This window comes from Thalia democratica, chromosome 8 (assembly GCF_965202585.1).
Source record: "Thalia democratica chromosome 8, ktThaDemo2.hap1.1, whole genome shotgun sequence".
NCBI lineage: Eukaryota > Metazoa > Chordata > Thaliacea > Salpida > Salpidae > Thalia > Thalia democratica.
In genome coordinates this window covers 37,900,843-37,971,557 of record NC_139172.1, presented here as the reverse complement: position 1 = coordinate 37,971,557, position 70,715 = coordinate 37,900,843, and the positions used below count along the sequence as shown (strand labels likewise).

The following is a 70,715-nucleotide window of genomic DNA, read 5'->3' as shown; positions in this document are numbered from 1 at the left end:
CTGCACAAATGTTTAAAAACTATGAACGACTAAAAATCGTATTCAAATAAAGAAATTAACTATTATTTTGAAAATAAAGTTTAACTTCTGTAATATTACTTTTAGTTTGAAAAAAAGTTAAAAATAGTTGGTCAATTCAATAGTCTAGCTGAAGTCGCCATAGACAAGGATTGTATTTATGGAAATTCTGCTTCAGAAACTACGGCTATCTAAATTCGTACTTCCTGAAGCTAAGATGGCGATATTGCCTGAATTGATCTTAACAGAAAAACTAGCTGGTCATAAGTAGTGTCTGCTTAAAAGTGGGCGATAATCACTATTTGGCGAACCCAGAACAGTGTTTGATGTTTTTATCTTACAAATAACCTTCTCTTAAACTACAAAAAGATTTTATAAAAGAAAAACTAGCAACTTCTTTTTGAAGGAGACATCATTATAGACAATGGGTTAAAACTCTGCGTTGTTTATACTGTAGCAAAAACTACAAAACCATAAGAAAGAATGAACAGTTTTAAGTTGCGGTGCGTTGTTAAAATTTAGACTTTTTAAGCTGAATTTACAAGTTTAATAACGTTTGCTGAGATTACAGGTAATCTTTACAAGTAAACAGTTTAAACTTAATGTCTTGTTAATACCATTAAGTATTAATCAAAAAACAAATCACTAAAATGGTTACCTTCAGTTGAAATACTCCCGGATCGTAGTAGTTTTCCTGACTCTTAACAAACTACATTGTGATTTATTTGTAGGTAACTTAAAAGCATTACAATATACTTTAGACTGTTTAAAATGATCACTACATTAGCTAAATTTCATGTTCCATTTAGAAAAAATTAGTTCAGTATCTAGGAAAAGTTTTTATGAATATTTAATTAATTTAAGATTTAGCAGGAAAAACTTAACAATATATTGAAAAACTATAATATGTCATGGACATGACATAAACTGTTCTGATGTAGGACTCGATAACTGAAAGGTTTTTTCGTGCACCAGGTCCTTAGACCAAACTTTTTGAGCGTTTTTTTGTCGTTCAATAAGCAATATAAACTACTGAATACTTTCAAATATCACAATTAATATAACTAACTTAACATTTAATAACATTAATCTGCAAAGTAATTTTCTTTATTCAACTAGCATATGTTTCTCTGTGTTAAAAAAATAACACAGTTCCACGGAGTTCTGTAAAAAAAGTACTGCAACTGTGTTAACTTGTTTAACAAAGAGAAACATATGTTAGTTGATTAAAGAATATTACTTTGCAGACTGTTGACATTATTATACATTCCAACGAACTTGTTTCTTTAAGATATATAGTAACAAACTATTAGCTAGTAAACTTAAAAATTTATATTCAAGTCTTTTTATTATGAGTAAATGAGTTTTTTGGTAAAAAATCTTTTTCTTATGTTATAAGTACTAAAAACTGGAATTTAAACTATACACATAAACTTATTAAATGCTATAGTAGTTTTACAAATTCCATTTTACTGTATACTTTTAAGCAAGGAAAGACTAATACTATAACGAACAAACAAAAAGTATTTTAAACAATAATTACAAGTCTACCTTTAATAAAATCTTTAAACACTTTAATTTCAACAATATCAATGTTAAGATAAATTGTATTTTTATACCGTTTTCGTAATATTTTCAGCTGAATTAAAACGGAAAACCATTTTGAAAATTTTGAAACTAAAATAGTGCTCTTTTTTAAGTTTTTTTTTTCAACATCATATTCTTGAAGAGTATTTAGCTTAATTATTCCAAATACTAATAATCTTTAAAAAGTTGTGAAAAATAACAAATAGTTTCTATAAAAGTCAAAATTCAAGGACTTTAGAGAATTTTATAAATTTAAGAACTTTTCCATAAAATTTTCATGCTCAAGGATTCGTAATAAGATAGTGGCTTACATACATGTCTGATAAATGTCCTGAATAAATAAATAAAACTAGAAAAAAGACTTAAAAAGTAAGTAACAGTTGTTTAAAGAACATTAACCTTACAGACAGAATTTAGTGGCATGATGCAAATCTTGTTATTATTAATTAGTATCGAACTACTTTTACATTGTGTAAAAGAGATGAATATATACCAAAGCTATGAAAAAACAATACAAACTAAAAATACTTTGTTGAAGACCTTTAATAAGTTATCAAGGGTTTATGAATAAATTGTTGTTTTTATTACTTATTTCTTTTAAAAACCTCATGACTTTATGTAAAAAATAATAATCAAGCAGTACAAGTTTTGGTTGATTAAATTTATTATTGATTTCATTTTTAATTAGATTAAGTACATTTAATAGAGCAGTTTACTTTTTTACATTAAACAGCACCAGTATATTATCTACTACCAGTCTACAGCTTGGAAAGAAGTACGTTCTTTTTTCTTACTTGAGTATTTTGGAGCGTAATAGTCTTCATCATCCCATTCCGGAGCCAGATCATTTTTAATAGGAGCTTGGTTTCTTCCGGCCGAAAATCCAGGGCGATCGAAGCTGCCCTTGACAACCTTTTTTGGATTTTTCCTCACCGGCGGTTTGTATTCGTTGTCAGTTTCATGATAAAAGTTATCGTCATCAAAAGCGGACATAGTTTTCTCTTTTACAAACCTAGGGCGATCCCAGTTTGGATCGTATTTTCCGTTGTTAACTTTTTTCGGACTTTCCCACACCGGCGGTTTGTAGTCATCGTCAAAACCAGGCAAATAGACATCATCGTCGTCAAATTCAGACGGAGTTTTTTCTTCTTTTACAAATCTGGGTCTATCCCAGTTTGGATCGTATTTTCCATCATCAACTTTTTTCGGATTATTCCAGATCGGAGGTACAAAGCCTTCAGGTTCGATCTTTAAAGGCAACGGAGGCGGGCTTTTATCATCCTTCTTTTTTGGTTCTTTAGTGCCGTCCCAATTACAACTTGGGTCAAAAACTCTCGGATACTCTACACTCTTTTCTGATTTTTTAGTACCGTCCCAAACAAAAGGGTCAATATCAGCAAGGGGATCATAACCAGGAGTAACATCATCAAAAGATTTTTTGCTAAAATCCTCTTCCCACCACTTTTTCTTGGGAAGATGGTTTTTTGGAGGTTTGTTGTTTGGGTTCTTTGGATCCGGAATACTAACAGGAGGTTTTTTAACGTAACCAAAATCACTTGGAAACCCTACAACATCAGGTTCTACAAAGGCAGGAAATGGTTTTTGTACAGGGGGTCTGTCAATGGCAGGAAATGGTTTTTGTACAGGGGGTCTGTCAATGGCAGGAAATGGCTTTTGTACTAGAGGTCTGTCAATAGCAGGAAATGGTTTTTGTACTGGAGGTCTGTCAACGGGAGGAAATTTCGGGTAGTCGTTGGGTTTTAAAGCAGGCCTTCTTGGAGGGTGATTTCTATAGAAAATTTTGTATAAAATGTCTAACAAAAACAAATGAGACAAACTAAAAATTTTTGATATAAGCTGTAAGAAAACTAAAAATACTAGTTTTTACAACAAAAAATAAATGTTAACTCACGGATTTTTATCAGTTACAGGTGCAAAAATCATATTGTAAGTTCCAAGCATGATGACTAAACACACTCCGGAAGCACATCCGATCCTAAACAAGCTGAATTCCATCTCTTCCTCTTCATCCACTATCTCTACATTTCTTCTTGGTTGGCAAGCGTTGGCTGGTGGACTCAACTGGTTATTGGTCCTGGAACGTGATTGGTTAGTTCTGGAACGCGATTGGTTAGTTCTGGAACGCGATTGTTGGCACGTCCTGGATCGTGACTGGTTGTTTGATGTTCTTGAGCAGGCCGATTGCACACCACTCATTGCGTCTGCTGTAGATTTGTTGAAATTAAAAAACTTGAAGATTTTTATTAAAGATAGACATGTTATTATGTAGTTATTGTTTAGAATACTTTTTGTTTGTTTATTATGGTATTGATCTCTACATGCTTAAAAGTCCAAAGTAAAATGGAATTTAGAAAGTTAACAAAAAAGTAAAATCTACAAAAATTTACAAAAAAAACTTCAATATAAAACTAATATACTAAAACTAAAACGTTTTCTTTCTTTCAGATGCTAGGCTTGTGTCTTTTTGCCAAGACTTTAATATTTAAAAGTCAGAAAAGTAGTGCGTACTGTCAATAAACTTAAACAAAAAACTTAAACCAGAAATTTACGAAAGCTTAGTACTAAATGATGTATGTGCTTTAGTTGAAAGAAAAAAGAAATGCCGTATAAAAAATAAACAGCTGTCAGTAGAAGTTTTCAGCAGCAAAACTATTTTTTACCAAAATCAAACTTATTTTGAAAAAAGTTTCTACAACTTTTTCTTCAAAAAAAATACTAATGGTAATAAGTATTTAAAATACCATTTAAGTTGAGAGTTTTATTCAGTTTAGTGACAACTTATAAAATAGTTGCTCATTAAAAAAATTGAAAAAAAACTACTAATCTACCAAAACGTTAACAGATATTTTTAGTACTTTTATTAAACTTATGCAAAATGAAAAACTAAACCAATATCAGAACTAACACTAAAGTACAAGCTGGTAACAAGTGCAATTGAGACAACAACAAGAAGTACAATGAACAGTTTGTTGTCAAATTCCTGCTGTCTTCTGTGGTGTTCGTCGAACAGTTGCTGTATGTTCAAAATTTGAATCTGCTCTTGCTGCTCTGATTCTTCTACTGTTTATTTTGAATCAAGTTAGCAAGCAAGAAAATAACTAGTACTAGGTTTGGGTTCAAACACGAATACAACACAGAGCATATGATTTATCATTAGTGATCTACCGGATCAGGATCTATTTTAAGTAAGGATCCTGATCTTTTAAAAACATACAACCCGGCCAGATACAGTAGATCACAAGTTATCATGGAAATCGTTACTTTATTAATATAGACTAATAAACAATGTAAAAGTATACTTAAAATTTTTATTATAAAAAAGTACATATTTAGTCCAAAGCTGTACTACTTAGCGGGAGAGTTTTTAAAAATTGCTGTGTAAATATTTTTGTCCTCACATGATGATAGATTAAGTTTAAAAACACTTTATTCAACAAGTAAAAAACTTTAGTTCAAAGTAAGGGTGGGCAACTTCTATAGTCAGACTGTGAAAAAAAGGTGCATAAATCTGCAAGATTGTACAATCAAAATAGAAACAACTTTTAAAATTAAAAATACAATAAACTTTATCTGTACATAAAAACTAAGAGCACCTATGAAAATGTTTGTTGTTAAAAAGGTCACTTTTGTTTAATTTACACTAAGTTCTTTTAAGCTGAAAAGTAGCAAGCCAGAGATTTTTGTTGGTACGTTGCCCACTCCTAGTCAAAAGCAAAAAATACTTTTTGTTATTCTATTAAAATATCTGTCTCTAGGATTATTTTAAGTTACTTTTTAGAAGAAATAAAACAAGCTAAAACCTAAAAGTATTAAGTACTACATATTACACACTACTAGTACTTTTTCCTACCGAAATGATGTTAGCATTTTAATTTGTACATTATAAAGCAGACTAAAAACTATTGAACAAACAGTCCTTACCAGATTCAACTTCTTGCTACAAATCTTCAAGGCTAACTTTTATTACAATCAAAAATTTAAAAATAATGCATGTTCTAAAAAAACATTTTGTTGATGAATACAATAAATTATTTTTTTGATATTAAAAATGTTTATCAATGGTATAGTTGTTTTCATATTACAATTAGTCCTACAAACTAGTTAAAAAAATACTAAAAAACTTAAATTCTCAATCCAGAGCCAATAAATTAATACCTAAGTAACAATACAAAATAGTCCACCAGTAAAATAACTGAATAAACTAGATACTATACAAAAAGGTAACATGTGAGGAAACGACATGCTAACAATTCACATATACAGTTCTAACCCAGTCAAGTTATTTTAATACTTTTTATTTTAGGTACATATGGTTTTATTTTTAGAAACCCATTTTTATTGAAAAAACCACTTTATTTTGAAATTACATACTTCAAAATAAATTGACAATAATAAATGTAATTATCATAAAATAACTATTAAATTTATTATTAGTTTATACTAGCATAAGCTTAATGGGAGTTACAACAAATTCAAAGAATATATACGAGTATTTCAAAAATAATAGTTAAATATATAGCTTTTAAAACTTTTTAGATATACCTGTATAATAATGCATAAAAACAGACAAACTTTATACTACATTTTAAACCCAATGCACTCTAAATATTAAGATCAACATTTTTTTTGAAATTAAAACTACCTCTTATATGAAAGTTTAAAGCATGAACTATAAATATTTTTGGTAACTATATAAAAGTTTAATTCAAAATATTTTCTTAAAATTATTTCACATAAATAAAGTTAAACATACAAAGGTATAAACTAGTGTTCTACCAGATAAAAAAAAACTTCATTTTTAAACGAAATTTGTATCTAAACAGGGCTGAGTCAAGATTTGATAAATTGGTCCTACTTTGATCTGATTAGATATAAACTTATATTAAAGTTCCAGATCAGGAAAAGCTTTATCAATCCTAGGTAAAGCCAGACCTGACACAAATTATTTTTCAAGTATAACTTTAGTTAGATCCATATTTTGGCAAGTTATGGCTAGATCCGGTAAAACACTAGTAGACAGGTAGGTGTCAAACATGCAGAAAGGGTCACTTTTTTTATAAGTTTAATATAAATCTATTTTGTATTTAATACTATCACTGTCACCCGAACTCTTACTTGGTCGGTAAATTACAATCATTTTATCTATTTATTTACTGTCAAGAAAAAATGACTTTTTGTGCAAAAGTAACCCTTTGTGGGTATTTGTTTTATCTTTCAGGTAAAGGTGTTTTTTTTTGCATATCTGACCGACCCCAAATATAGACAGCTAAGTTTGTAATCATTAATTTTTCAAAGTTTGAAATTTCTCTATATGCATATTTTTAATTACTTTTTTTTAAGTAAGCGTTTTCAAGATTTCAAAAAATGTTCATTGAAAACTTTAAAAGCATTAACATGCTAGGTTTAAAATAATATTAAAAAAATTAAGAAAACCTGGTTAGTAAATAAAAAATGTATAATTTTGGAAATTTCTACAAGGAATATGTTTAACTTTTTGATTTCTTATTCTGATATCTAAAAAGTTTCTTTGAGTTAGTAGACTAAAAAAATCCTGTAGCTAAAGTGTATGTACTTACAATTTATGATCTAACTACAAAAAGCAAGGTAGACCCATTCCAAAATATTTACCTTAATTGTTTACTAAGTGTTATCTTAGTTAAGTGTAAATAAGTAACAAACTCTTTTCATTGTGAAGCTTAAAATATTTCCCTACTTGTAAATATAGTGTGCTGTATGACAAGCTTACCATTGTTTGTTTCAAAACACAGTCTGACTTCATTGAAATATGAAATTTAATTTGATTAAAACTTAGACTGTTTAAAAAAACCATAAGCTAACACAAGTCAGCATAAGAAAGTAATAACCATGTGTTGGATTTATAACTTTATTTTAAAGTTATTTGTAAAGTTAGTGTAGTCATTACAAATTTTACAAAGAGTTTTTTATCTTGGGCTCAAGAATGTAAGCCTGTGGGCCAGCTATAGACCAACAAAAATCTCTGTCCTATGACCATTTTTTAGCTTGAAAATATCTTGTTTAAGTCAAACAAAACTGAGCTATTTATATATTTGTTTAGTGTGCTCTTACTTTGATTTTAGTAAACCAAGGTGGTTTTTATATGATTATTTTAATGTGATTTTACTTGAGTTTTTCATTTTTTTATGATACAACTTTTCAAAACTATTTGGCATGTCAAGACTTTTTTTAACAATTTTGAACAAGTCAAGCACCAAAAGAATTATTTAGTAAGTCTGAACCACTTAGAAAACTTGCTATAAAAATAATTGGAGTGTGCAATACAGCCAGTGGGCTGGATCCAGCCCACCAACTAAAATATTTGGTTTGTGTTGTACTTTTTAGGTTTAAGACATTTTGTGAAATAAAATAGAATTTAGTTTTTTTATAATGTAAGTTTTGAAGGTTACATCACATTCCGGCAGTTTAAGTACTTAAAAAAATCTTAGTGAACCACATGAATTAAAATTTCATATTGAACTTATATAAATCAAATATAAATCAACATTTATTATTATATTAAAAAACTACTATAAGCAAAATTGTAATGAAAAAATAACTAAACAAGTAACCAAAAAACTAGGACGTTTCAAAACAGGTGCACAAGTATTAAAATTTGTACAACTCAAATTCTGAGAAAATATTTTTAAAAGTTACAACTCAATAAGTATTTTTCTTTTATTAAAAAAAGTTTGTAAGTCTATTTAATAAGATTATGTTAGTATTTATTTGAAAATTAAAATTGCACTTTAAAAATACTAAAAATTATTTTTATTCAAAACTAATTTTAAGCATATCTCAAAAAGTATTTAAAATTTGAAAAAAAGTTACTGTAGGTATTAATTATACCTGTAACAGGGTGGCTGATGATTTTTGAGAAATTTCTTCCAGGTTTTAGAAAGTATACGCTTTTGGGTTTATTTTTAGTCTAAACTTAAGTTTAATGTAAAAATCTGTGTTTAATAGTATAACAACATTGAAAAAATACTGCACAGCTTCTTTAAATGTGATTTAAAAAAAATTAATATTGATGATGAGAAATCTTTTTTGCTATATAACATATTTTTTTGTCAAATCAAAGTTTTACTACTTAACATGTAAACATTGTTTAAAATTCCAGGTTTTTCAGTTATTTTTGTTAAAATTTTAGTTTTATTTTTAATTTCTCAAATTTCAGGTTTTTTCCAGGCTTAGTGGCCATCCTGCCTATAATTGCTCAATTTTTTTATGAAATGTGTATTACTTTTTAAGTTGTAGCCTTGAAAATTATCTTAAGAATCTGAGTTGTACAAATTGGATTAATTGTGCACCTGTTTTGAAAAGTCTTTGTAAATTGGTCTATTTCATGGATGAGCTAATTAAACTATTTTTTTGAGGGAACGGGTCAAAACTGCACAAAGACAAAATTGCACAAGAGCACAAAGACAATTTTGCAACAGAGTAAAAAATAACATAAACACAAAACTAAAAGATAAATTAGTAAAATAAGCGTTATAGGTAACAGTGATAGTAAGAAAAAAAATATTAAAACTAATAAAAAAATTGAATAAAATTCAACCCGTGCAAAATTGTCTTTGCGCAAAAGTATCTTTGTGCAATTTTATCCTCTTCCACAAACTTGACAGCTACCCATTTTTTATGGCAATTTTGCTTAAGATAATTTTTAGTTCTTTATAGTATGTAAACTTAAAATAATGAGGCTCACTAAGACATTTTTTAAACAATTCTGGTCATCAAAAGACTTTTTCTGGTAAATTTGGCCCATCCACTAGAAAATTTGCCTATGCCTTTTAAAGCATACACATAAGATCTTTTTAATTAATTTTAATTCAAATTAGATTTACTTTAGATAAACTCACCTATAAGGTCATCAAATGGTAATGTACTATCAATAGATTGAAGTTGTATGTTTTTCATTTTAGACATACAAGCATTGGGTCTTTGAGAAAAGGATGGTATATTATTGTTTTTCATGTTTATTTATTTGGGTGAAACAAAATTAATAATTTTCAGTAATTTAATGGTATTGAGCAGTAATTATACTAATATAATGATTTAAAATTGAAAATTATTTACATTTTATCTTGAACTACCAATATTTAAATCAAAAACTCTTATAACAACATCATTGACTTTTAAAGCTATTCATTTATTTACTCCAAATTAGATGAACCCAAAAGGAAACTTATTTACTTTTGTGTAACAAACTTCAAACAAGAATTACATAGTCCACATATAACTTAAGATTAAAACTTGATGTCTAAAACACGTTAGAATATTGTTATGATGTCAGGTTAAGATTATAATATAATTTTACAATAAAAATTTAAAAAACCATCAACCAATGGAAACTTAAATATCTAAATATAAATAAAACACCAGTATTAACTCAGTAATTATTGATGACATTTGAAAATTTTGCTTGGATAGCAACTGTTACTAGTAAAGCGTTTACAAACAAAATATTAAAAATTTATAATTGACAAGCAAGACTAAATTTTAAAACTTTAGTTGAAAACATTTAGGACTTTTTTTTGAATTGTCGTCAATCATCGTTTTGTAGACTTACATACTCTCACTTTTTAAAATTGTTTGAAAATAGTTTTTTTTTAGGTTTAAAGTTGGACAATATTTGTATTAAGAAAAGTATTAGAATTTGTTTTATTAAAATAAAAGAGTCATGCCTTCAATAAAAAGTTTTTGTTTACTTTTTATTGACAATTTTTCGCAAAGAAAAAAAAAATTTACGCACTTTATATTATATTTTTCAATAAAATTTGAAACTAGTTATTACACAAACTATTACATCAGGTACTAGGACAAGAAACTTTGAGCTCTATGTTTTGTCGTTTTAATATAAAATATTATGGTTTTAATAAACAATAGTATGAGTTATGATTAAACTAACTTTATTGTTGTAAATTTATGATGTTTTTTAAAATGCTTTTTAATTTTTTTTGTAAAAAACAACTACAGAAATCTCAATTATAGTGATCATGGTTTAAAAAAAGAAAAGTAAATTTTTGTAATGAAGTTTTGAAAAATATAATAGTCTGAAACTTTTTTATTAGTACTTCAAAAAAGTTTAAAGTTTAAAATATCTTTTTAAAAAAATAAGAATTTAAATAAACATCTTTTAAAAATTTTGGCTGAAAAACCTTTTAGATAATATTTTTAAACACTATAAAACTTTAATTTGTTATTGTTTTTATTGTTTTTTTTATTTATTAGTTTACAACAATTAAAAACAAGTTAGCTTTTTAAAACTTTAAAATAATATGAAAAAAATATCGCTTTTATCAACTAACAAAAGACCTAGTAGAAGAGGAACAAGAAAAGCGAAACAAAAATCAATACTCTGTTATCATCGCGCTATATATTTACAAGCAGTTAAATATCTATAAAAACTTATGCTCTCCTTTCTCTCCTGGTGCGAGTTTAAGCCGCTCACAGCAAGAACGGCAGCACAAAGATTGCAAAAAAAAAAGAAACAATTTTCATGAATTATTTACAGCCGCCACGGCCGAAAATCGATTGGCAGCTAATAAACTTGAAGCTGCGTGTTTATGTAAATATTAATACTTTTATTTTAGTGCCTCTCTTTATACTTTGCTTAAAAGTGTGAGCGACTTTGACTTTCTTTTCAGTGCGGCCTAGTGCGAGGGAACTATAGCTTTTGTAAGTGTTTACTTAAATAAAAACACCCTTGTAGCGGCAATAAATAGTGAAATTATTAGTTTGTACATTTTAAACGTATTAATGTTATTAACTAAACAGAAATCTGTGTGGTATTAAATTTAGTATGTGTAACAGAATAACTTGGGTTAGCTTTAAAACAAATTTTTACGTTTGCATTATAAGGCTACCTTTTAATCGTTTTTGGTAGGAATAAATTTTCATAAAATCTAATAGGTTTTTTAGGTTTTAGTAATTAAACGGTTTTTAAGTTTTTAATCTATCTACACTTTATTTAAAACACTTTTATGTTGTTTTATGGCACTATTTTAAGCTGATTGTTTTGAGTTTAGAACAAAATTTTTTGTCAAAAAAATAGTGTTGTTTCATTTAAAGAATTCCTAGAAATAATAAAATAGCATTAAATATCAAAAAAATTAAACAACTCATTGCAAATGGGTAAATTAATGTAAAAGTTTAAAAATTTTTTGTTAGCTAGTTTTTTTGTTCGGTCAACGGAATTAGTTATGTAATGCAAACTTAAATTTTTTAATTTTAACATAATATTGCTTCTAAAGTATTAATTAAAAAAAAACTCACTTCATAACTAATTTCAAAATTAGTTCGGTTCTTTTTATAATAGTATGCTTAAATTAATTATAAAGCAGTTGTGATTAATATTTAAAAAACAAATTTATTTGAAAGTTAAACTGATCACAAAAGTCATCAGATTTTTTTTTAATCGTATTTCAGAAAAGCAATAAAAACATTAACTTCAGAACTAGTTTACAAACAAAAGTGTTATATGTTTTTATAAAGAAAGCCGAGAATATTTATTAAGTAGTTGTGTTTAAAATTTCAATAAGAAACTAATATGATTTCGTGCTCCTATTGCGTACTATTCTTGCGTCATAATTGAGAATTGTTAATTACCTTGTTTGCAGAGAAAGCAAAATTTTACAAAAAAAAATCCTTTATAACTGAAAATAAATTATCTACATAATTAAAGATTTTCAAACTTTTATGGTACACTTTTTATAAACGTTTTATCCAGTTTTGTTTTTTTTAATTAATACTTGTTTTGTTTTCTTAATAAACCTAAAAATGTAAAATACATCTAATCTAGTTTTGATTAACTATAAATAAAACGAAACATACATTTGTTTTTACAAAAATATTTATTTCAATAAAAATAATAAATAGATAATAAAACGAAAAAAAAACAATAAAAAGCCGATAAAAGAATAGTAGCCGAGGAAAAAAAATAAGCAAAAAAATGCTCAAAGTTGGAATAGACAACGAAATTTAATCATTATGACTTTTATCTCAAATTAGCGAGGAAAACAAAAACTATTTTGGTCAAAACAAGGTGTTATTTTGGAACTCCTTAACGTTTAAAAAAGCTAGAACTCTGAGAAGATTTTGTAACGGTTTTTTCCTAGAGAGGAATTTTTGAAGCGTTGTTTCCAGTTTGTTAATATTACTTTTTGTGAGTTAGAAACAAAAGTTCAAACTAAAGTTAAAAAAATTATACCATATCTCTTAGGGTTGTGACGAAAGATAATCAATACAAAAAACAAACTGAATTAAAGCATTGGTAACAGAAAAAAAGTTGTACAAATCGCGTCTAGGTTGGCAAACCGGTTAAAAGGAAATACTATACAAGAAAAAAGCGAAAAACTCTCAGCAAGGGTGATTACCCGAAAGTGGGAAAGTAAACGTACAACTCTTAGCACCATGTTCCGTTCAAATTGCACTTGGTTTTCATATTTCAAAATTGTGTTATGTGTAATCGTGAAAGAGAGTAAGTATAAGAAAGTGCAATTTCACACAAAAAAAAAATTAGCACCACTGGACAGGGTCGTTTAGCATTTTGTAAAGAAAAGTTACAGCACCGGGTTTTTCCGGACCAAAAAGCTTCGTGCCAACAAAGTCATTCGCGGAGAAACTCTCTTGGCCGTTTCACACTAAAGATTGTTTCGGAGGCAGAACAAGCTATGATCTGTCGTAGGTAGCGATCAAACTATCTCAGCTAGTTCTGCGCCAATGAACAACGTGTAATGCTATCAAGTAAAATGTGTTTCTGCATCCACAGAACTGGCGTTTTGCATGTTGTGGGAACTTGCTATTAAAATTTTTTGATGGTTTTGTGAAATTTTTGTTTTTTTGTGAAGAAAACTTTTTATGCAAATTGCACTTTGAACTTTGCGGAAATTGCCTACGAGTTATAATGAGTCTAAAAAAAGTTAGTACTTTTCAACGACAGTCTTTGTTATTTACTTGTTATTTTCTTATTAACTTTAAACCGTCAAAACCTTAAAAAAGGCTAACTTCCAATTGAGTTCAACTGTTTATTGTTACGTCATCAATTGGAGTTGACGAACTGCTCAAAGGTGTTGATGACGTCAGCCGACTCCTGTTGCGTCACTATGGATCCGCATTGCTGGTTGGTCACCATGGCAACCTGGTTGCTGGGGTACTGTTGCGACGGCTGTTGCGCCCCCATGTGGTTGTACATTTGCCCCAACTGTTGGCGCCCCTGCTGGCCGGTTTTCATCTTGTTTTGGGTAAAACCCCCAAAGTTCTGGTTGGTTGCGTGGTAACCGTTGCTAGGCATCTGGTTGAAGCTGCCGCCGACTGAAAATATTTAAAGATGAAAAAAAGTATCTATAAGTATTTTTGTTTTAGTTAAACAATGTGGTAGAATAAAAAAAAACTCTAAAATAAATAAGCTACTTAAATAAAACGATAGTTTCAGATAGTAGGGAGTTTTATATTTTAGTTACTTTTTGTTTAAAAACTTTGCAGAAAAAAAATCTTACATCCAAAAACGTTATCTAATAGTTTTTATTTGTTTTAACACGATAAATTTTAAAGAGTTGCACGGTAGTAAGAAACAAAAACAAAAACTATTTAAAAAATCCATTTTATTTTCGACCCTTATCACCAGTAAATGGGAAAATAAACACGAAAATAAACTGCAAGCGAGTGTTTGCTATTGCTTGTGTTTATAATGAGTTTAAAAATAAACCAGTATTTGCTAAAGGCGTGAATTTAGCTATAGTTTTTACTAAATGGAGAAATTTAGTTTTGTTTCAATGTTTTCTAGCTCTCAGCGTTATATTTAGTATGACTTCCGCTCTCTAGTATTTTAAAATGTAATATAGTTTTGTTGTTTCTTTTTAACTACTCTGCGTCTCTTATTACAAATTCAACGTTAAGAAGCCAAAACGTTATACAAACTAAAAAAGTATGAGTTATTAAAATAAGTGTTGTTTTTATGAAAATAGATTTAAAGGTTATTCAAATTTTTAATCAAACATTAGTTATACTAATGCCTTAATATTGTTTATAATTAATAACATTGTTTATTAAATAGTTTTTAACTATAAAAAAATTCTTATAAAAAATTATTAAATCAAAAAAAGTCATATCACTATAACCCTGATTAAAATCCTAAAAGTTTAAAAAAGTTTGTTTGAGCAGAACTATTGTAGTTATGATATTTTGTACAAGCAAAACTAAGCTAATTAAGAAAACAAACTAAAAAATAACATATAAAAACTTAATTTAGTAATTAAAAAAACCTCTGCCGTTGTGGTGAATCACCTGGTTGCCATGGCCACCGTTCTGCACCATCTGTGCCCCCACGTGGCCATTACCCGCCATCGAGTGGCCGTTCTGCACCACTTGCTGCTGGTTGCCACGGCGACCCGGAATCCCAGTCACGACCGGTGACGTCATGCCGTTCATTTGTGACGTCATGTTGCGCTGGTAGTACATCTGGGCCGACTGTCCGTTGTGGTTATTGAAGGTGTGGCAGACGACCTGGTTGCCATGGTTACTGGGTTGGTTGCCGGGGAGAATTTGTTGGGGTCGGCCCATCTGGGGTGTGGGGATCTGAGCGTTGCCCTGGTGACCGCTGTACATCTGAAAAGGGGAACTATATTATATATGTATTTATTTTAAAAAGGTACACTTTTTTTCGTTTTTGAAATTGAAATAATATATGTAAGAGTTTCGATTAAAGTATGTACAGTATTTTATTATAACTATCCTTTGTAAAGGAAAAATGCTGAGGGGATTTTTATTTGTGTTTTTGGGAAATTTTGCTTATCAGATAACATAATACTTTTTTGTATGCGTTAAACGTAATAAGTTATACAAGTAAGTGATTAACTTTACAACAAAAAAGTTTTGCTGCCTCACTCATAAAATATATCCGTGAATTGTATAATAGCACTTGGTTTAAGTTTTGTTTAAACATAGACTAACAATATTATTGAGAATTACAAAGTTTTAACATAAATATATTAAGTCACATATTTATGTAATAGCATAATTAAAATTATAGCTCAAATGACCCGTGTGATGTCTCATTGATTTTTTTTATGTAAGTTCTTTGATCAACAACTGTTTTAAACTTTTAGTTTGCTTTTTATCACCGACATCAAACTCTTGGAGTTTTGATTTGTGAGTAAATATTTCGTGCTTAAAAGACACCTTTTTGTCCCACAAGTAGTATTGCACTCGCAGAATTTTGATATAGAAAGAGCTTTAGAAAATACTTGCATAGCTCTATTTGGCGCCCTTTTTAGTATGAGAAGTTTCAACATAAATCATCCCAGCTTATAATAAATCGAAACGTAAACAATGTTGATAAATTTCCTCTTGATTATAAGGTACGACATCTTAATGCTTTCAACTGCTCTCGTTTGCATCGTCCATTCTCTCGTTTTGTTCTCTCGTTTTGTTCTCTCATATTAATATTTCAAGTGCTATGGTGTGCATAATTTTCTGAATACTATCAAAACTTAAGGTGTTGGAACTTAATGTTTCTTGAAATTCGATGATGCAAGTTTTGTATTGAATCTAACTAATCTCACAGTTTAGTGTTGGTAAATTCAAAGCTACTTATTCTGCAGGAATTTTAGAACATCAAAAAGAAAGCTTATTGGCAAGTTTAAAGATTCGGATTAAAACAAAAGTGTATATATGAGCACTTCAAACTTGAGTATTTAAAAACCAAAGATTAGAATTTTTACTGTAAAAGGCTGCAATTGAGTGCTGAGTAGAAGACTTTGTTGAATGTGCTCCATAAGCGTTTGATAATTGTTGATATAAAAGCTTATCAAGGCCAATGCCGAAGTATCAATGCGTTTCTGCTGAGTTATTCTGCAAACTTGAGCAGTATGGTAAGTAAACCGGAAACAAATTGTCACCAAGTTTTTAGCATCTAAAGAATTCGCATTTTCGTTTATAGCTTCCGACAATGCACACTAAAACTGCATGCACTTATCAGTAGTTAAGATTTACGTCTTGTTAGATTAAAGAGAGAGACAAAAAATGTCTTTGAGAAACGCTTTGTCGTAACTTTTGAAACCTTTGAGTCACTTAGATGATTTTAAGAAGAAAAATAAGCTTGTTGGTTGGTATTGTGCTGAAACTTAAAAGTTAAGAAAAACGTTAGTCTAGCTAAGAATATTAACTTATTGACAGCCAAAGACTTTTGTATCAGGTATGTTAAATGAAACAGATTTAAAGAAATAAGCTATCGAAGGAAAACAATAATTGATTACAGTAAAAGTATTGAGATAATGGCGAAATGTACTTATTCAGGTTTTGAAGATTTAAAACATTGTGCATTCATTGACAGAAAAATTTAAAAACAAACAATCAAGACTTTCGTGTCAGAAATAAGTCAAAATATTTTTCAAGCTAAACATAATCATTTTATCAGAAAAAATCTCAGTAAAATGTGTACTCTCATAAAAGTAGTAGATACAATAAAAAATCAACACTCAAGAATTTCGTGTCAGAAGCAAATCAAAACAACATCAAATCGCTTTATCAGCGAAAATGTTTCCCGTCGAGCGGAAATATCGGCGACAGAGGTCGGCAGGAAAGTCTGAGAATGCTTTGTCGTGATTGGCTGATATTTCGTTTCGCTCCAGCGCGCCGTAAACAAATTGTTGTGTGAGAAGTTTGAAGGCCACACGCATCAAGAAGGTAAAAAATTGTTAAAAAGTATTTTTTTTTTAATTTTCGATTTTAATTTTCACTTTTCAATTTATGTAGATTTCTGTATGTATATGTAGGATATGCTTACATACATTTGTTGTCAGTGATTAAAAAAAAATATTCTAAGATTTAAAATGAGAGCTCACACATTAAATGTGTAAAGGTTGTTTTATAGTTAATTGTTTTTAGCTTTTTTTTGAGTCAGTTTTTGTAGAAGTATTTACATCTATTTCTCCTCAATGACTGTTTTAACCCAATTATATTTGCATTGATTGAATTGAAGTATTAATGAATTAAAAGGTGTCTTAAAATTAACTTGATGGTATTCTGTTCGAAAATAAGTGTAAACATTTATAAGAGAACTTGAGAAATAATTTATTCTATAACTATTTGCTACCGCAGGGGATTTAGATCAAAATTAAAATATCTTAATTTTACAGCTTACACATTACGGAGGTAAAATTTGTTTTAAAGTTAACTTGATTTATTTTTCTAAAGTTTTTAAACTGTCTACAACGAGTAAAATTTTCATAAAACTAAAAAAACACATGTACCACCTTTTAATCAAAATCAAAATATCACAACTTGTTTTGCATCGAAGCAAATTAGCAGCCCACACATTTCGAAGGTAAAACATGTTTGTGTGTACACACAAGTTGTTGCTTTACACAGATATTATATTATAAGCGTGAATGGAGAATAATGTAAGGAAAAACACTTTGTATTTCTGTGTGCCCATATGATCAAAGCAATTCTTTTTGATGTATGGATGTTTGGAGTTGTACAGGCATATTGTTACTTTGTATGTGCAATTTTGTAAAAACATAAACAAAAATTAAAAGTGCATTGTTTGTTTTTTAGTGTTGAACTGTTTAACTTACAAAAGTTTAAGATTTTTCTTGCCCACAAAACGTAAGTAATTTGAGATAAAGATAAAAAAATAAGAGCAAGATATTTTTTCTAGACATTTTGTTTATTCTGTTAACTGTTAACTATAAATTTTGCTTCTATTACTACATTGATTTTATTTCAGTAAGTTATCATAGCTGTATTTTTACTCTAAAAAAGTGTTAAAGCTTACGGTGAACTCCATTTAAAAGGCTTTACTCAAGTTTTACCACTAGAAAAAAACCTTTACGTGTTTTGCAACAACTAAAACTACTTTTAGCTCTTTACATCAGGTTCTTTCACGAAATTATTTTGAATTCGATTGCTGTTAAGTTATCATGACTTTGCTTTTCATATCTTTAGCAGGTATTTCATACTCAAACCTTCTCTTTTAAAGTTTAAGGATTAAGCCAATATAACTTTAAACAACAGAGAGTTATTTTTTTATAATCTCAACTCTATAGGAAATACATAACAGTGTTTTTATAGTCAGGGCTTATCACTATTTTAAACTTGAAAAATTAAAAATAGCCTTATTTTTGAAACAATATGAGAATTAAAAAAAATGAACATATGTTTTTAATCTAAGCTAACGATCAATAAATTGTTAAAAACTGTTTGCTAAAAAACTATAAGTTTTTGAAAATTTGCAACTCTGGATAAAAAATAAAACACGTTTACATTTCGTTCTGAAGCACACAAATTCGCTAAAGTAGCTGTTATGTTAGACAACGTCAATCTTCGGTGCAGAAATAAAATTAGCTTTAAGCCAAATAAAATTTCTCAACTATTTCAGGCCACACAAACAGCACAACTTGATAAAAATATTTTTAGCTGCCACACTTTGCGTGCTGGTGAATTGTAAAAACATGTTGGTTTTTGTTTTGTTTTTTGTTTATGTATTTACTTTGTTTTTAAAGCTACCATTTGATTTGTAATAAATAAAAAAATTTAGTCTTAAATAGAGAAATAATTTAAAGACAATTTTTTTTTATAGTTATATAAAAAACTCCACTATAACATAAGCAAAAAAAAGTTGTTGTTTTTATTTAAAATTTAAAGCTTTATGCTTATACTGTTTTTAGCATCCTTTGAATTGAGTAAAACTTCTGCGTCAATACTATAAATACAAAACTAGTTTTTTAACACAAATATATTTCTGTCAGTTCTTGTAAAATTAAAAAGAAACCACTAACAGGACTAAAATAGTTGCATCTTGTGACTAAGCTGCAACACATAAAATAAATGAGCATAAATTTTATTAGGTCTTCAGAAAAGTTACTATTTTCGGCAAACTAAAACCGCTGAATATAAGGCAATTGACTTTTAACATAAATATGAGAAGAATTTAATTTACAAAAGCTCAGCCTACACAGTGTTTAAATGTAAATATGCTTTATGAAAAAGGCTGCTGAACCACTTTTGCATATTGGTTTTCTACAAATTACTAATTGTCGTTTAGTAAATAATTCAATTTATACTTTTTATATCTATTTAGTGAACAAATGTTATTTCTGTAAACACGTTTCTACCTCGTTTTTTATTTTTAGAAAGTTTCTATAAATAAAGCACTTAACATTGCTTTAAAAGGTATAATTACTAGAAATATATATATTAATGCTTTCTACATGAGTCGTAATGTTGTCAAAGATATTAATAAACATATAAGTATTTTATTATCTGTTTAATTATATACAAACTAAAATAGTGTTTTGGGCTTTGTAAAGTAGTATACAATAGTGTTATAAAAAATTACGAGAAAAATAATTAAGCATATTAAGCTTTTATTTAACGGAATTTTGGTATTTACATTAACAAATGTTTGGAGAAAAATTTTAAACTAAAACAAAAATCAAAAATATATTGCTCAAACTAGTGTTAAAATTGTATCATTCTAGTTTTTAAGATGTTAAAAGTTTGTATAATATATAATATACACTCTTTTTGCAACAAATCGTGTTTTAGTGTTTAATGTTTAGTTTTATTACAAAAGCTGTATAATTGTGTTGAACTTATGACTTGATTTTGTTTAAAAACACATTGAAAGTTTTCACAGTAACGTAATACACTTGTTTCAAGTCTTATTATGACGTAGGTTGCTGATTTTTGTTTGCATTTTGACGCAACAATCTACTTTGTAACTTAATTACAACAAAACATGGATAAAAAAATAGTTTATTGTAAGTATTTTCACTCAGCAAATTTTTTCATTTTATTTTAACGCAAATTTTCAATGACAGTGAATGGTTTTACGTGAAACTTTAGTTTTTATGAATTGTTCAACAGATCAAGCTTGTTTTCTTGAAAAAATCATTTTAGTTTTTGTTATACTGGATACTTGGAAACTATACTTTTTCAACAAGCTGCATCGTAATTGAACACAAGTTTTTTTTTAACTTGGATGTAACATTTATAAAGTAAGGCAAAAATGTTTTATTTTTGAATTACTTTAGTAACTTTATTTTTCATCCGTTATTCTGTCGTCTTGTTGAAAGCGAGGGAAATACAACAATAACAAAATATAAAAGTTGCAAATTTCACAGTAACATTTCTGTATATTTTTAATACAATGAACTGCATGTTAAGTAGTTTTCACAGTTACAACGAAACGTATTTTTCAACTTTGGTGTAACATCTCTAAAGCGACGTATCAACGTCATAAGTATTATCGTGACGTCACAAACCTGCCCGTTGATGCGGGAGTTGTACGTCGGCATGGTGACGTTGGGCGGGATTTGCGACATCTGCTGGCCGATCTGCTGCTGTTGGTTTGTCACTCGCTGCCGCATCATCGCCTCTGTTGAAACGTCGTTATTAAGTTATGATGGAAAAAATACAAACGTCATTTTTTTGCAAAAAAGAAGTAAAAGTTGAAACGTCATTAGTGAATTATAGTGGAAAAAAGTTGAAACGTCCTTAGTTTAAAAAAAAGGAAAAAATCTCTATTTGAAATGTCTTTTGTAGTATTTAAATGTAAAAAAAATATACTTATTCTAAATGTGTTAAAGATGAAAAAATACGCGTTAAGAATGAAACTTAAAAAAAAGTTAAACTTTACATTATACAAAAACACTTTCAGTAATTTTTTAAATAGAAGTTTTGTGTTCTTTAAAAATATGTGTACACAATCACATGTTTGAGCAACCACAAAAGACTTTTTTTGCTCCAATAAAACTTTATAGTTGTAAACTGAGTTCGTAATGAAAAAAACTAAACGAGCCTTGCACTATTTTTTTTTAATCAGAGGAAATTATCTATTAAGTAAGGAGCAGATAAACTGAACATAACTTTTAGGTAAAACAGTTTGGTTCATATATTTATTATGCCTTTTAAAAAAGAAAGCACAAAACCGCAAACTTAAAACAATATGTTAGTGAAACTATGTGTAATTTTGACTTTTAAATCTTTTTGAGTCTAGGTCTTTCAATTTTGAAGTTATAAAATCATAAAAAAAGTGTTCATAAACAACAAGCAACAGTTCTAATAATAATTCTATGTCTTTTTAAAACAAAAAAAAAAACATTTCTGCTGTTTGTTTTACCTTTCTGAGCTTGGGTCTTGGCGAACCCGGCCCTCACGCCGTTCTGCATGACCGGGTACGCGCCATTCTGACCATTAACACCATTTGCTTGGACCATTTGCTGTCCGTTGGAACCGTTTGTCACGACCATGCCGTTCTGCATCATCCTTCCACCGGTTGCTGGTCGGACCATCCTGGAATTATTTAAATTTGTTTTAATAATTGTATATTATTAATTATCTGTTATTAATTGTCTATAATTATTTATTATTATTAATTATCCTGAAATTATTATTAACTAAATTTGTTTGTTTTTATATAGATTGTGCTAACATTGTCGCCCAAAAGCATTGATAGTTCCCATGTTTTACTTAAATATTTGAAACCTATTACTAATCTATCAACATTGGTGTTTTTTGCAGTAACATATGAGCTGTTGTGCAAAACTAAGGACTTAAAAGTAAAAATAAAGACTAAAAAATACCTAGAGTAGCTCACAAGTGTTTAGATACAGATAATTTTAAAAGTTTAATAAATGCCATATTGTTCTGTAAAGTGACTTCTTTAGCATTCGAATTCGTTTACCTAGAGAAACTAAGCAAAAAAATTTTGCTCACAGTGTACAAAATTAAGAATTGCTGTTTGCAAACACATTGATACTCTACTTTCTACTAATACTCTAGTTCTTTTTAAGAAAAAATTCCCAGTTTATTTTAAGTAAACGGTTTTACAACGCATGATAAAATATAATAAAAAAAAATTGTTGAACATTTTTTGTTTGAAATTTCCAATAAGTGTTTTGTTGCTTAAAACATTCAGCTTATTTAGTCAGCAATGTTGTTTTTAACAATTAAAACTCACAGTCACAGATGTTTATTTACAATTTGAACATTGCTGCTGCGAATTAACTTTTAATAAAGTAATCTTACCTAATCAATCGCAAATAAATCAAACCAGTGATTGAGCACGCGTCTTGTCAATTAAAGTTTGAATATTAAATTATATACATATGATTTTATAAAATTAAATTACATTTTGTCATTCTTGCGCTGCTTTAAATTTTGAACAGTAATAAAGAAAACATGACCGGATAAATCATTAGTAGTGCAACATGGAAGGTTTTAATAAACAAGTTAGTACAAGTTTTATTTTTTAAATTCAAACACATATCAGTTTTTTTAAAGGTTAGAAAAATACTTTCTATTAGCACATTATCAATTAGTAGCACTATATAAAACAGAAATAAACGAAAAACACAAATTTTTATTACAATTTTAACAATTATACACTTATTCCAATAAAACAACATACCCTGCTTGCATGCTTTGAATTTGCATTCTTTTCTTCATCTCTTCCTCATGTCTCATCTTCTTCAAGTTTTCTGTAAAAATAGCACACGTCAATTCACATAAAAATTGTTCCATTAAGTAGTAAATGTCTTCGAGATTAACAAAATTTTCGGATGCAGTCTCTCAATCAAACTGGGCGCGCCGAAAACACACCTTTCGGTATAAGTCTTTTTTTTGTGAATTTAAAACAATTTTTAACTTTCTGAATGTTAAAACATTTAACATGGTACTGAGATTACTATGAGTTGGTGAAAAGTAAAATTTTTCCAAAGACTATTTGAAATTTTGATAGCAAAGTTTTGATTTTCATACTTTCGTTTCGAAAATAAATTAAATTGAACTGTTAAACTTTGGTCAACTGACTTTTCTAATATTATTTTTTTAAATTAGTAAACTTTTAGGTCAAAATTTTTTCACACGCTTTAAGAGAAGCATGTGTGCCAAATTACGCGTAGTTCTGCAATTAATTCTATTTATAGTAAATACTTCTAACATTTTTTAGGTTTTTCACATGTTTATCTACAGCTCCTAAGACTAATTAAATTTAAAATTCGAAATAAAAAAACTTAAAAAAAGTTTACTATTTAATATTTTGCATGCTACCTAGACAATAGACATTAAAAAAAATCTTTCTTGTGTGTGTATTAAAAATACATTATTATTTTCTAAAGATACTTGTTTTTTACTAGTGTGTAATTTCTTTCTTTTTGTCCAATCAAATTCCTATATAGAGCATTTTTAACAAAATTGTCATGCCTAGTACACATATTAATTAAGTGGTACCTTGTATTATTAGGCCTTGTATAAAAAAATTACCATGTCGAATCTTAACAGTAAGGTTTCGCCAGCAGTAGGCCGTAAACGCCCTGAGGCATCGCACCGCCTGCAGGAAAAGTGTGAACAAAAAGTCTGGTCGTCAATCTGAACTCAGATGACCAGACAGACCAAACTAAACCTTTGAATATTGGGTCACCAACACCCTCTAGTTTTAGTTATACACATATTTTAACTAAAAAACTTTAAATATCTTTTTATCAGTTTTACTTATATAGCTAAAAAATAGTTAAAAATATACACTTAAAAAAACCAATTGAAATAAATCGAGCAATTCAAACCTCTCCTCATCATCTCAGCGGCGGACACTTGCGGGAACTCCCCTCCCTGCTGTTGGGGAATACCCTGTTGGTAAACCCTCGCCCCCTGCGCCATCATCTGGCCCCTGGCAACCTGGTTACCGGGGTGGTGGTTGCCGGGGGAGGGCGCCGTCATCTGGGGGCTCTTCTGCTGCATGAACGGGCTCTGTGACGTCATCTGTTGCTGGGGAGAAACGACGTTCTGCCCGATGCGCATCTGACGCTGCTGCTGCATCTGCGATATCTGCGACGTCATGCTGGGTGACTGTGACGTCATGACGGGCGACTGTGACGTCATAGAGTCGACCATTTGCTTCATGGGTGACATGGGGACGGACCTCTCAAGCGAGGTGTTCACGGTTTGCTCCAAACTAGAGTAAAAAACTTGTTAACTGTTTATGTTTATAAAAGTATAACTAATTATTACTTGTACCAAACTGTCTTAAACTGTGTGAGAAATTTGCTAATAGTTTTTTATCTGTTTTTTTTTTATTTATTTTAGCAGCAAAAAAGTTTGATAGAAGAGTTTCTAGAGTAAGAAACGGTGTCAAAAGAAGGTTTAAGTACATACAGTTTATCATTTTTAGTTCAAACTGTATTAAGGTTAGTTGTTATGTTTTTTGTTTAGTAGTTAATTACCTTAAAATAAAAAAAATAAGGATATTTTTTTCTAGTTTAAAGAACAGTACAAAAAAAGAATTAGACTAAATACAGTTTCTCACTTTTTCCAAAGTTATAAATCTGATATACAAAATTTTACAAGATTTGTACGGTCAAATACACACCTTTATTTATAATTGTTTATCAAACGTCAAAGAAGCGCTCACAACGACTGATCCAAGGACCTTTTATTTACAAAAAAACTTTTCAGTTATCGATTTGCACACCACGGACGCAGATTAACGTTTTGTCTACAGGGGTACAGAAAAGCCACTCACTTTTCTATGTACTTGCTGGTGTTGGTGGGATTCTGCAGTTGCTGCTGCTGAGGGCTGCCGCTCATCATCTGCTGCGACTGAAGCTGCTGCGCCCTCTGATTGGCCGGCTGGTTCATCTGCATCTGCGCTGATTGGTTCATTTGAATCATCTTCTGCTTTTGGCTGGCCTGCTGGTTCGAAGCGTTCATTTGCTGCATTCTGCTCTGCTGTGTTCGTAAAAATCAGTTTGGTGGTGTGTAAGACTTTTTGGTTAATATAAAGTATGATATAATTTTGTTAAAAGATTGAACATAATTAAATGTCTTTAGCTTTTACAAAACAAAAGAAAACAAAGTTTTATTTTTATTCTAAAGTTTAAAACTGACCTAACTTAATGGTTAATAGTAACGCAACTGAAGGTGTTTGAACAAAAACCTCAAAGGTTTATCATGAAACAAGAGGGCGAAAGTAAGTTAAAAACAAAACCAAAAAAAGGTTGACAAGTTAAAAACCTGCTGCAGCTTGTTCATCCCGCCGATCATCCCGTTCTGGTTGACCTTCACCTCCTGGTTGACCTGCTGGACGAGTGGGGACCGGTTGGGAAGGCTCAACGGGGTCGTTCTCTGTGAATGAGGGGTGGGCGCCTTCTTGATGCTTTCCTGTTGGTTTTTGTTCTAATTTGTAAAAACGAAACGTGTTATTGTTTAGGTGAGAACAGTTTAAGTGTGCGAGCGGTTGAGTTGCAAGTTTCAATTCGTGCAGAAAATTATTTTGTTACGTATTAGGTTGCGTTGATGGAAAAGTATAACTTTTTAACACAAACACTTAACCTTTTTGAAAGAGCTAAAAAAAAATCTTTTCGAAGCAATTTCTAAAATTGGTTCGTAAAAATATGCAGAACTTACTAAAACCTATATTTAAAAAAAAATATATAAAAATACAACAAACTTCCTTGCAAAGGTCTTCCAGAGATGTGTTCACGGAGACCAGCGGGCACAAATTTAAATCGTTGAGCTCCGGAGGAAAATACTCAGTTGCGTTTCCGGACTGTAAATTAAAAAATCGGTAAAAAAATAATTACCAGAGTTAATAATAGTCTACTTTTTGCTTAGATTTGTTATGAAAAAGGAGTAAAAACAAAAAGAAATATTGGTAAATTATTTTAACTAGATCTGCAAGAAGTTTTAATAAAACCTGTTAAGTTTTAAAGATTTAGAATTATATAGTTTAACATAAATGGTACCTTTATCCAAGAAAGAAAAACACAAAAAGAAAACTAGTGGTAACAAGTCCTCTAAGGCTGAATTTACAATTTTTTATGAGTTTAAAAGCAGTGTAAAAATTAAAATAAATTCCCAGTAGACCAAATGGTGGTTTAAGTCTTTTACTAAAGGTTAACAAAACTGTGTGAAAAAATCTTTTTAAAGTTCAAAGTTTTGCGTGTTTAAAACTAAGTTGCGAAAACAATAAAAATCCCGCAACTAAAATACATAAGTGTACAAGATGTAACCAACCTTTTAAAAGGTTGATTAAAAAATGCTTGTAAGCGCTCAACATTTTTACGATGGTACAAACGCACGTTTTTTTTCTCTCCTTAATAAAATCAACTTTCAACTCACGACACTCACGCCGGGTCCGGCCAGGTGGTTCCCCCTGTTCGCAGGTTTGCTGGTTTCTATTTCCTTGTTCAGCTCCTCCATGAGCTCCTCAAACAGTTTGTTCTCTTCTGCGGAAAATTAGTTTTAAAAAATTTTGAAGTTTTAGAAGGAGCTTCTTTAGTAAATTTGTAATGTTTAAAGAAAATAGTCATTCCGTTAAGATAGGAAAAGCCTGGAAGCTACCAAGTATGTTACTCAAATAAAATAATATGTTTAAGACTTTAATATATTAGTTTAAGTTTATTAAAAGGTCGAAAAAAACACTAAGGTCAAGCTGTACAAACTGATAAAGCAAAGTTTATTATAATTACTTTTTGTTTATAAAAACCACATAAACGAGCTGGTTTCATTTTTTGAACTCCACAAACTCAACCTCATTAACTGTTTATTTTTTTCAAATATTAAACTTAAACTCATCATCAAGCTTCTAATATGTTAAAATCATAACTTTAGTTTAGTTGTGTACAGAATAAGTTAAGAAGTTTAATATATACTGAAAAATATCCTATTAAACTTAAAAAAAAGTAAAAAATAAAAATATATATTTTATTCAACGAACGTTCTTTCTCATGTTCCTGCTTCTGCTGATCACTCTTCATTCCATTCTCCTGCTGCTGCATTGCGCTCTTCTTGAAAATGTTGTTCTGTTTCGCTTGCTGCTGTTGCTGTTGTTGGTAGTTATGCTTCTGCACTTGAGCCTGCTGCGTGATAAAAAATTGAAACAGTTAGTCAGATGTTTTGTTACCTTTAAACGTTTTGAGTAACGCAATGTATCTTAGGGTTTTACGCATTGAATTTAAAAGCAACTGATTTCGTTTTAAATCAGTAATAGACAAAAAGTTTTTTCCGCACAGCCCTGGCTCCTTAAAAACTCCTTAAAAATCTTAACATTTTGAGAATTCACGACTTAGCGCTTCTTAAATCAGAACACTATGAAGTAACAACTCAACAAAATACACTATGACGTCACACCAACCTGACCCTGCTGCTCCTGCTGCTGTTGTTGTTGCTGTTGCTGCTGCTGTTGTTGTTGTTGCTGTTGTTGTTGCTGTTGTTGTTGTTGCTGCTGTTGCTGCTGTTGTTGCTGCTGTTGTTGCTGCTGTTGTTGCTGCTGTTGTTGCTGCTGTTGTTGCTGTTGTTGTTGCTGCTGCTGTTGTTGTCTTTCTCTGACGTTCTGCGCCTGCGCCTTCATCATCGCCGACGTCTTTATCGTCAGCACGTCCTGAGCTTGAGAAACCTGAGAAAAAAAATTGGTTGTTAATTTTTTTAATGCTTTGTTTAAAATTTATGTAAACATATTATAAGCTCAATGAGTTGAACTTATACGATGTGGTGAGCTCACCAGAAATTATGTGAAAGTACGAGCTGATTTTTTAAAGCCGGTATACAGTTTTGGAAAAAGTAAAAAAAAAGTTACAGAAATATTAATCTAAAATTGCTTTTGTGTAGGCATACAGAGCTTAGAACTTATAGTTCTTTATTGAACTTCATGTTTACGTTGAACTAAAAAGCCAGCTAGACCACAAAACATTGGCTATTAGTTAGCAATCTGTCAAACTGACAGCTAATCAAGTCTTAAACACCTGTGTTGCTGATATTTAAAACGAAAAATGCGCAAAAGTTTTTGTTGACAAAACAATCAGGCAGACTACCTGATGTCTTCGGATTTATCACGAAACTACCTCTCAACTTATCACGATCGAGACGCTTTTCATCAAGTTTTCATCAAGTTGATGTGATGTTGTATTGTGTAAACAAGAAAATTTGCGAAAAAAGAGCAGTATCTCAATAGATGTATTTCTTTGACGCGTTAGAAAAGATACGGAAGAACAGAGGTTTCAAAGCGTAAGTAAACGTGGTAAGTTTTATTGTCGTTTGTTAGTTCGTTCTATGTGATCGTCATGTCTAAACACGCGAAACAGTTTGTAAAGAAACAAATTCGCTCAATTTGTTTTTTCATCTTCGGTTATTAAAGTTTATCTACCAAAGTTATGCAAAAATCTACCAGAAGCTTTAAAAATTTTATTTATTATTATATACTTTGATGTAGTAACTTATACTGTTTTTTAGTCAAACAGAATTTTTAGAAACAAACAAAGTAAGCAAAAAGATGTTTAATTAAAGTAGGCTGAAAAAATTCATAATTGATATAATAAATAGGTACAGACCGATGCCAGCATATGAAATCGTCAAATAGCTGATTTACAACGTACGTAGTTGCTTTTAAAGTGGTGTAAAAACACATAATAGTCGCAAAACTTTTTGAAGACGAATAAAATATTTAAAGACTTAGCAAAAGAGCATTTTTAAGCGGAAATTAAGATATTATGTTTTTTGTCGTGATGTACCTGAACTATTCGAAAAAAAACATCACTTTTTAGAAAACAAGACTTTTTGAAACGTTTCAAGTTTTGTCATGAAAGTAACACTTTTAGTATAGAAAATGTATTTAAACGTTTAATAAATTAGAACAGAAAAACTTAATTTGAACCATACACTGCTTTACATCGATCTTGATTTTTCAAACATCTTTTCAAACGATTAATTTCTAAAAACAATCGACTTTGTTTAACCATCCACAAAATTACTAACTTCTTTTTATTTACAACTTATGTAATATTTTTTACTATAATTAGTGTAAGTCATTTTCTACTGCAACTCCAACTTTAAACAACACAAAACTGCCATTAGCCCCAAAAAACTTTGATGCTGTTCCTTTTTGATTGTTAAAACAAAAAAGAATCCACGACAACCGACACAATTCCCAATTGCGTCATCTCACGTTATCATTTAATTTCAAACGTAAAAAAAAATTACACAATTCATGGTTGCTCCGTCTCAAGTGTTATTACGTTTCAAAAAATTAAAGATATTTAAATTTATTTTGTTCTACTCACGCGGACCTGGTTGGGCCTCCTCATCTGGCCCCCTTGCGGCTGATTGTTCTGTCCGCTGGAGGGCCTCATCTGCGGGTTGTTCTGCCCGTTGGAGGGCGTCCTCCTCTTCATCATCTCCTGCTGCTGCTGCAGCTGCTGCTGCCTCGCCAGCTCCAGTTGTCTCTGAAAAAAATGTTTTTTAAATATGTTTTAACACAGTAGTGTTCCCCTTGAACAAGGCTCTTCTTGGGTATGCGGTTTTAAGCTTTTCTCCTGGTATAATATATTTGTTAAACACCGAGATTGAGAATTGCTAGTTGTACTTGGAACTTTTTTTTTCAACATTATACTTTTGCGGTAAATGCACTTTTTGATACCAACTTCAAAAAAAAAATTGTTAAAAAAAATCATGCTTTAAAAAGTAAAACCATTAAAAGATAAACTAAACAACTAATACTTTAAAGGTTTTTAGTTACAAAAAGAAAGTTTTTTTATATTTAAAAGACAGTGCACGTAAATGTAGGAGAATGAATACTGTTGATGCGTGTCGCCTCAGTGATGGCAGAAACTTTTTATGGTGTCAAAATCCATCATGAATTTTCACATGTACGCAGCTAGAACGTGACGATTTTTTTCTTAATTAATTTATTCTATTTATTAATTCTAAAAATGACTTATAATGCATATAAGTTTTACAAATTAATTTTATACTAACATTATAAAAAAGACTCTTAAGAACTGCTAAAAGCATATCAACAGTCAGCAAGACCAAAAACTAACATGTTAAAAATATTTAGACCAAACTTTTATACTTTATGTAATGAACAGTGCATACATAAAAAGTAAGCTAAAGTGGATCAAAAAACTAATTGAAGAAAATCAGTTACAAATGCGTACGATAAGAATAATCAAAAAGTTTAAGTCAAAAGCAGATGAGTATATCGAATTTCAAGCCGTTTACACTTTGGCGTTTACATCAAGAAAAAAAACTTTATACTTACTCATAATACATATAGCATGTGAAAAAAAAAAAACGTTTAAATGAATAACCTTGTAAACAGTATAAAAACGATAAGTTCAAAAATTAACCGCAACAAAAGTTTAGAACAAAACATATACACGTACGTGAGGCATAAAAAATGTATAACAGAGACAATAACAAGTTTACCTGTTGTTGCAAAACTAACTTTAAAACAATGAAAAAAATTAACAAGTTTGAAAAATGATAAACTTCAAAATAAAACTTAAAAATATAAAATAAAAAAATTAAATAAATATAGATTATTAACCTGTTGTTGGGTCATCATCTGCTGTTGTCGCTGGTTCACCCTCATCGCCTGGTTGCTAACCATTTGCTGCTGGTTGCTTAGCAACTGCTGGTTGCCAGTCATCTGTTGCTGGTTGGCGGGCATTCTCGAGTTAGGGGCTTTTTCCTGGGGCGGCTGGGAGGTTCCGGTGATGCGGGACCTTTTGACCTGGTCCGAGGACCCTGCGTTCCCTCGTTTCCTCTGCTTTTAGAATAATCATTAAAATATTTTTTTTCATAAACTTTGATAGTTTATAGATTTAGTTGTTAAATAAGTTATCATTTAATTTTTTTTGTAAATTGTATTTTTGTATGCGGTTTTGTGCTTCCTTTGTTTGAAATAAATCGTGTTTTAAAAAAATATTGTTTTGTTAAATTTCTTTTAAAATTATTTTAGGTTAAATTTCAAATATATTTGTTGTATGTTTAGTTTTTACATTTTTATATTAACACTGTTTAACTTTGCTTTTGTTTATTAAAGTTTTAAACCATAGTTTCCAAAGTATGTAATAACTATTTTGCTTGGTTACCAATATATCGGGTCTTTAAAATTGTCCTATAAATTTTTATCATTGTGGCTAAACCCAAGACCGTGAGTTGGTTTGTTTATTAATAACACGATCTGTAGATTATACCATCAAAAAAAAAGAAACTACTTATATAAAACAAACTAAGTCTTAGCACGCTAGTAAATATTGATAAGCGATAAAACATTTAAGTTTAAAAAACAAGATATTTTTCTTAGGTATTTACTTTTTTATTTGTTTTTCAATATAAACAGTACTTCTAAGCCAACCTTTTTGATCAAAAATCATATTTAAAAATTTGTACAAAGCATTCCTCTAGAAGCCTTAACTTCTTCTATTAATTGAGTTTTATTAAAAGTATTAACTAGTACTGTACCTTTTAAAAAACTATTTAATATTCCTGTAAATAATCAATACTTTTAAGCCAACCTGTTTTATTTAATAAATATTATTTCCATAATCCGCTTTAAAACTAGCCGGCTTCGAAAATTTCAAAAAAAACAAGTTATTAACAAAAAAAAAAATTCACACAATAAAACTCATCAAAATTAATTCGTTCTCCAACACCGTGCTTATAGGAAAAGTTGAAAATTTTTACTCGCATCAATTTTCTTTCCTTTTTTCCCCGTATACCAGTGCTCAAGGAAAATAAAAGAGACAAGAAAAGTCTCTGCAGAAAACTGGAAAGTTTCCCACCAATTCGTTTGTTCTAAATCATTAACATTAATAAGCGTTTTGCTTGTTTGTGGGGCAAATTTCATTTTATTTGCTCACAGTGGTTTTATCGAATGTTTTTGTGTTTTTGCGCGTGTTTCAAGATTTTAGCCGTTAGAAGTCAAAAGATGAATAAATTCAATTTTTTCTGAATGTTAAATTATTGGTATTTGATGTTCATTAGTTAAAAATTGACACGATCAAAACAAAGCTTAAAACTATTCTTCTTTTTATATCGTGCACATAGAAATGTCATTAGCAAAGTTAATGTAATGATTAATAGACTCTCACTGTACACCTTAAACTACTTTTTAGTAAATATTAAATCAGATAATAACTTGATCTAAGTGACATAATGCATTATGAAAAATTAAATTATAGTTCAAATAAAGGGATAAAAAAGGCAAAAAAATATATTTATCGCTTTCAAAAAAAAAATTAAAAATGTTTTCTTTGTTTGTACGAACCAAATTTACTATAGATTTAGATCATAAGTTATTTCTAAAACACCTAATACATTAAACAAAGCAAAAAAGAAGACAGAACTAATTTGACTTTCGAAAATTCACTTTGCAAGCAAACTTTAATTTTTTTATTAATTTTTCGTTTATTTAACAGATAACTACTATTATGTGAAACACGTAAAAGTAACTTTAAGCAAATGCAAATGCAAAAAAAAAAACGACACTGTCAAAATCAAGCTTTCCAATTTAACCATGCATGTTTAAGATTTACATTTTCGTTTACATAACCGCGCAAGGCATGATATAACAGTCGCATACCTTTTTTTTTTGCCGATAAAAATGAAAATCGAGACTTATATAACGAAAACTGCTACTGCAAACCGCGTATTTCAAGATAAAACAGTGAGAGTGCGATATATCAACGGTTTCAGTTTGTTTATTTTAAGAAAAGTGTAGACGAATTTGCGAATTGTAGTTTTGAATTTAGAAGTTTTTGGTTTCCGCAAACTTTAAATGTTGGTTAAATTGAATAAACTAAAGGCTGGTTGATGTGAATTAAGTTTATTACGGACAACTTTTTTGATTTTGTGATGAAAAGTACTCAAAAAAGATCAAAAAAAGTCTACTATTTTAAAAAGTTTTTTGTATTAAAATAAATTATCAAAAAGTACCTATTGTTTAAAATACAAAACAAATACATAGTTTTAACCAAGACTTGAAAAGATCTTTTTTTAGCGTAAAACAAATAACAAAACTTCACTGTGTACATTAGAATACTATTGGGTGCTAAATGTTGAAAATTAGGAAGTTATAAATGCTCTATTACACACTAGTTTGTATGGAGAAAACTTCTTTTCGATATTTGTTTTGTGTTTTGTTACAATAGACAAGGATTAAAATAAAACTTTGAATGTTTTGGTCGAATTCTGGTAGTGAAAAAGTATTTAGTTCAGCTTAACAAAGCTAATAAAGATACCTGTTACAGATTTAAAACAACTACTTGAAAAACTAAAGTTTGTTATCTTATATCTTTTTAAGCCCCTAAATCAAGTGTTGGTTTGTTTGTTCAACACAAAAACTTACAATCAAAAATAAATTGTATTTAATTATTAACTAAAATAAAAAACGAGAACTTTAAACGACAAAAATTCGAACACAAACCATTTTTGTTTTTGTTTAAAAATGAATAGCTTTGCACAATGAAAAAAGACGGCACTTGCATCAGGTCACTCGGGTATACAAAATAGTACCATGAAATTGTTTTCTATTAGTTATAATCTGGTAGTTCAAGTAAAACAACAAAATTAAAAAAAAAGAAAAGTTTTGTCAAAACATTACGTCAATGAAAACACTCTTTTTATTGTTTTATTTCTGTAAAAATTTAGTAAAAATTTATGAGCTTTTGAAGATTTTCAAATATTGTTCTCAGTTTAAGCATGTTTGGTTTTTTATAGTAGTACATTTAACTAACAACAATTAAAAAAAAAAACCTAAGCAATTTTTTTTTAATTTGCTCTAAAACAATATTTTTTTACTGAAACATTTTGCACAAAACAAGCTAGCAAGAACTCAAAGTCTTGTCACTGTTTTAAAACTTTCCAAGTCTAAACAAGAATGGCGCTAATTGGTTTTAGCCATTAAAATTCATGCCTATGAATGTTGGAAATTCTAACCAAATAAAACTTTTTAGTAATAAAAAACAGCAAAAAAGGTGAAAACTATAAAACAGAAGATTTAAAACTACACTGTTTACTTGGAAACTCAGTTTGTACAAAAAAAGACTTTTAATATCTAATTAAGTATTGTCATAGCAAGTACAAAAGCACATGTCAGCTTTTAAATAAGTTTTCAACTTGCTTGTACATGAGTACATAGAGGTATTTCTATTTTAAGTACAGCAAATGCGAAAAACGGTGAAACTATTTTTTATTTCAACTCTTAACACCACAAAATTCAGCAGACAGCGAAGGTGGATTCGTTTGCAAGTGAGCAGATTTAAAACCAGACAAACTTTGGTAATTTTTTGTTATTTAATGTTAAGATCTGCCACAAACTCAACTGTGAGTTGTGAACAAACAGGGAGTAATAGAAACAACCAGTTTGCACAAAAAACAAAAGAACAACTGAAGTTATCTGAATAAAAAATGTGTATATGTCTGTTATGCAGACTAGCGAAATGACAAAATTGATGATTTTTGTAGTGGCAAACAACAAATGCATTGATCAGGTTGAAATGTTTAAACTGGCAGTTACTGCCTGAATTTTAAGGATAAAATGTAGAAACTTCAGAGTATTAGTTTAAAACAGAAAGTACAAGAATTTATTAGAATATAAGATTTTAAAAATATAGCAACTTATTACAAAAACGACAGCTTATTACAACATCTTTCATCACAAACTTTAGGAATTAAGTATAAAAGAAATAAAAATTTGCACACATTGTGTGTATAAAGTATCAAGCCAACTTTTAAGAAATAAAATCAAACAAAGCTGATCAAATCTTTGTATTTATATACCTTTTAAGTTTAGTCAAAAGTGTTTTTGATTGAAGCTGTTGTGAATGAAAATGAATCCAAAAATCAGTGATAAAATTTAGTGTGTTATTATTGAATTAATAAAAACAATTTTTTTTCACATACAACCTAGTACTAAGAAAAAAAAAGTTAGAGCCAAAGCGTGATAAACCGTAAAAAAAAAAAAAAAAAACAATAAATGATTTCGAGTACATTGGAAAAGAAAATAAGTTAAAGACATTCATTTTGTTTCAGACTACCCCTTAATCACAAGAAAAAGTCTTTAGTGCTATAGCAAAAAAGACATAAAGCGCTAAAAATGTAGAACAATTTTAAACAACTTTTTAGCAGATTGATATTATTTTCACCGAATAAAAGCCAAAATAAAAACAGTAGTAAATTTAAAAAGTATAATTGCAATATTAAATAAAAGTAAAAGACTGACAAGTTCTTTTTTTAACCTCAACTTCTAAAAAAGTCTTCGTTGCTAAAGTGAAATTAATTAGAAAAAATATTAAACATATGAAAAAAAACTCTTACAGGTTTTCAGCTAAATTAAGCAGCAAAGTAGCTGAAATTAAGCACATGTTCTCAAGTAAAAATAGGCAGAAAGAGCTAAAAATATCGAACTAAAACAAAATATCAGCAGCAAAAAGTCTGATGGAAGTCACCATGTTACGAACAAAAGTTAGCTAAATAAAGAAGCAAAAACATTGATAGAAACCATCTTTCACCGTAAATTTAGTGGTATTTTAGTGGTAAAATAAAAATAGGCAGAAAAAAACAAAAAAAATCAAAAAAATTCAAGCAAGTTTTCGAGATGTAACAGCAAAAAATTCTTATTTAAACAATTTTGCACACACAAGATTTGGTATGGCAGAAAGTGCTAAAAATATCGAGCAAAAATTCAAGCAAGTGCGAAAAGGCAGATAGAAATCTTCCGAGCACCACCTGCCACTCGCATATGCTGGTTTCTGCATCCGGGGTGGCGGCAACAGCTGTCACCTAATAACTTGCTTACATTTATGTGCAGTTTAAAAAACATTGTTTCAAGTAGTCTTACTGGTTCCCTATGAAATTCAGAGGTTTTTGGACGCATCATTCAGTGTTGCTTTCCTTAAGTGAGCTGTCTTTTGAAGTAGATCAGCCATCTAATAGTGCTAACATTTACGTGCAGTTTTGCAAAAAAAAAAACGTTTAAAAAAAATTAAAAGTTGAGATTTAACTTCTGGTTACTTTATTTAAACTTTTTTCACTGTTTTTTTTTCACATTGAAACTGAATTTGAAGTCGACCAGTCGCTTATGAAATCTCAGAACAGCTGTCTTCTCGTGATTCACAACTCACATCTTTCAAGTTTAGAAATAATGGAAAGTTTCTCGCAAGCAAAGTTTTTACCGGTTATTAATGAAAGATGCTAAAAGTGTCTTTTCACGAAACTCCTGACATCTTTGCTTTTTATAAATGAACTTTTTCGATGCTTGTAAAATTATCTGATCGTTATAAAAGTCAATTTTTTTAGACAAGTTATGTTTTTTAGCCTCCAGACTTTAAGTTTTTTAAAAGTAGGTAAAGAATTGTTTTGTTGTTATGTTTTTATAGTTTAACTTTTATAAAAAGTTTCTTTAAATGGATTTAAATTAAAAACCTTATACAGTTTTTATGCTTTTAGATTTCTTCAATTGCAAGCAAAGATTTCTGAGGAAAAATAAAAGAGTTGAATCAGTTAGACTAAATGTTTTGAGTGTCTTTCTAAACAGTTAGTTTTAAAACAACTTACACTGTTTAAATAACATTTTATCAACTAAATTCATCAAATGCTTCAAATTAATTTTTAAAAGGTATTCAGCTTCTAAGTTAGCCAAACTACAATCATTAAGTTACTCTCACCCCCAAAAAATAAGAAACAAATTTGAACACTTTGGCATAAAAAAACCTACACACGAAAACGAGAGAGACCTGAATGACGTCACGACAAAAAAAAACGAGAGAAGAGAGAAGTCGCATGAAATATTCACCACCAGTGACGTCAGCGACGAAATCACTCGAGCGTGCGAAAATCATGGAAGCGTTTCTCTTTCTCTTCTTATTACTTCTTGAGTGTTTTTTTTTTATTGTCAGAAATTGTTTGCGCTCGCTTTTCGTCGCCGGCAAGAATTTTTCTGCTGACTTTTGTTCTTTTTCTGGAGCCTTTTGTCTTGCCTCGCGTCGGGCGACTGGTTTTTCTGCCTCTTTTGTGCCTTTTCTGCCTTTAACTTGGCGATTTTATTGTTGTTTTAATCCCTGATTTTTCTTTTTTTATTGCCTGAAGAACAAACACTGGTAATGATGTGTTGCTTGTTTTTTTAATTTACTTGTTTTTAGTCGTTTCTTGCTGGTTGAGTTTGACAAGTTAATCTGTTAAAAGCTCCAGATTGCAAAGCCCCAAAGTAACATACAACACTTAACTTTTTAATTGACAACGCTTAAGTACTTTTATTCACGAAACCAAGCATAAAAAAGAAAGTTTTATATTATTCTGCTAGTATATTTAACTGTTTAGTAAATTGCTGGTTTCGTAAAACATTTAAGATAAAGTTCAAAGCTATTCTTTTTTTTGATACTTTAACAGGACTTGATATTAATAACAGTTTGTTTTAAATCGAAAACTTTTTTTTATTCGAAGACTTATCCCACAATAAAAGCTTTAAAAAACTTAAAAAATAAACGATAAACGATAATTTTAAACCGTTTAAGTAACAAAATCGTGTAAAGTCAATGAGTTAACAAAACCACAGATCTGAAACCGCACATTTGCATAAACACCACACAACTACTACCAGTTCAAATAAAAGAACTTTAAGTCTTATAAGTCGTCACAACCTTGCAGTTTACTAAAAAGATAGCTTGTCAAGGGCATATTTTCATGAAGAGAATTTTAAGACGTAACGACCTCATAGTTTAGTTAAGCTGAAGAACAGAAGTTTTAACTAAAAAGCGAGCTGATGAAAGGACCAGTTTGTGTGTTTTTGGTATGCACGGATCATTTCTAAGACTTCTTTATTGTTTTTAAAGCCGAAACCGAAGTTTTTATTTTTTGAAGCCTCACGTCACAATCAATGGCTTTACGGGCGAGCTTTTATGAAGTTTTGATTGTAAAAAAAAAAAAATAGTAAAAAATTAAAATTTCTTGTGATAAATTTGCCTGATAGTGTTTAAGACTATTGAATACCCGTAAAAAAAAAAAAAAGTTGTGAAAAGAAATGCATAAATAAAAATAAAGAAACAGCATTGTCATAAAAAACAAAAGTTTGTTTAAAAAACATAAAAATGCTACACTTTGAAACTAAAATGTAAGGAAATCACAAAACATATTGCTGAGTCACACAGAAAAACAAAAGAAATTAATTCTAATACAAAAAACTATGTGAACAAACAACCAATTTATTTAAAAAGCATCAAAACAATGAGACACTAAACGAGTTGAAACAAAAGAAAATCGAAGAGAGATGAGCAACAAATTTAAGATGCCTCACGAAGAGTGTGGTGACTCACACGCGAATGAAAAATAAAATTTGGAAACTGAAGTAGAGTGCCTGCCTCTAAGAGTTATTACATAAGCGACCGATGAAACAAAAACAACAGAAAAAAGTGAGCTGATTGGCTGAATACTTTTTTTACAACTTGAAATTACAACAAAAACTATCGTTTTTAGGAAAAGAAACTTAAGAGATTTAATATAGATAGTTTAGTGTTTTTATGTCAAAAATTAAAAAAAAAATCTAAAATTTTTTAAGCATGAATCACGGCACACAAACCGGATATTTAAATTTTCTATTGCTAGTTTTATTTTATAAATTTTCTATTGTTGCGTTTCCTGTCTCTCTCTTTCACCAGTTAACTCAAAGTTGTTCTTTTTAGACGCACGTTCAAAAGTGTTTGATCGTGACAGAATTTTTATCTTTGAGGCAAAAGTGCTATGATTTTTTTGAACGTCATGGTTCAAGTTACGAGTTCTCTAAAGAAGTAATTAGTATGCAGTGCTTAAAAAGTTTTCGCGCTTAAAGATTTTTTGAAGTGAAAAAAAAAAGTATTTGAAAATTTGTAATAAACTTTTTGTGCTTCTTATGAACAAAATAAAGATCAAAAACTGAGTGAAAATGATGAAATATCTTTATTATAAAAATAAAAACAGTATATTTTATAAAAAGTAAACAAGTCAAAGATGTAAAACTAAAGTATTGTAATAAACTTCGAGAACTGGTAATATATAGTTTTGAGAATTTTTAAAGTTTTACTTTGAAAATAAATTAGTTTAAATAAGGTAACCCTACTAAAAAGACAAATAAATCAAACCATCTAAAGGCAGCTGTTAGCAAAAATTTAGAATACGCTTGAATACATTGTTTTGAATACATTTAAAAAATAATTCAAAAAAATCTTTTACAAAAGAGTTTTTGTAATTCATGTTTTTAAGTCATGTTGCAAATAGCCACTGATCTGTTAAACTTTTAAAAAGAAAACAATTAAAGAGGTATAAAAACGCCTCGTTTTTAATACAACGAGTGAAAAGAAACATGCAAAATTTACCCAACAGTTAAATGAGTCGCCGTAAAGAGGTTAAAAAGAGAGTTAGTTTAAAAACTTCAAAAAACATTTTATTATGGCTGGGTGAGTCTCTCAAACAGTTTTAAATGTGAGAAGTCTGATGTTAAATTTGTTGGCATAAAGTAAGAAATCTCACTGGTGTTAAATATACTTGATAAAAACTAAATAATATTTCAACCAAACAAAAAGGATTGAAAAATAGTAAAACTTGAACGCTTAATTAATTTATAAAAGGCTGTAAATCAAAATAAAACAATGCAAACACAAAATTATCTATTCAATAACTACCGCTTGAAAGTATTGTTAAAAAACTATGTAAGTCTTTTTTAAATTCAAGCTATGCTGTTAAACTGTTTAATAAATAAAAAAAAAGAGTTTTTAGCAAAAAAAAAAAAACTTAATTTTAACCGATAAGTTAGGCCGTAAACATTTAAAAATGAAAGTAAGCAATTGTTGTAAGTCTTGACTTAAATTGCAAGCAGTCTGTCAAATAGTTTCGTAAGTAAAATACCCAAAAAGTTTTTTACAAACAGAAAAAAAAAAGAAAGATACTTTATTTTTACCGACTAGTTAAATCAGGCCGTAAACACACTTTAAAAAAAGAGCAAGCGAGATCATATTAGTTTCACAAAATTTGAGTGGGTTTGAAATGTGAGAAACTTGCCGTTAATCCCCTGCAAAGTCTATTGTCACGTTGTGTTGTGATAAAACTTTTGAGCACCGATTTAAAAACTAATTACGCAAGTAATAACTACACTGGTTTAATTACCAACACAAACATTTTGCTTTTTAAGAACAATTTCGAAACAATAACAACTCTGGTGTTGTCATTTAAAATTGTTTTTATTGTAATTTTAGTTTAACTTTTGTATTTCCACAAAAAAAAAGAGTAAAATGACAAGTAGCAATATTTATATATTTATGAACTTTGGTTGCCAAAAAAAACTTTTAAAACAATAAAAACTATATTCAAATCAACGTTTTTACAAACTTGAGTTACGAAAGAAGAAACATAATACGATGAAAATATTCGAAGTATACTTTTAGTATATCTTTTACTTTTGTTTATCTTTCACTACGTCACCAACAAAATTTTTACATATTCTTAATAGGAACAAAATTAAGTGTTGACCTTTTGCCTACTAAAAGCAATAACATTCACACAACATACAAAAATAAAACTCAGACAGGTTACAATGTTCCTCATCTGCAATTCACTTTACCCATTGTTTGTGAGTGGTTCAAAAAGATGTTTTTGCGTTGCACCGTTTTCGTAACAACCTCGTGACGAAACGATGTTTTTCACATTTTCCTGCGCCAACCAGAAAACATCAGCTGATAACGGGTTTAAGCGCTTCGACTGAAGTTAGAAAGGCTTTATGAGAAAGATGTCCATAGTTAAAGCAGTTTTTTAATTTCGCTCATTTCGGTTACTATCATTTTATCTATGAAAAGCACAGAAATTTTACATTAAAATCTAAACTGTTTAACGTTATATTTGTTTGAATGTTTAAAAACAAAAACGCTCCAAAGCTCATTGGTTCAAAGTTTTACAAAAGAGCAAAGTGCTTAGGCTTAAGGTTTACTTAAAACCTAATTGTTCAAGCAAAAGGCTTGCAGTCTTTGTTGATTGACAAACTCAAAGTCAGCACCGACAAACTGCAACACTGAAAAAAGTAGATCAGCTCTCAGCACTTTAGCGACGACTAACACCAACAAAAGCCCTGTAGCGATACTGCCTTTCGCACGTTCTAAAAATACTGTGCACTCACTGACATAAGTAGTTAGTTTTTGAATGTCTATTTAAAAAATGTAAATATAGTTTTCTTAAAGCTAAACTTGTGTGCTAGAAGTAGTAAAAAGTTAAAAGCAAGTTGTGTCTGTTGAAAGAACATGTTGAAAAATGTTAGTTTTGCACTGAACTGTTTAAATAGGTTAAACTTTTCTTTTTCATTGGACCAAGTGGTAAGCGGTCGTGTATTGTTGTTTGGCTATGAGATTTAAATATTATTCTTAGTTTTTTTGGATAGCTATTAGGAAATGTAAACTTAAGGATTAGTTGGAACATTTAGGTTTGCTTTGGTCCCGTAATACATTAAAACTTTAGAATGTGAGAGCTACAGGGCTTAAAACTGCGTAATTTACCATAATACATAAGAAAGTCTTAAAGTACTTATCAGGTAATTAGTATTTCTTTAACATTACCCATATGCTAATGATACGCTCAAAAAAGCACTAAACAAAGTTTTGTAGTAGTTTACAAAAAATAAATTTTATACATTTATATTGGTCTCATTTCTAGAACTTCTTTGCAAGTAAACTAAGTGCTGAAGAAATGTTATCAAAAAATTTTTATAAATTTATTACTCTAAATTAAAAAAAGATCAGATCTATACAAACAAAATTTTTTTTTGTAAAACTTTTTTTTTTGCAATTTACAAAGTAAAATTTATTGTCTGTTGTCTCAGGATCAATTGAAAAAAGATAATTGTAAAGGGGCTAAACAAAAAAGCGGAAGATTGAAGACTCTTACTGGAACTGGGATAAGATAAAATACACACAACCAACTACTATCGTCTAAAAAAACTAACACAATTAATGATTAAAATTTTTAATCTGGGAAACTAAGTACATCTATGAAGTTGGGGTCGTATTAGTTTTAAAAATGGGTAAACTATTTTTAGTTCATAGCACGGAAGAAAAGTATAAAAGGGTTCTTTCCCTTATCTGGAAAAGGAAGCGCATTAGCTAAGGGTCACACAGAAAAAGGTCTTATCAACGATGAAAAAAATAACACCAGCAGTTTTTTACTAACTGATCTAACGCGGTTCTTGTAAATTAAAAAAAAGTACGGTTACTGGCAGAAGTTTTAATTCAGACCTTAACAATTTTTACTAACGGTGTTCTCGGTGATCTTATTTCAGATAATATTTTACACTCAAACAAAAAATAGTCATACAACAAAAATAACCAAGTTAACAATTTTTTACTAACGGGGTTCTTGGTGATCTTGTTTCAGATAATACTTTACACTCAAACAAATAATAGTCTCACAACAAAAAAATCAAGTAAATACTTTTCCACTAACGGGGTTCTTGGTGATCTTATTTCAGATAATATTTTACACTCAAACAAAAAATAGTCTCACAACAAAGAAAATCAAGTAAATACTTTTCCACTAACGGGGTTCTTCGCTCTGCTCGTCTGCTTTTTCGCGGTGTTCTCGCTCGCCTGCTGCATCAGCTGCTGCGTCATGCACGTGCTCTGCAGCGACCCGTTGTGGTGGTTCTGCATGGTCTGGTGGTACGCCTCCTGAAAAAAGTAGATGATTAAGTTCACACAAACTGCATGGGGGTTTACTCTCGTTCTGTACAGATTTGGGGTGTACTGTTGAACAAGCTTGAGTTAATTGATAGATGCAAGTGTTAGTGAAAAAACAAGTGATGATTTCGACGCACCAAAAGTTTTGTGCACACTTTGACGACCACTGATCTAAAAAATGGGGGTGATTATTATTCAAAGTTCTGCTAAGGGGGGTGTTTATGAAAATGAGTTTGGCAAACCTTGTATTGGACTAACGAGTATTAGAAGTATTGATAATGATATCAATGTATTCAAAAACAAAAAGGGATAAAAACTTAATCAAGTTTAAGCAGAGTTTCATGCTTTTTTTATATAAAAATGCTGAATTTAAAAAATAGTTATTAGCTGGTTTTCGCTGTACACAGCCTAAATGAATCTCGCTTCCTTGCAGCTTTTATTTTTTACCTTAATTATTAAAACTTGCACCACAAACAGGGTTGCATGACAACCCAAACTCTAATAAACACTTTCAAGGGCCTTATCTCAAAAAATAATTTTTTAAAAGTTTTCAGGCGGTTCAAAGTTTTAAGATTACGATGGCTAGTTTTTATATTTTTATAATGTTTAATGAAAAAGATAGTACCCATTAACTCAGAATTTAAGTTGTCAAAACTTGAGTTTTCGTGAACCCTATAAACAGTACAAAGTGAATGGGAGAAAGCTTTATATTGCTCTTACTAACGTATGAAAAGTTTATTTAACTGTTCGTGCTTCAAAATAGTCGTGATAAACTGTCCTTTTTTTTTCTAATGCTAAAAGCTAGCAACATAAACGATAAAAAAACAGCTACTTTAGTTGTTTATATCAGATGTTTGAAAAACGATTTTATGCAAAACGTCTAGAAAAAAAAATATTACTCATATGACTGTCAAAACTTAGTTATTTAACTTAATTTTTCTTATTTTAATCTGTTATACAAAGTAAGTTATCTGTTGAATTTTTTAATAAAACTCTAGAACAAGAGCAAAAAGCCTTTGAAAATCACATATCTAATTAAAAAGAAAAATAAAGTAGTAAAAGCATAAGTTAAACAGACATCATTTCATCAAACAGTGTTACGTAACAAAGCTTGATTACAAAGCAACAAAAATATGTATATATAAAATTGATATAAAATTGATTTTTTCTGCTTACTAATAATTAGTCATTAATGATTATATATTTTATCAACTGTGACGTCACACACCTCGTGTCGGTTCCTGAAGGTGGCCAGTCTGTCGGTTACCGGGTGTTGGGGCGGCTGGGGGTTCCCCTGAAACTGCCCCTGGTACCCGTTGGGTTGTTGGTATCCGGTTGGGGGGATACCCTGGTATGAGTGCATCTGCATCGTGTTCGACGACATTTTAGGACGGTTCATTTAATTATTAATTTATTATCTGTGTAAAATATTATTAATTTAATTTTTTATTTACTTTATTTCGGACGGTTCATTTAATTATTAATTGGTTATCTGGAAAAATATAGTTTTGTCTATAAAGTAATTATTATAATTTTTATTCAAGTTAATATATTTTACTGACTCATGTTTATATACTTTAATCTTTTTAACTAAATATGTAAAACTGGTTCCTTTTATGTTGTTTCATTGTTAGATAATTTTTTATCTTAAAGTTTTTTAGAAGAATTTGTTAGATACTTTTTGGTTTTTTCGATAGATTCTTATAAATTGAAAAAAATAGCTATTTTGTTGTAAGTTTAAACGTAAAAGATTTTGGATCGATTTATTTTAATTGTTTACTAAAAAAAAAATGTGTTTTATTTGTCTATTTAATGTAGTTATAGTACAATATATGGTTCAGTAAAAAGCGTGTTGAGTTCATTTTATCACAATTTTTAATTTGTTATTTTCAAGTTTTACGCTTAATAGAAGTACTTTGAGCAAGCTTTATTTATTAACTATGTTTGTTTGGTTTATATAAAAAATATACTAAGCCAAGTTTATTTATATATTTCTAATGTATTTTATAGTTTAGTATAGTTGTTAAGCTGTTTTTTAAAGTTTACTGTCAAGCAATATAATTTATCTGCAAATTAAAGTAAACTTTGTTCTTTATCTTTACACTAAACGTACTTTCATAAAGTGTTCTTATAATTTTAAGTTTACTGTTTTTTATGTAAAAAATAATGTAATAAAAAACATTAATGTTTTAAAGCATTACTTTAATTATTAATTTATCAGTAAAGCCATTATGATTCAAACTCTATTTCAGTTTAATAATCTCGTTGCTTTATAAAGTTAGTCACTGCTTAAAACCCAAAGATGAAAAAACTGTACATGAAATGTTTATCAGAACAACAAACACTTGTTAAGTTTTAACAATAAAATTCTTCTTTTTATAAAACACAAAAGTCCTTTGCTTTGTTGGTACTCGCTAGTAGAGCAGAACTAGTAGTAAGCAAAGTGCGAATATATAAGGCAAAATAAAGCAAGAATTAAGTCAGACTAAAAAGTTGTATTAGTACCAATGAAGGAGTTTAACGTAGGTTTTCCGAATGTATTCTTAATCTCAAAACAAATCTGTTGTGAATGCCTCATCGAGAAAATTAGTTATCTAATTAATGCAACACAATTAAAAGTAAAACTTTTTAAACATAAAATCACATGAATTTAAAAGCTAAAAAAAGTACTATAAAAAGCCAGTGGTAAATTTTTAATATAACAGCTTAATAGTAATCTGAGCAGCTAATAAAAAAAACTTTTAAATAACTTAATACTGCAAAGACACATGATACAATGTGAGCTATTAAAAAGTAAACACTCTAGTCTCTACTTTGCTTAAAAAAATTCTTTCTCATTAAATTTTAAAGCAAATAAACCCAATTGAAACCACAAAAGAGTGATTTGTAAATTACTTGTTATATTGAAACAGTTGAAGCAAGATAGTGGTATAATGGTGTGCATTTAGACAGCTTACTTTCAATTACAAACACTTTTCAATGCATGCATATTGATAAAGTAATAATTTAAACTATCTTTATACAAAAAAGTTCTTAGTTTATATAAACTTTCAAAATTAAAAAAAATAAGTAACAGCCCAGTAATGGACAATAAATGTAAAAATCTGAATCCGTTTTAGTATACAAAACTTTTAGGAATGATTAGTTTAAAGTGAAATGTTCGTTTTTACTTTACTTAACTACAATCAATACATTTTAAGGCAGTTAGTTTAAAACAAACAAAAAAGCAAAATGAAAACGAATTGATATAAAATCTGTATTAAACAACACATTAATTACTATAACATACTCAAGCACTGTTAACTGTTATATAAAACCATATTTTAAGCTCTAATATTCCAGAAACAAACCAATCAAAACCTGAAACAAATCAAACTTCAAACAAAAACATCTTGCAACAAAAACAAAACTGGCTGTACAGCTTACAACTGCGACTTGAAGAAAAAAAAAAAAACAGCGGCATGCAGCTAAAACGAGAGAAAGCAAAAATGTAACTTTTTCTCATTCTCTCGTTTTTTGCCGTCTTGCTGCTCGAGCCTTTTTCACTTCGTTTTTCCCGTCGCATTTTCTTTAAGTGCGCTGTAATAAATTTCACGGTCCGATGGGCACGCGATACATTTCAGCCTGCTGAACACTTTTGCTGTACGGTTGTGTGTGAAATGAGACAAAATAATTTTTGTCTTTCATTCGGCGATTTGATTGATTTTTGCGATTTTCGAGTGCTCGGTTGTTTTGTTTTTATTTAAAGCAACGTAACAAAATAGTTTTTAAGAACAGTAAACTGTATGTGTGTAGTTATTGGCATGCTAAAGGTGTACTTGAACTGATAATTCCTTTAAAGAGTACTTATTGATACACTCTATTAAACTTGTTTTATAAAGTAAACATAAATCATTTAAAACTGGTTGAAATTTTATTGACATAATACAATTTTTCAAATTGTAAGAAACTTAACATATTATGTGTGCTTCAAATTTTTTTTTGAAAAAGAACAATACTATATTATAATGATAACCCACATTATGTAAATTTAAACTAGTAAAACAAATTAACATATAAGTTAATTGAAAAACCTATAAAACATTTGAGGTGTATGTACAAAACGAAGCTTGCAAAAAGTTCAATTTACAAGTTATAAGAAACCCTCAAACAGAAATTTTACAATTAGAAAAGGGCAAGCGAGGTCAGTTCAATACACATGGTGATTTTAATGCCATTGTGTGTGTGCACTGCAAACACACACATTCACGAAAGTGTTGAATGTTGAACTTGAATCATGCACAGCTGAGCACATACATGCTAACAAAATTCATGTAGAAGCATGCATGTTGTAGTGGACGGTGTTTTTGTGAATTAACTCAACGCTTTAGTGTTATTTGTTTATGTTTGTATGTTGTTCAATTAACTTAAGACTTATCTGCTTTTTGAGTTATTTTAAGTTTAAATTTAAATTAAAAAAATAAAAATAAAATAAAGTATTTACATTGAAAAGTATTTAAATATCGCATATAAAAGTTACTATTTTCTAATCTCTTTGAAATTATTTTTCAGCTCTTATGATTTTTTAAAATGTACGAAATCCAAACTTATTTTTAAAGTTATAACTTATCAAAACTATTAAAGTTCTAAAATTGCTTTAAGACCAAATTTAAAGGGTATTTAAAAAAAAAAGTTAGTCAACTATTTTTTCAAACTGTTTGTAATACAAATTATGGTCAGGGTTAGCAGTAAGTTTCTAAATCTTAAAAACATTCTTTTAGTGCTCTAAACACAAAAAACAATTCTGAAAAAGAGTTTTTTAGTTTACTTAATTAAATGGATAATTGGTAAACAGAAAAACAGGCCTAAAAACAATACAGATTAATAATGTTCAGTTGTAACATAATGTACAATGTATGTAAACTATTGAAAACAGTGTAAGATATATATGAGAACTAAACTGTTTAAATTTCAGACAGAAAAATAGAGTCAAAACGTTCTAAAGTTTTGGAAATACAATCTAGAAAATAAAACAATTAAGCGCGAAGTGTCTATGTAAAATTAAATAAATATACTACTTAAATTAGTTTTTGGAAATACTTTTTTGTTTAGGTAAAACAAGGTGTATGAAAGTAGTCAGGCATTCATCAAATAAACAAAACCGACATTTTATGCAACTAAAAGTAAGAATTGTAAAAAAGTCAATATTGAACACTTTATGTGAGCTTGTACAAAGTTGAAAGCTAAAAATAAGAAACGCAAGTAGTTTTAAAAAGTCACCTTAGTTTTATAAAACTGATCTCTGTTTAAACGTGTTAAATAAATAGTTTATTAGAATAAATCTTAAATCACAGTTAGCTGGTACAAACCTTGTATACTTTTTAAACTTTTAAACAACGCTAGTTTCCAAAGTATAATGTGGTATTAAAGGTTGCAATCTCTGAAGTAAGCAAAACTAATGGTTTCGTATAATAAAAAACTCAAAAAAGTTAAAAAGAAACAAAAAAAGTTGATCGTCTACATTTTATGACACCCTAAAAGAAAATTTATACGGTGGTAAGTTTGTTTATAAAACCAGATGAAGTTGATATAATGTTTTATACAATATTAATACAAGGTTAGGAAAATTATCATAAATCTAGTTTAAAATTTTTTCAATACGAAATACTAATTAGCCAAAAAATAATGTGTTAGACACTAAACAGTACTAAAATTTAAATATTACCTTTAACATGAACATAGGCTTCAAAATAAACTAAATAAATGTTTTTCTACACAGTTTATATAGAAAAGAATTAAAAATATATATTTGACAATAAATTAATACAACACGTTCTTATTAGTGATCTAATCAAGATTAGTTTGAAGTTAATCTGAAAACTAAAGCGCTGTATAGCTTTGACAATTTAAGTAAATGTATTTACATGAACTTGAAAAAAGTTTAAAAACGTAAAAAAGTTAAAACAAAAAAAATTGTTTTCAAATAAATTTTATCAAATTTATAAGAGATTTTACATTTATTACAAAACCTTTGACCATATAGCTAATAAGTAGAACCTAATTTAAAAAAATGATAAATTTAGCAGATTGTTTGGCAAACTTGAAAGTAATGCGAAAACAGAACAATTAATTTTAAACAGTATTTAACTTTACTCAAAGAAAATTGAAAATAATTATAAAGTAGAAAATAAAGTAATAAAGCAGCTACGCGAAATTATAATAAAAAAACAAGAACAGCACAAACGCTTTTAAGTATACATTTCAAAAACGTAAATTGAGTTAATTTGTATCAACTATGAATAATAAAGATAAACGGAATATTACCAATTATTAACCATAAGGTTACTCAATTCTTGTAAAAGTGATAAAACCCAAAAAAACATGAAATAAAAAACAACGTTAACAACAGCAAAAATATTAATAAAAATAACAGAGTATAGTAAAATTATTATACACTAGAAACAAATAAAATCTAACATGCAATACTTTTAAAAAAGATAAAACTCAAATAAACCAGTGAACAAAACAAACCAGTTTTTTAAATTACCTCTCAAAAAAAGTTTATTGAAACCTTAAAACAATATGCAAAATTGTATAGATACGATAATAGCTCAAGCAAACCAGAGAACATGCATGAAGAAATTAAAAACATCTTAAAAAGTAATAGAGCTAAGCAGTAAAACAAATCATTACCACCATAAAGCTAATATAAACAATTTATAGAATGATTAATTTTTAATTAGACTCAAACAAGCACACTAGAAAAAAAAAAAACAATAATATCAGCACAATAATGTCAAAAATATAATATTTAAGCAGTACAGAAAACATTTGTTAAAAAAAACTTAAAAATACTAGAGCTAATACGCAAAACTTGAAACTTACGGCAGAGCTCAGGCAAACCAGAAAACGGTTTAAAAACAATTAAACTTTTAAACACGTCTTGCGAAAGCTGATGAAAAAATTTGCTTGCAAATAATATCACACAGTCGACTTGTGTCAAGTGTTATTGAGAGAAAATTTGCTCATTTTTCGACTTTTAGTTCGCTCTCAGCGGCTTTCAGTTCTCTCTCTCTTGGTTTAGTTTGCATGAAATATTTCAAGAAGTGCTCGGATGATAAAATGTTTGTAAAAGTTGCTGCTGTGGCTGGAAAGTTGAGTGCTCGGTTTAATTATTCTGTCTGATGTTTTTTAAGTGACTCGTTTTTAGCTTTTATGCAAGCTATTTTTTTGTTTCTCGAGCTTAAGTTGTTATGATTATAAAGTTTAAAATAGTTTTCACAAATGTTACAACTCCACTTGACGAGTGCACACCGGAAGAATATTTCGACCCATTTCAAACAGGCCCCCGTGTAAAACGAACCAATTTCCCCTCTCTTTTAAATTGCGCCTCTTTGATTATTTCGAGCGTTGTCAAACTGTTAATTGAACGTTCAGTCTAACTCAACGTTGCTGTGAGTTTTAGGCAAACTTTTGGAGCTTTTGCAACTTGTTACCTTTAAATTGGTTTTGAAGGGGCATTCCCGTGCTCAACGGGATTGGTGTTCCCAAATAAAAAAACGTACCTTTGTTTGTTAAAAAAATATGCATGTGTGAACTTAAAAAAGCAAAAAACTTTTTTAAAATTAGACTGGGTAAAAAATGCTTAAAAGTAAATACGATTAGTGTACTTTATCAAGATGTTCTAAAAGTGTACGTAGCGTGTACATAAACTGCTCTACTGCAAGCAAAAAGTCAGGTACAAAAAAGTTAGACAAATTGCTTCAAAATTTACCCTGCTTTGTTCTATAAAATATTTAAGCTTGTAATAGTCAGTTACTTTTATAGCTTTCAAACCATAAGGGACTGTTGAGGGCTTTTAGTGATTTAAGTGTAGAAAATAATTTTTGATAAACAGAATTTTTTCATTGATTTACTGCGCAAAGTTTTTAAAAGTTTAAGAACTAAACATAAAGGAAAAACTACATTGGACTAACTAGTATTTGCTTTTTTATAACAAGTAATAAACCTTTCAAATCTTAGCTGATATTTGGGTGATAGACGAGCTTGTTTATTGTGTTAAAAAGTCACAAACTTAGTTTACGGTTGTAGCTATTAAAAGGGCTGAAATGAGTTGCTTAACTTTGAAGTTGGGTAGTAAAAATATTCGTTTGTTATATATAAACATAAAATATTATCGCTAGTAACTTTTGATCTTTGATGACAAAAAACAAAGCCGAAAACCAATCGCACCCTTCAGCATTGGGCTTAGTTTTCTAATAAGGAATAATAAAATCCATGTTGTTTTATTTTAAAGTAAACAATTAAAATAAATCAATAAATAAAAAAAACACATTTATTTCGCAAGTTCTTATTCCTGATATGTTTTTTATGCATTGTAGTAGCTACTCGCTCTTCGTAACTAAACGTTTTTCCAAACTATTAGTCTAACAATTAATCAATAAAAAGCTTAAGCTGACTCAAAAATTTTTCATTCCCTGGAATTCAGTCGCGTAATTTTTGTAGTCGCGTAATTTTTTTGAACAGGTTAGTTTAATTTTAAGTAAAAAACCTTCAATTAAAAAAAAAGAAAATGTAGTTGTACACTTTTACAACAAAAATGTTTGTTGTAAAACAAAAAGTTTGTAGAAAAAAATGCTTATAAATTAAAACAAACTGTAGTCTTAACAGTATTTTATTATAATGATTAGCAGTTTTACACTTCAAAACATCCTTCAAACGACATTGTTACATAAACCAGATAAAAAGTTTTATAAACATGTTTTCGTTAAAAACAATTTTTTTGGCTGTAACGCCATGCACTATCACACATTTTTCAGATAAAAATTTGTTTTTGATATTGGATGCCGATACTTTGATAGAAACATTGGTTTCACGGTTTTTTTTGAATTTATCTTTTAACTTTAAGCATTCCACCTAAATTTGCTAGCTTAGAGCAGAAGTCTTCAACCTTTTTAAAAGCTGTGCACACTAAATTACTGAAAGATATATTCTGTGCACACTAGATTTTAAAAAATATGTAGTTATTATTAAAGAGTACTATTTTTTATGTTTTGATTGCCTTATTGTATAAATAACGGTTTAAAAACATTTATATTGTCTTATAACCAGCTTTTTACATTAAAATATACGAAACAAACGTCATCTAAAAAACATTTTTTCACCTTATTAAGTTTTCTATGCACATCAAAAATTTCTATACACATTAGTGTTCACAGGTGCACATTTTGACGACCATTAAAGCTTAGAAACTTCAACTTTTACGATTGTTTTTAGTCGTGGCTGATACTAAGCGTTTCTTTCACTTTGAAAGTTTAAGTTTAGGGACCCTCAAACTTATTTTTTTTGTAACCTCCACAGTATGTCATGAAGAACTTGAACCCTTTACTATTGCGCACTCGCAATTATAACGGGGCTCGGTCAAGATTTGTCATTTTGTACAATTTTTTTAGTTTTGCCTTCACGCATCCGTGGTCTTAAAGTCACTAACTAATTACAAAATAACTGTCGCAACTGATTTGAGCCAGCAAGAAAACCACACAAAGCAGCACGAAAAGAACGTAAAATCTTTATTCAGGGTCAATTTTGACCTGTTTTTTAGAGTCTCACTTGAATTGTTTTTTCGGCAGTTCACTTGTCTAAACAGTCATTTAAAACTAAAGTGATCTGAATTTTTGAAACTGCTTTTGATTGAACGTTACGACTAACAACCGCAACACGTCAACACCACACTTATGTTCTACGAAAGTTAATAATCACAACAAAAAATATCAAACTATGATTGTTTGTTTATATTTGAATGTTCACTCATCCAGCATTCTCCATCTACGTACACGCAGGAAGTTTGAGGCAGCAAGCAACTTTCGTAGAGTTGGTATGAACATTGAACACACGCAACACCTTTGTTTGGGGCAGGGGTCGGCAAACTGCGGCCCGCGGGCTAAATTCGGCCCTCAATGTCAAAGTATGCGGCCCGCGAGCTTCTTTTCGGCCAGAAATATACATTTAGAAAACAACAAAAATTAAAGATTTTGTGATAAAAATTTACAGTTGGGCTCTTAGTTGAATAAATATTCTTTTTAGTGCTCTAACATTGCTTAATTTATCATGTTTTTGATGTTAAATATTATTTTCTACAGATAACTAGAACTTAAACAAAAATGCGGCCCTAAAAGGTTTTTTCTAGATAGTGCGGCCCGCGAGTTACATAAGGCTGCCGACCCCTGATTTAGGGTCAACTTAAAATTACTCTTCAGGGTCAATTATGACCCACTTTTCAGTGTGTTACTCAAGCGAATTCTTCGATGGTTTAGTCATTTAAAACAAAAGTGATCTAAACTAAAAAAAAAAAAAATTATGTCGCTAGAACATTACAACTCATAACTGTTAACGCCGTGCTTAAAATCTGTGAAAATCAATAAGTTAAACAAACTACCAAACTATATTTCTTTTCTACACATCCATCTACGCACGGGACCCGACAATGAGTTTTGAAGAAGAGTCGCTGCAATGACGTCCGCTCATTAAAAATTCAAGCACGAAAATCAATAGGATGCCCGGGAAGAAGTGGAAATTTGCGAAAAATGTCTTTGAGATCGGTTTGAAAAATGAAAAGCGGTTAACTGCGTGTTTGGCGCAATGGTTTCAGACCAATGTTTAAAAAGTACATGTGAAAAGTACGTTCCCGCTTTTTTCTGTTAACAGTAAAAATTTATGTCGAATCACCGCTTTATAAACTATCAGATAGGAAAAAGTATGTGAGGCGTATAAAGCGCCGGTAGTAAAGCCATTTTCTTACCCTTATTTAGTTTTAAACTTATTTAAAAAAGATTTTGTAGTGTAAACCGTAAATTTTTGTAAATTGTTTTATAAAATCTGTGAAAAAATCGCAACAACAGGCCTCATGAACTACAAAACTAACCTGGGAAAGTAAGGAAAAAGCGAACTGTCTGTATGACTAACAGTGAATATTGATTTCAGTGGACGGTGGAAAATTTTCACCAAACTTTAGAATCTTGCAAACTTGAGTTCTCCTTGCTACAAACCGTGTTTGCTAGAATTAAGGTTGGGAAAAACCTGGCTTCTTGTGGTTTCTTGTCGAACTCGGACGGCTAAAATTCCTAAGAAAAATGTCTAAAGGGTTCGAGCTCAAAAAGTACTACATACTTTGTAAATATAAATGGTTTTTGTGATATGGATGGGTTTAAAATAAAGTTTTTAATGATATTTACAATTCTCTTTTAATGATTAAAAAGAATATTTTAGTATCATAATCTTGTCAACTAAATCTAGAACCCTTATTTTATAAAAAATATACTCAAACATTTTTGAGGCTTTTAAAAATTTTTTGAGAGTTTGAATTCTTCAAATTTTAATTTCCATGTAAAAAGTTCATACGTTTAGGTTTGACTGATCAAAAGCAAAAAGTAAAAGTTTTTTTTTCGCATCGAACAACTTTCAACAAACACATTTGACCAAGAAAATCAAAACGAACTACAAATAAACTGACGAGAGAACTTGAACTTCTGCTTTAATAAACTAATAAAAAATAAAAAAAAACGCACAACTATAAAACCTACGGTTTGCTAAAACAAACTTCTTTTTTCTTAAAGTAGCAGTAAAACAAACACTTTTTGTTTAGACGATTTTAAAAACAAGCTCAGTGAGTGAAGAAAAAAAAAATACTGAAATATAAATACAATTTGCAATAGTATTTAGTAAATTTTGTATAAATAACTTTTTAACTTCTAACTTGTACCACAATGTAAGCTTTGCCAACAGGTTTATGATTAAAGTACAATTTTAGTGGAGCAAAACCTAAGTTTTATAGTTGAAGCGGTTTCTTAAAAGCTGTTAAAACTAACCTTTTATTTAAAAAAGTCGTCTTTGTTTTTTTTCATGTAATTTACATTAGAATAAGAACAACTGGGATGTAATTTCAGCGGGCAAGAGTAAAGTTTTTAATTGATCAGATAAAAGGTGTAAAAGTTAGCATTGTAGCAAAAAAGTCTTTGATTTTATTTTGTCATCTAACATAAAAAAAAGCTGGGATGTAGTAATAAAGACGCTTAAAGTTGTTTAAGAATAATTAAAGACTTTATTTAAACATAAAAACAATATTCTACTTAAAAAATGTAAAAAGAATTAAATAAAAACATAACTGTGATTAATTTTAAGTTTTACAGTTTCTTGAAAAAAAAAGAGCTAGGCAAAACTTTTATTGCCTTTTGAAAATGGTTTAAAAAACCTTCGATTGAAAATTTAATTAACATTCAAAAAAGTATAAATAAAGAGAAACATTACTAATGAGAAATTGTCTGCTTGAAAATATCAAGTAGACTGTTAGTTTGATACCCACAAACATATCCAAACAAAAAATATACACAACTTAAGCTGATTAAATTAAAAGTACTACAAACAATAACTGCTAAGAACGGTTTCACATCAACATTTAGATTAGATAATTTTTTTGCAAATTGCTTAGTATAACCTTTAATGTGTGTAAAGTTCGAGTAACAACATACTGATAAAGAAAGCTTGAGAAAGTATTACTTTGACTTTTAACACGGCAAGTAAATTTGTTGTTACTTATGAACTTGCAAAAAAAAAAAATTTGATTTTTGTGTAACGCTTTTTCTGCCATCACTTATAAAGGTTGTTGTATATTTTCAAATTTAGTTATGGCACCGTTCCCAATGCAGTAGACAGTTTTTATACAAAAAAAAAGCACAGACTTTTCTGTACGTATAGTTTGTAAACATGTAACAAATTAGTTAGAAGAGATAAGAACCAACAATATTTATAAGAAAGTATCATTGTACAAAAATTGACAAGAAAATCAAAGTTAGAAATAAAACTTGACACAAAATTTATAAAAATACTAACAAAGGTTTATGTGTTTTGTGAAGTTAAAAACTTTACTACCTGTATTGGTTCGCATTTATATTGCAAAAACATACAAAACCTACCAAATATAACGGTAAAAAAATTACTTTCAAGCTTTTTGTTGTTTATGTACATAAAAGTTTGATAAATTCAAATTGTGTTTTTAAATCAAGTAAGCTTTCATACAAATTATAATCAAATAAAAAGTCTAGGAAAGATTATAACTCAATAAATGAAAAGAAAAAGTAAAGTAGATTTATATTTGAGGTTTTAAATTGAACAAAAATATTTCTCAACTTATTTAAAAACAAGGAGACAAATATACAAGATTAATTATTCAAGATTTTTATTTGCAAAACTAAGTTTCACCCATTTAGGCAGTGCTTCTGAACCTTTTTCTAATGGCGGAACCCTTTTCCAAAGTTCAACTTTTTCGGAGAACCCCTAATTTAAATTTTACATAAAATTTTTAATTAAATAAATGTTCTTTTTTAAATTTCGAAAGGCTTCGCGGAACCCCATTTCAGAAGCACTGCATTAAGGGATCTTCATATTTAAATGTTATTCGAATTGAAAAATAAACTGTTATTTTGATATCCAAAAAAGTTTTGTTTCAATCAGATGCAAACTTTATTACATTTAAAAAAAGTATAAACAAGTGAGAGACAAGAAAGTTTAACAAGTACCAACATAGAGGTCAGAGTGAAAAATTTGTATAAAAAATTATAATAATTTATATTTAGCTTTTGTAATTTAAGACCTAAACTAAACCTTTGTCAGTACTAATCAAAAAATGTTTAACATTTCAAATAATTTGAAATAAAAAAAAAGTTTTACAACTAACAACCAAGTCTAACAAGGAAGTTTTTAAGTCTTTTTATCAAAAAAGTTCGCGAAAAGTTTATATCAAGGAAGTTGAGCGAGCGTCCGTGAAGAAAGAGTCGAAGTTTTGTGAAAGCCAGCGAAATGTAAACAGTCTGACCGCACATTTCCGTGGTTCTATGGAGAAAGAATGTGTTGTGTGAAGAGAAAATGTTCGCACTTGACGCCAACCAACAAGCACTCTCGAAACAGCTCGTTAAAATTTAATTTCTGAAATCAAGATTGCTTTCGCTCTTTGATTTGTTTGTTTGAAAAAACTTTTAATTTGCAGAATTTTTAGTTTGTAACTTAATACGTGGATTGCTACAAACTTGGTTTAAAATTAAAGGTATAATCTTGGTCAAAAGTACCTTAAGTTTAAAGATTTGTTATTAATGAGCTAAGTCTGTGTGTTAGAATCAACAGTTTCATTTAAGTTTGATTCTGTATGTTATACAATCTTCAGTATATCTATCGCTGATATTAGTTTATATTAAGCACTTGTACATACGTATCTACCTAGCAAAATACACAATGATATTCAATACAAACCAAAATAGTAAAAAAAAAAACTACTTAAAACAATAAAGTCTGCAAAAAAAAGTAACCAAAATCTTTGCTGAAGCCGAAAACAAAAACGCAAGAATAAACTGAGGCTCGAAGCTCTGCAAAAACGAGAGAAGCACAAAAACCGAGAGAGAAGAGAGAATGACGTCAGCGACACGTTCTCTCGAATTACTCGCGTGCTCATTGTCGGCTGTTAGCTGCTAAATAGCTGCTCGACAAACAAATAAGCAAGCGAGAACAAAAAAAATATTGTGCATAAAAAAACCTGGTTAATTTTTAATCTTTAGCTTCCGAGTTTTTTTGCTTTGCTGCATTTTTTTCTAATTTATGTAATCTGGCTTCCTTTCTCGTGTTTGTTGTTTGCTTTGGCAAGCAAACTTGTGCGCAATTTCAAATTAATTGACGTGAAACAAATTTATTAGGTATTAAAAAGCAATCATTTGCATGATCTGTTATTTGCTCTTGATGAGCGAAAACAGCTTTTGAAATTTTAACGCAAAAAAAGCCTAGGTTTTGTGTGATAATACAAAGGTTTAAATTGAGATAAAAAAAAATTGGTAATAATAATTTCTCTAATTGTTTTACAAATTTCTAACTCAAATATTTACTTTTTGAGTTTTAAGTTTGTTAGTTACTTGATAAAACGGTGTAAAAATAGGTGAACAACAACAAAACTTTGGCTTTCATTTATTACTTAGATTATTTATCTAGTAGACTTAGTTATCAGTTACAAAAAGGCAAAATTTTTGGTTTAATGATAGAAAAATGATATTAGGTAAGTCTTACGAATAAAGAACTACAAGTATAAAGAATATATAAATTTAGTTGGTAATATTTAATGTACAAATAGTTTTTATTGATTTTTTGTCGTTTAAAGTAACATGTTTTTTATAGATCAAGAATTAAACTTAAGTTAAAAAAAGTTTTAAAAAAATATATTTAAACTTTTATTAGACTCTAAAGACAATTTTAAAGCCAAAATCTTATAGTTTCAAAATGAAAACTGTTTAGTCAATCAATTAAAGAAACATGTACTTTTTTAATTGCTTTGAACTGAATGTGTGTAAGTATAACGGGATTTATGGTTTTAAAAAGTTGTTAACAAGCTAAAATATTTTTTTACATGAAAATTTTAAGTTAAAAGTGATAGAAAAGTAACAACTATACATTTTTCTCCATTGTTATTACTAAATATAAATTGAACTAAATTGTAAGCCAATTATCTTTCTATTTTTGTTTTTATCCCAGTGTTAAAAATTCACAATCGTGTTGTAATAATAATACTTACATGTTTAAAACTTCTTAACCATTTTACACTTATAACGGCTAATTTCTTAAGTACGCCTGTTTTAACTGAAACAACCCAAGCAATGTATAACCCAAACCTTAAATTATTCCTTTTTTTTTAACTAGGTAGTACATTAAAAAAAACCAATGCTGCCAAACAGATATGACACAAACTTATTGATACTAAAAGTCGAAAGTTCGCTCAACAAGATGTGTTTTCGTTATTGTTCAAGAGGGCACGTGAAAACAACAAGTGAAATATGCAAGGTATTTTCGAAAGTGAGCGCAAAAACAAAACTTTCCGTCTCTTTCAGATGTGTTCTCAAACTTGTATTAATTCTAGTTTTCTTTTTAGAAAACAAAGTCGTTTTCAAGTGTCTTTTTCTATTGAATAAATGTTTTTCGAGCTGCACAATTGGAAGAAATTAAATAAAAGTCTATTTAAATTTAATAGCTGTTGTTCTCAGATGTTTTCTTAAACTTGTAACTTTTATCCTTCAATGCGTTGTAAAATTTAAAAGAAAAAAGCAGCAGTTATTGTTTCTTTACTCTGAAACAAACCTGTTCCAACTGTTTATTTCCGGCTTGTATCTTTTATTTCATTTTGCATAACTGCATTTTTATAAGATCATTTTCAAATGTTAGTATTAGAAATAATATTATTTATAAAAAGAATAGTTTAGCAATTTCCGAGACATAAGTACTTTAAAAGTATCTGATAAAAAAGTACATAACGTGCTAAGAGTATACAATAATAATATTTGAATTCAATGTACTGACAAAAACTAATTGATGATGTTTTGTATAAGACATAACATATTATTCTATAAAACTGTCCTAATCTTGTATGCTCGTATTTTACAAATAACAAAACTTTTATTGACTAAAATACCAAAGCTTGTATACTGCTATATATTGTTCTGATACAATTTAAACAGAATATATAACAAGCAAACAAAATTGGACAGACAACTACTAATAGGCTGCATTCAAACACTTGCAACTTGTTGTTGTTATTTGAGACAAAAACAAACCTCGTCATATTAAAAATAAAAGTCTTCATGTGATTACACAAGCAATTTGTTATTGAAGCACAAGCAACAGAACCATCATTTTTTATAGTGTCAAATGAAAAAAAGTGTGAACGAAGTGTTTACGTGAGGGTATTAAATATTTGTAATCAGATTGAGGTGAGTCATCCAACCGACCACCCACGACGCCGCTGGTTACACCGAGCGCAACTTTGCAAAATGACCATTTTAGCACCGAAACATGCGTGTGTGCCACCTGTGGCGGTTGCGCTTTGTTTCTGTGCTTAACACAGGTGATAGACGTTTGTTAAAATGCGCAAGCGTTTTGTCGAGCTCGCTTGTAATCTACATTAAAATCGCAAGTTTAGTTCTACGGTTGGTTCAACAAGTTTAGCTGGCAAAATTTTGAATTAAATAAGCATATAAAGTTTGCAATAAACCATTACCCAGCAATAGAAATAGCTACACAAAATAGGATGAAAGTAGGTATTTTGCTGGCAATCTATATTGAAATCGAAGGTTTAACTGTTGTTTGCCTAATAAGTTTAGTTAGGAAAATTTTGTAATAAAAAACAGTTGTAGAAAAAGTTTAATAAAACTTTGCTTAGCGGTAGAAATAGCTTCACGAAATAATTTAAAAATAGGTTGTATGTATAACTTAGCCTTAAGTAGAATTTAGTTTTAAAATTATAAAATACTCCACCAAGTTGTGTAAGCAATGTTTAGTATTTAAATTTCCCTTTTTAACTTAAGTTCTTAAGCTCACTAAATCCAAGATTATACAATAACATTTTCTCACTTAAAAAGAAGCGTCTTTTATAGAATGAAAAGAACGATTTATCATAATAATGTTAAAAAATAAATAAGACTTTGCTTTAGAACGGTTGTAAGCATTTGCCAACTACTGCATATACGCAAAACTTTAAATGTTTAGAAAAATATGTGTTTCTGTTGAAAAATTTTTTCAAGTTTTAACCAATCGCATGGTTAACTATAAATTTTATTTAAATCACCAGAAAAGTTTATCATGACCAAATAAACTTTTAATGTTTTTAATTAGTGATAACAAGTTTAAAGGTTCAAACAATAGTCTTTTATTAAATTTTTGCGCTTTATATATAAAACTGGTGTATAATGCTTTTTATAATAGAATTTAAAAAAAGTTTGATTTGGTAAAGGATTTAAAATAGAATAACTTATACTTTTTATTGAAAAAAGTTCTCAAATTCTGCATAAACTCAAGTAAAATCTTCAAGCATTTTGCAATGTGCGTTCTTCTGGTTTGTTTGTTGTATGTAAATGTAAAGTTTTAAAAAAATGTTTTGAGAAACAAAAATGTAAGTTTAATGTCAAGGAACTTTTAAAGAAGTCAAGATGCTTTCTTCTGTTCAAAACAGCTTATTTTTTATTTGAGCCTGTATAAAATAAAAAAGTTTATTGCCCAGCCAATTAATTTTCGTCACTTAGAATAAAACTTAGTATTTCTAACGACAATCAAAGATAAATTGAATCTAATATTAACTTAAAAAGGCCATTTAGCTTTTTCTCTTCAAAAAATATCTTGAGAGTAGTTTTTTGTATGAAAAATTAGTTAAATTTTTAAAGGTTTTTACATGTTTAGAATAAGTTAGTTTAACATAAAAAAAATGCTATTGATTTTATATGTTTATAACTTACAGCTTTTGTTTATATAAATTAATCTTAAGCTAATCATTTTTTAAACCAAGATATAAAGTTCAGTTTTAAATAACTAATAATTAGGTTAAAGTGCTGTCACAATTTTATAGACAGTTTTAATAAGACTTGCTAAATTTAAAACAAAAAATAAAAAAAACCAGGTGGTTTTTATGACTATTAAAAAAGTTTATGACGTTATAAATTGTGTTGTTTTCACTAAATTTTAATGAAATTAAAAGTAAAGTTTTCTTGTCATAAAATTCAATCATAAAACTTATATATGTGTAAACCTTTTACTTTCCTAATAAAATTTGGCCTAATCTTAATAATTTTACAAATAAAAGAAACTATCTTTATTCATTCGTGAAAATTTTAGGAAAATGTAAAATAATGTAATAAAATAGTTATAAACTTTTATTACTCAAAATTTTTGGTAAGATATGTTTTAGAAATCTTCTGATTTGCAACTGAAAACTTCTGGTTAGTCCTGGAAAAGACGTTAAAAAGTACCCAAGGTATACCAATTCTTAGAACCAATTATTTAACTTTAATTTTTTTTTCCATTCAACTAACTCTATAGCTTAGTTAGACATATTTAGAAAAATACAAGACTGTAACTTTTTGGAGTTTTACTTAAAATTTTTTGAATATCTATGACACTGTTGTTTAATAAAATATTTTTATGCCGATTAAAGTAACTAAGCAACCTAATTTAGTAACTTAAAACTGTATTCTGAAAGTATATCTTGAAGTAGTTTCTAAAGCTAAAACTTAGCTTTATAAAAATTTCAATAACAAACAATGCAATTACATTTAATAAAAATTGTTTTGTTTATTTCTTTCAACTGCTTTTCTAATTAAATTTGAAGACTTCTATTTCAAAGCACATCTAGTTGATATAATGAAAGGGTTAAATGTTTCATCATACATTGTGTAGGCTAGTGAAATCGCTTTAAATTAGCTTATTAGTAACGATTAGTAAAACAACAACTATACATTCTTCTACCATAAAAACAAATACCTTTACACATTCTTAGTATTTTTTAATATCAAAACCTTTTGTTTACAACATTAACTAAAATAACTGGACAGGCTTGTTTGATTAGAGTTATCTATTACGATTAATTGAAATACTTTTGCCTATTTTAAAAACATTAAAGATTTTATGAAGAAGTCTAGAAGTTTTTTATATATTAAAAAACATTCAACTTTTGTTTAACTACAAATAAATAAAGTTAGTCAAACTTAAAATCAACAAAACTTATAGTTTTATTAAAAACTTTATGTGTTTAAAAAATTAAACAATTTTAGCTGAAGCTGCTTATTTACCTATTCAAAACAGAATTTATAACGAAAAAGCCTATTAGAATTATTTTATTTTAGTATTATAACTCCATGCAAAGCATTTCTAAAAAAAGTGGTTAATCTTTTAAAGTCAATGTATAATTACAATGCCTTTAAAAAATCAAAATTACCCTTGATTCTAAACTTTATTTAAGAACTATTATCTAAACTTAAAAAAACAAACTTAAAAACTCTTATTTTATTTCAAAAGTGTTTCAAAATGAAAAACTGTAGTTTCTTTAATTTTCTTAAAATGTTTTGATACCGTACAAAGTTAATGTAAATAGTTTTTTATCCCCATTAAAAATATAATATGAAATAGAAATTCTAGTTTTCAAGGTTTTCATTTGAACTCAACAAAGCAAAAACAACTTTTGTACTTTTTATCTTTTGCAAAGTCTTTGTACAGCATTAATTTAAATTACTACAACTTTTATTCAGAAAAAAATAAGTTTTTAATTGTTTTCTTGACCACATTCAACTTCCTCAAACCTTTAAAACGTTTCATCACAACAGCAAAAACGAATTAAAAAAAGGCATGGACTAATAATTGATTTGAGTAAATACCATCTACATTTAAAAAATTAAAAAAAGTATCCAAAAGCTAGAAAACTTCCGAATACGTTCATGAGATATCATCAGACCTTCATGTAAAATGTTTCGTCAGCAACGATAAAAAAAAAGTTTAATGTTAAACATTAAATAGATTGGGCTTAATACTACCTTAATTTTATAAAACCTACGTTTATAAGAAAAAAAAGTGCATTTGAAACCTCACATATTTTTCTTGTGACTTCAGTTGATGTCCACAGAAATTTTCACAATGAAAATAAAAATCCAGTTAAACATTTTGGAAATGTATAATCGTAAATTATTTTAATAAAATTGTAAACAGTAAGAAAAAACACTTAAAGCCTGATTTTTTTGAAATATGTTGTTGAATTTTGTCAAACCTTGAGATTAAAAGTTTCAAACGCAATCCAAAGACAATAAAAAAAAGTTATGAAACTCATATCTAGGTCTAAAACTACACAAAATTAGATATGAATACTTGAACATGAAAACTTATATGAAATGTATTTAAATATAAAAAAAAAAAAACTTGAAAGCTCATGTAATTTTTCAAACAAGTTTCTTGAGTATTCACCAGACCGTTCAAAAAAAGTTTCACAACAGAAAAAATCTATTTAAAATTATGATAAATTTAGATCAACATCAAACTCCAGTTATTATAAATAAATTTAAAGAAATAGAAAAAAACACTTTAAAGATCGAACACTTCGAAATACGTCCTTAAAATTTCATCAGCCCTCCAAGTAGAAACTTTGAGTTTTGCGTATTTCAACGCAAAAAAAGTAGTTAACAAAATTAAATTCAGGTTTAAAATAAAGTTGGGGTAATAGTAACCTAAAACAATATTATTATTTAATAAAACGAAAAGATTTTTTCAAACAAGATTCTTGAGATTTCATTAAAGAAAAGTTTTCACTTTTGCACAAGGCAACAAAAAGATAAAAAATAAAAAATAAAAACTTCAAAACTAACTTTAAATTATTGTCATAAAAAATAAAAACAAGTACTTGAAAGCTCGAACACGTTCTGAAGATTTCATCAGACCTTCAAAAACTTTCACCTTGTTGCGCAAATCAACAACAAAGTCTCACTATGACGTCACAACCGATTGCCCGGAGCGCTCCGGTTTCGTTTGAAATTTCTCTAAAATTAGCAAAAGTTGATTGTCAGAACATTTCGTTTGATGAAAAGTGCGCAGTGAAATAAGTCGTGCCACCTTTGCAGTTGGAGATTTCGTGATTGTCGATTTTTGTGACGCCAAAGCGTGCCGCGGATTTATGAAAACAAATCAAAATTTTTGCGTGACAAAAAGTTTGCAAGATAAAAGTTTTTGCACAATCAAAGTTATTTATAAACAGGAAACATTAAAGAAAATTTGTGTCGGCCTGGTGACAAAGTAAAAAAATAAATGGGCATAAAGTATGACAATTTTTTATTACTAAAGAAAAAGTTAATACCGCTCTATTTTGATTAAGTTATTTTGATTAAAAAATTGTAATACATGCGAAAATTTTAGATAAGTGCAAAAACAAATTTGATGTGTTAAAAAATAAATTTTACTGTTATGACTTTGATAAGTAAGGCTTGGAAAGAAAATAAAAGTTAAAAATCTGACATAAAGTACAAACTTGTTGTCATTTGTTAGAGCAAACAATATTAGATTAGTCACATCGTGTTTTTTTTTCTACTTTTAGTTTGGCTTTAAATTGAAGTAAACTAAAAAGTCACTGATTTTAATTAAATGGTCTGCAACTATTACTTTTGGCTTTTAATTTATAGCTTTGTTATTAAAATTGTGTTTTTTACATATTTTATAAAAATAGAAATGATTTCGATGCTGATTTTCTACAACTGCAAAAGAAAAAATCTTGTAGCATCAACTAAATTCTAAATATGTTTTAGTATGATCTATTTTTTTTTAAGTGAATTTTCTTCCTAGGCTTAATAATTCTTAATAGAAAAACTAACTAGTAGCTGAAATAAAAAAGTTATCACAATAAAAGTAACCACGAGCACATGAAAAATATATTTGTTCATCTAAAATGTTTTAATTATTTGCTTAAATTAAACTAAAAAAAAATTAATTGATAGTAATTCACTTAGTATTGTTTGTTGAATGACGAAAAAAAAAAACGCTCAAAATAAATTGTCCTATAACTGGTTCACAAAAAACCTTTTAGTTATGGAGTCGTATACCACTTGGATACCTTGAAACATCTTGACCAGGAAAATAGCAATGCCTAAAAATTAATGTTCTATAACTACTGTCATAAAATATCTTAGATGTACTGTCATACTAGATTATATTGAACTTTTATAAACCATTTCCGTTTCTGAGCAGAAAAAAAAATTGGAGCTTTTTAATGGCTATAAAAGAGTCATATTTAAAGTTAGGGTCTTTGAAATATTAAACTTTCGATAAATACTACATATTTTGATTTGTAAAAGTGTTTTTTGTATGGAAAATTAAAAAGGTTCGTATTTAAAGCTCTCTCCCTCGATAAAGCTGGTTAAAGCATCGATGATCAGAATGTTAACTAGTAATAGAACAAAAATATCAAAAAAGTGTTGAACTAACCTAATTGAATACAAAAAAAAAAAACAAATTGATGGAATTTATAGATAGTAGCAACGAAACTTATTAGTATAACAGTATCAACTAGAGTTTTATCTTTCATGCTGCAAATTGACTACGTTTGTAAAATCAACTTAGTTTTTATTAAGTAAACTAGATTGGCGAAATTCTATCATATCTCCTTAGAATAAAAAAAACTCTTTAAGTTCGCTTTATGAAGAATTCTTTCTATTCTAACAACAGAATTCACAATAAAACATGTTTATCTAAAACCAATTATATTCTTAACTATTTTCTTCCAAAAAAAATAAATAAAAAGGTACTGATATGTGAGTATACATTGATAAAAAAGATGTAAACTTTCTAATTTGGTAAAAAATACATTTATGACACAAACATCTAAAAGTGATAGTATTTTTCACAAAAAGTTTAGTTACACACAAATTTATGTTTTTTTTGTAAAATGTTCTACATAACGACAATGTTTTTTTTTTCAAACAAATTTTTGCTTTTTCTGAACAAATTTTATCTCAAATAACTTTCACAATTTTTTTTTGTTACTTTCACGAAGCAAAAATGTTTACGATTCTTTTAAGGAAGCTATTAGTAAAATATTTCCTATAATTAGGAAATATTTACAATAGTTCAGAAACAGTTTGTTTTATTAATTAAGAACATAAGCTAGCAAACAGTTTATAAAAAGTGTGGAATTTTTAGTTCCTGTTTTAGAATTACTAATTTTAGCTGAAAATTTTTAAAGCTAATTTATTCATGTACACTCAACGTAGATTTGTAGGTCACATTTTTATTTTAAAGCTTCACAACATTATTTTAAATTCAATAAACTAATATTTTTAGTGGAAATTAAAGTAGAACTTTAAATTAAAGAAAAACAAATTTTATTTGAAGTATTTTTCAGCCAAAAGAAAAATGTTGAAAATAGAAGCTAACAAATTATTAAGTATTTTGATACTTATACAGTTTTGTGATTTTTAACAATATGTACCATTAAGCTACATTGTTTTTTTGTTTAACAATTAGTAAAGACTGTGTTAATTTTTTTACCCTAAAATCTTCAACTTATTTCTGATATTTAATTGTTGTACAACTTGTAAATTAAATTTACTATAACTTGTAGGCAGTCCTTTCTAATTCTCATCCTTTCCTGATAAAAAAAAAAACTATTAAAGGTGAAAATAAGCTTTTATTTTGGACATTATGACTCTAAAAATAGTTTTAATGGTATATTTATGTTTTAAAAATACTAAAACGCTTTTCCAGCTTAGGTTATAAAAAACTTTTTACAAATTTAAAATACCCAAGCATATATGCAAAAACAAAAAATAACTTCAATTAACAAACTAATCGAACCGTTTTGACTTCCAACAGAAATCACAAATCACAAATCACGTCACACCATCGAGTTCATGCATTTTCTGCGTGTGACGTCACAATATTCGGTGGCGCGAACGAAGCCAGGTATTATGACGTCACGGCGGCGTGCGTGTGAATTATTGATGAAAATTGATCACGAATGCTCGGTTTTCCCTGCAAACAGACCGCTGCTGGTCTATTACCACAAAAATTCAAATTTTATTTCGAGTTTATTTTCAAGCTTTTAAAGTATTTCAGAAAAAATTAAAAGAACTTTGCAGTACAAGTTAACGTTTTTTTTCTTCTGTGTTGTTTTACGTGTAGAAGTTGAAAAATTGAAGATAGTGTCAGTTAGTTCATATTCATACCTCGTAGACTACATTGTACGAAATAAAATGACAATTTTCAGTTAAAGTTCAAAAAAAACAACCCGTGGGTTTTTGTTTTAGTGTCGCTAACTTTATCATTATTGTATTTATTAAGTGAATGTTTTTTAGTAAGTGTATATTATTGAGGCAACATGTTAAATAATATTTAGTAAACAAAACAAAAACAATTTTTTAAATTGTAAATAAATTATAAACAATTATGTAATAATTTAACAGAAGTGAAAATCTCTTACTGGATTGTTAAGATTGACACCTCTACAGAAATTTATCGTTTACATAAACAAAACAGTACAAACACAAAGTTGTCAAAATTTCGCAAAAACAAACAAAAAAGGGGTAGACAAAAACTGGCTGGCGCCTAACTAATTGAGCAGCATATTAGCTGTTCTTTTAAAATTATTAAAAAAAATTTACTTACATAAGAATTAACAGCTCATTAAGTCTTGTACTTTGGTACGCACAACAAACACAAGCATAAAAGTTTTTCAAAAAATAAACTAACAAATTTAAGCGCTGCAACTGAATACTTGAGCATTTTCCCCTTAAACTTTATAAACATTAAAAAGTCTTCCACTTTTCGCTTCGGCCGCTAGCGTCGCCAACGAGCATCCGCCAAAAAGTGCGAATCGACCAAAAGTGAATATTTTCCATTATTCTCTCCTTTCGTTTTCTCTCTCGTTTTTACGCTGCTCGTTACGCTCAGATGGTTTCTCGCTTCGGCATAATTTCGTACTTTTGTTTCATAGAAAGGAAGCAAACATTTTCAGGTCATTCAGAATTTTTTTAGTGATTTCTGAACGCTCTGGTGTTGTTTTGTACGTAAATATTTTTTATTTTATTTTATGTTTTTATGCTAAAACATACTTACTTTAAACCAGGCTTAGAGTTTGTGAGCTTTAAGTTTGATGCAAACATTACTAAAAAAACAAATTTGAAAAGCTATCTACTTCATTAAAGTCAATTGAAACCAGTACACCGCTAGATTTCTACTGTGAAACTTGACTAAGATCGGGGAGTTCTACTTTTGCCGAACTGTGAAACATAAAAAGCGACTTCGGATAATCTACCCAGCAACAGACCGATCAATTATCCTGCCAATTAAAAAGACTCCTTTGAGTTGACGCTTTACCTTTTAAGGTCACAAGCTTTTTAAAATCTCACGCACAATCTTTTCTGCAAAAGTTCTACTAATTTACTCATTATAAAATCTGCATTAGACAAACACTCGAGGATGTTTTTCAAGTGTTATTAATTGTCTAATGACCTTTTAACTGACGAGTTAGGCAAGTGGTGACAAAATTAGGTCTAGACTACTCCATGGATTATTATGGAGTACTTTAAACACTTTCTTAAAATATTTATAATAGTTTTTTATAAATAATTTTACGATTGACAAGTACACTTTAGTAGTAATAAATAAGCAGGTTATATTAAATTTTTTAAAGGATTTCAAGTTGTTGTTTAAACGTAAATAAGCAGCTAAAATTGTAAATAATTTCAAAAAAGGACAGTTTTTTTAAATTTTACTAGTTGTTTCGCTTTGCAAAATTTTTAAGCTTCAGCATAAAAAACTACAGTTGTACAACACTTTGTTTTCTAAAAATATACTAGATATCAGTGGCGTAGCGTGGTATTTTGGTCAGAAGGTGCGCAAATTTTTTTCTCAAAAAATCCCCTAAATTAGAACTTTTGGGCCGCAAATTTTTCGGGGTCAGTTTTCTAGGAAGTTTAAAAATTTACTACAAATCTATCTCCTATTTCTTAGTACAAGCAATCTTCTACAAATTTTAGAAAATGTACCTGACATTACAGGAAAAAAATTTACTTATGAATTTAAATAATTAAAATAAATAAAAATTTTATAAAAAAATAAATAGTCTTTTTTTTTTCAAAAAAAAAAAAAACTACTACAAATTTTTAAATTCACAAGTAATGTTTTTTTGTTATTGTATAAAGATTAAACTGTTAAAGTTTGAATAAGATTGCTTGAAAAATGTAGGAGGAGATAAATTTTAAACAAGCTAGCCTTTTTTCGCTGTTTTAGTTTTCCCTTCCTATAGGGAACGTATTATGCGGCCCGACTTTGACTGGTCATATCTCAAAAAATAATTCGAATTTTTTGAAACAATGAAAAGCATCTTAAAGCTTAAAAAATCTATTAAGTAAGATAAACTTCTAAAAAACATGGTTAACCCCCCCCCCCCCCATGGCCTTAAACTACAAATAAATAGTCAATTAAGTATAACAATTAATACCTCAGAACATTTTTCTCTGTGCAATTTCTAAATAATGCTCAATATCTATTTTATATTAGCAAAATAGAATTGTATTAAACTCAAAATAACTCATACTTTTAGTTTGTTGCAGCTTTTAATATGCTATTTTAATCTTAAACATAAAAATGTTAAATTTTCAGTATTAAAATTGAATGTTTTAAATCTAAAGAGCTGGTTTTTTTTTTAATTCTACATTTTCACCTATATTAAAATATAAAACTGTAAAAATGAATCTTAACAAATGAAGAAAATTTATAATATAACAAAAAATAAAAATAAAAATTTCATACCACTTGAACTGCAGTCTTGAGTTCTAGCAATATCTAATGTTGGTCTGCTATTTTTCAATTCAAGCTTATGAACTCCAGATAATTTTACTATCTGACATTTTTTTAGACTTGCAACATTCCATACAATATCACTTTGCATATTTTTTTAAATAATATACTAAAAATTAATAAAAACAAGTGTTACTTTTTCTTTAGTATAATAAAACATTTTTTACAAAAAAAAAAACAATTAATTTTGAAGATATCAGGATTGCCTTGCCACTTTTTGAGTTAAAATAACTGTCCTGAGGTAGTTTCTTATGTCTTGTGTCATCATAAGCATATCAAATTCTTTTAAAGAATTTTTTTAATGTTTTTAAACTTATAGAAACTAGGCTTTATAACAAAGCTTTTAAAACCACTAAATCTACCCTGAGTTAAAAAAAAAAACAAATCTATCCTTAGTCTGCCTGAGCTTAAAAATACTTAAAACATTCTGAGTTATCCTGATTTTTACTG

At 28.8% G+C, this 70,715-nt stretch overlaps 1 protein-coding gene across 5 annotated transcripts; it reads right to left on the bottom strand.

The window, feature by feature from the left end:
- Window positions 1–12,554: 12,554 nt before the first annotated feature.
- Window positions 12,555–44,519, bottom strand: LOC145842036 (uncharacterized). Of its 5 annotated transcripts, none has more exons than XM_082949387.1 (16): window positions 44,338–44,519; window positions 42,960–43,100; window positions 30,968–31,186; window positions 29,700–29,861; window positions 27,779–28,039; window positions 27,362–27,503; window positions 26,764–26,870; window positions 26,093–26,191; window positions 25,657–25,803; window positions 25,166–25,371; window positions 24,210–24,598; window positions 23,057–23,126; window positions 21,767–21,939; window positions 20,910–21,022; window positions 14,904–15,246; window positions 12,555–13,953 (listed from the first exon to the last, which is right to left on the bottom strand). In XM_082949387.1, the coding sequence occupies exons 1-16, from the start codon at window positions 44,506–44,508 to the stop codon at window positions 13,682–13,684; spliced, it is 3,015 nt and encodes a 1,004-aa protein (XP_082805513.1). In that variant the 5' UTR covers window positions 44,509–44,519; the 3' UTR covers window positions 12,555–13,681. The 5 variants fall into 5 exon arrangements, with proteins under 5 accessions (XP_082805513.1, XP_082805515.1, XP_082805517.1 ...); XM_082949389.1 differs by having other exon boundaries at window positions 25,166–25,368; XM_082949391.1 differs by having other exon boundaries at window positions 26,773–26,870.
- Window positions 44,520–70,715: the final 26,196 nt, after the last annotated feature.

Excerpts from the sequence above, each read along its gene's own strand:
- LOC145842036 (XM_082949387.1), bottom strand. The coding sequence starts at position 44,508 with ATGAACCGTCCTAAAATGTCGTCGAACACGATGCAGATGCACTCATAC. Across the intron at positions 43,101-44,337 it reads CCTTCAGGAACCGACACGAG|GAGGCGTACCACCAGACCAT; the intron begins GTGTGTGACGTC and ends TACTTTTTTCAG. Across the intron at positions 23,127-24,209 it reads CGCTGAGATGATGAGGAGAG|AAAACTTGAAGAAGATGAGA; the intron begins GTTTGAATTGCT and ends CTATTTTTACAG.